Source organism: Diachasmimorpha longicaudata, unplaced genomic scaffold (genome assembly GCF_034640455.1).
Source record: "Diachasmimorpha longicaudata isolate KC_UGA_2023 unplaced genomic scaffold, iyDiaLong2 ctg00000075.1, whole genome shotgun sequence".
Classification (NCBI taxonomy): domain Eukaryota; kingdom Metazoa; phylum Arthropoda; class Insecta; order Hymenoptera; family Braconidae; genus Diachasmimorpha; species Diachasmimorpha longicaudata.
The window spans coordinates 293284-365372 of record NW_026973906.1 but is presented as its reverse complement, the minus strand read 5'-3'; the positions used below and the strand labels follow the sequence as shown (position 1 = coordinate 365372).

General features: G+C 42.3%; 3 protein-coding genes across 5 annotated transcripts; all 3 read left to right on the top strand.

The window, feature by feature from the left end:
• The first annotated feature begins 34938 nt into the window (after window positions 1-34938).
• Window positions 34939-37498, top strand: LOC135171666 (uncharacterized). Of its 3 annotated transcripts, XM_064138293.1 has the most exons (5): window positions 34939-35052; window positions 35161-35452; window positions 35532-36280; window positions 36815-36982; window positions 37135-37498. In XM_064138293.1, the coding sequence occupies exons 1-3, from the start codon at window positions 34942-34944 to the stop codon at window positions 35762-35764; spliced, it is 636 nt and encodes a 211-aa protein (XP_063994363.1). In that variant the 5' UTR covers window positions 34939-34941; the 3' UTR covers window positions 35765-36280; window positions 36815-36982; window positions 37135-37498. The 3 variants fall into 3 exon arrangements, with proteins under 3 accessions (XP_063994363.1, XP_063994361.1, XP_063994362.1); XM_064138291.1 differs by having other exon boundaries at window positions 34939-35452; window positions 37135-37493; XM_064138292.1 differs by lacking the exons at window positions 36815-36982; window positions 37135-37498 and having other exon boundaries at window positions 34939-35452; window positions 35532-36291.
• Window positions 37499-51226: 13728 nt separating this feature from the next.
• Window positions 51227-52726, top strand: LOC135171671 (uncharacterized). Its single transcript, XM_064138298.1, has one exon. The coding sequence runs from the start codon at window positions 51227-51229 to the stop codon at window positions 52724-52726; it is 1500 nt and encodes a 499-aa protein (XP_063994368.1).
• A 1-nt stretch (window position 52727) lies between these two features.
• LOC135171670 (uncharacterized) lies at window positions 52728-55858 on the top strand. Its single transcript, XM_064138297.1, has 4 exons — window positions 52728-52796; window positions 52844-53811; window positions 53895-55623; window positions 55697-55858. The coding sequence occupies exons 1-4, from the start codon at window positions 52728-52730 to the stop codon at window positions 55856-55858; spliced, it is 2928 nt and encodes a 975-aa protein (XP_063994367.1).
• Window positions 55859-72089: the final 16231 nt, after the last annotated feature.

Here is a 72089-nt window from a genome sequence, read left to right as displayed (position 1 = left end):
ACAGCTGTGAACCGTTGTGGGTGCGTTATATCCAAGTTTAGCTATTACTAAGAACAATTTACTGATATGAACGAAGCTATCTCGAGAACCGTTGATCGCACCTGGAAAATTCCGGTGCCATCGACTTCAGCTCATCGAAATACACCTAGTGAAGAAGTTTAAAACAGCTGTGATCTGTTGCGGGTGAGTTATATCCAAGTTTAGCTATTACTAAGAAAAATTTTCTGATATGCACGAAGCTATCTCGAGAACCGTTGATCGCACCTGGAAAATTCCGGTGCCATCGGCTTCAGCTCGTCGGAATACACCGAGCAAAGAAGTTTGAAACAGCTGTGAACTGTTGCGGGTGAGTTATATCCAAGTTTAGCTATTACTAAGAAAAATTTTCTGATATGAACGAAGCTATCTCGAGAACCGTTGATAGCACCAGGAAAATTCCGGTGCCATCGGCTTCAGCTCGTCGAAATACACCGAGCAAAGAAGTTTGAAACAGCTGTGAACTGTTGCGGGTGAGTTATATCCAAGTTTAGCTATTACTAAGAAAAATTTTCTGATATGAACGAAGCTATCTCGAGAACCGGTGATCGCACCTGGAAAATTCCGGTGCCATCGGCTTCAGCTCGTCGGCATACACCTAGTAAAGAAGTTTAAAACAGCTGTGAACTGTTGCGGGTGAGTTATATCCAAGATTAGCTATTACTATGAAAAATTTTCTGATATGAACGACGTTATCTCGAGAACCGTTGATCGCACATCTAAAATTTTTGTTCCATCGGCTTCAGCTCGTCGAAATACCCCCGGAAGGAAATTTTCAAACGGCTGCATTCCCTTGTCGGGGAAATAATTGCAGTATTATCCGTTTTGGTGAAATTCGTGCGTTTCAGCAGCTGAAAAACACGTTTTGACGAAAAATTTGTTGAAATCTTGCATTTTGACGCTGTACGACACCGTCGATGGCTGCATGGCATCATTTTGTAGTACCGCACGCATTTTTTATACCGATCCGACGCTGTTTGTTGATTCACATCTTTCGCCCTATGGTCGACGTTCTCCGAAGAACCGTTGATCGCGCCTGAAAAACTCCTGTTTCATCGGCTTCGGTAGGACGAAATACACCTAGTAAGATGTTTAGCAACGGCTGTGAATTGTTGTGGGTGAGTTACAGCCAACTTTATCTTTTACTATGAAAAATTTTCTGATATGAACGAAGTTATCTCGAGAACCGTTGATCGCACATCTAAAATTTTTGTTCCATCGGCTTCAGCTCGTCGAAATACACCTAGTAACGACGTTTGAAACAGCTGTGAACTGTTGCGGGTGTGTTATATCCAAGTTTAGCTATTACTAAGAAAAATTTTTTGATATGAACGAAGCTATCTCGAGAACCGTTGATCGCACCTGGAAAATTCCGGTGCCATCGGCTTCAGCTCGTCGAAATACACCTAGTAAAGAAGTTTAAAACAGCTGTGAACTGTTGCGGGTGAGTTATATCCAAAATTAGCTATTACTATGAAAAATTTTCTGATATGAACGAAACTATCTCGAGAACCGTTGATCGCACCTGGAAAATTCCGGTGCCATCGGCTTCAGCTCGTCGAAATACACCTAGTACAGAAGTTTGAAACAGCTGTGAACTGTTGCGGGTGAGTTATATCCAAGTTTAGCTATTACTAAGAAAAATTTTGTGATATGAACGAAGCTATCTCGAGAACCGTTGATCGCACCTGGAAAATTCCGGTGCCATCGGCTTCAGCTCGTCGAAATACATCGAGCAAAGACGTTTTAAACAGCTGTGAACCGTTGTGGGTGCGTTATATCCAAGTTTAGCTATTACTAAGAAAAATTTTCTGATATGAACGAAGCTATCTCGAGAACCGTTGATCGCACCTGGAAAATTCCGGTGCCATCGGCTTCAGCTCGTCGAAATACATCGAGCAAAGACGTTTCAAACAGCTGTGAACCGTTGTGGGTGCGTTATATCCAAGTTTAGCTATTACTAAGAAAAATTTTCTGATATGAACGAAGCTATCTCGAGAACCGTTGATCGCACATGGAAAATTCCGGTGCCATCGGCTTCAGCTCATCGAAATACACCTAGTAAAGAAGTTTAAAACAGCTGTGAACTGTTGCGGGTGAGTTATATCCAAGTTTAGCTATTACTAAGAAAAATTTTCTGATATGCACGAAGCTATCTCGAGAACCGTTGATCGCACCTGGAAAATTCCGGTGCCATCGGCTTCAGCTCGTCGAAATACACCGAGCAAAGAAGTTTGAAACAGCTGTCAACTGTTGCGGGTGAGTTATATCCAAGTTTAGCTATTACTAAGAAAAATTTTCTGATATGAACGAAGCTATCTCGAGAACCGTTGATCGCACCTGGAAAATTCCGGTGCCATCGACTTCAGCTCGTCGAAATACACCGAGCAAAGAAGTTTGAAACAGCTGTGAACTGTTGCGGGTGAGTTATATCCAAGATTAGCTATTACTATGAAAAATGTTCTGATATGAACGAAGTTATCTCGAGAACCGTTGATCGCACCTGGAAAATCCCGGTGCCATCGGCTTCAGCTCGTCGAAATACACCTAGTAAAGAAGTTTAAAACAGCTGTGAACTGTTGCGGGGGAGTTATATCCAAGTTTATCTATTACTAAGAAAAATTTTCTGATATGAACGAAGCTATCTCGAGAACCGTTGATCGCGCCTGAAAAACTCCTGTTTCATCGGCTTCGGTAGGACGAAATACACCTAGTAAGATGTTTAGCAACGGCTGTGAATTGTTGTGGGTGAGTTACAGCCAACTTTATCTTTTACTATGAAAAATTTTCTGATATGAACGAAGTTATCTCGAGAGCCGTTGATCGCACCTGGAAAATTCCATTGCCATCGGCTTCAGCTCGTCGAAATACACCTAGTAAAGAAGTTTGAAACAGCTGTGAACTGTTGCGGGTGAGTTATATCCAAGTTTAGCTATTACTAAGAAAAATTTTCTGATATGAACGAAGCTATCTCGAGAACCGTTGATCGCACCTGGAAAATTCCGGTGCCATCGGCTTCAGCTCGTCGAAATACACCTAGTAAGGAAGTTTGAAACAGCTGTGAACTGTTGCGGGTGAGTTATATCCAAGTTTAGCTATTACTAAGAACAATTTTGTGATATGAACGAAGCTATCTCGAGAACCGTTGATTGCACCTGGAAAATTCCGGTGCCATCGACTTCAGCTCATCGAAATACACCTAGTAAAGAAGTTTAAAACAGCTGTGATCTGTTGCGGGTGAGTTATATCCAAGTTTAGCTATTACTAAGAAAAATTTTCTGATATGCACGAAGCTATCTCGAGAACCGTTGATCGCACCTGGAAAATTCCGGTGCTATCGGCTTCAGCTCGTCGAAATACACCTAGTAAAGAAGTTTAAAACAGCTGTGAACTGTTGCGGGGGAGTTATATCCAAGTTTAGCTATTACTAAGAAAAATTTTCTGATATGAACGAAGCTATCTCGAGAACCGTTGATCGCGCCTGAAAAACTCCTGTTTCATCGGCTTCGGTAGGACGAAATACACCTAGTAAGATGTTTAGCAACGGCTGTGAATTGTTGTGGGTGAGTTACAGCCAACTTTATCTTTTACTATGAAAAATTTTCTGATATGAACGACGTTATCTCGAGAACCGTTGATCGCACATCTAAAATTTTTGTTCCATCGGCTTCAGCTCGTCGAAATACCCCCGGAAGGAAATTTTCAAACGGCTGCATTCCCTTGTCGGGGAAATAATTGCAGTATTATCCGTTTTGGTGAAATTCGTGCGTTTCAGCAGCTGAAAAACACGTTTTGACGAAAAATTTGTTGAAATCTTGCATTTTGACGCTGTACGACACCGTCGATGGCTGCATGGCATCATTTTGTAGTACCGCACGCATTTTTTATACCGATCCGACGCTGTTTGTTGATTCACATCTTTCGCCCTATGGTCGACGTTCTCCGAAGAACCGTTGATCGCGCCTGAAAAACTCCTGTTTCATCGGCTTCGGTAGGACGAAATACACCTAGTAAGATGTTTAGCAACGGCTGTGAATTGTTGTGGGTGAGTTACAGCCAACTTTATCTTTTACTATGAAAAATTTTCTGATATGAACGAAGTTATCTCGAGAACCGTTGATCGCACATCTAAAATTTTTGTTCCATCGGCTTCAGCTCGTCGAAATACACCTAGTAACGACGTTTGAAACAGCTGTGAACTGTTGCGGGTGTGTTATATCCAAGTTTAGCTATTACTAAGAAAAATTTTTTGATATGAACGAAGCTATCTCGAGAACCGTTGATCGCACCTGGAAAATTCCGGTGCCATCGGCTTCAGCTCGTCGAAATACATCGAGCAAAGACGTTTCAAACAGCTGTGAACCGTTGTGGGTGCGTTATATCCAAGTTTAGCTATTACTAAGAACAATTTACTGATATGAACGAAGCTATCTCGAGAACCGTTGATCGCACCTGGAAAATTCCGGTGCCATCGACTTCAGCTCATCGAAATACACCTAGTGAAGAAGTTTAAAACAGCTGTGATCTGTTGCGGGTGAGTTATATCCAAGTTTAGCTATTACTAAGAAAAATTTTCTGATATGCACGAAGCTATCTCGAGAACCGTTGATCGCACCTGGAAAATTCCGGTGCCATCGGCTTCAGCTCGTCGGAATACACCGAGCAAAGAAGTTTGAAACAGCTGTGAACTGTTGCGGGTGAGTTATATCCAAGTTTAGCTATTACTAAGAAAAATTTTCTGATATGAACGAAGCTATCTCGAGAACCGTTGATCGCACCTGGAAAATTCCGGTGCCATCGGCTTCAGCTCGTCGAAATACACCTAGTAAAGAAGTTTAAAACAGCTGTGAACTGTTGCGGGTGAGTTATATCCAAGTTTAGCTATTACTAAGAAAAATTTTCTGATATGCACGAAGCTATCTCGAGAACCTTTGATCGCACCTGGAAAATTCCGGTGCCATCGGCTTCAGCTCGTCGGAATACACCGAGCAAAGAAGTTTGAAACAGCTGTGAACTGTTGCGGGTGAGTTATATCCAAGTTTAGCTATTACTAAGAAAAATTTTCTGATATGAACGAAGCTATCTCGAGAACCGTTGATAGCACCAGGAAAATTCCGGTGCCATCGGCTTCAGCTCGTCGAAATACACCGAGCAAAGAAGTTTGAAACAGCTGTGAACTGTTGCGGGTGAGTTATATCCAAGTTTAGCTATTACTAAGAAAAATTTTCTGATATGAACGAAGCTATCTCGAGAACCGGTGATCGCACCTGGAAAATTCCGGTGCCATCGGCTTCAGCTCGTCGGCATACACCTAGTAAAGAAGTTTAAAACAGCTGTGAACTGTTGCGGGTGAGTTATATCCAAGATTAGCTATTACTATGAAAAATTTTCTGATATGAACGACGTTATCTCGAGAACCGTTGATCGCACATCTAAAATTTTTGTTCCATCGGCTTCAGCTCGTCGAAATACCCCCGGAAGGAAATTTTCAAACGGCTGCATTCCCTTGTCGGGGAAATAATTGCAGTATTATCCGTTTTGGTGAAATTCGTGCGTTTCAGCAGCTGAAAAACACGTTTTGACGAAAAATTTGTTGAAATCTTGCATTTTGACGCTGTACGACACCGTCGATGGCTGCATGGCATCATTTTGTAGTACCGCACGCATTTTTTATACCGATCCGACGCTGTTTGTTGATTCACATCTTTCGCCCTATGGTCGACGTTCTCCGAAGAACCGTTGATCGCGCCTGAAAAACTCCTGTTTCATCGGCTTCGGTAGGACGAAATACACCTAGTAAGATGTTTAGCAACGGCTGTGAATTGTTGTGGGTGAGTTACAGCCAACTTTATCTTTTACTATGAAAAATTTTCTGATATGAACGAAGTTATCTCGAGAACCGTTGATCGCACATCTAAAATTTTTGTTCCATCGGCTTCAGCTCGTCGAAATACACCTAGTAACGACGTTTGAAACAGCTGTGAACTGTTGCGGGTGTGTTATATCCAAGTTTAGCTATTACTAAGAAAAATTTTTTGATATGAACGAAGCTATCTCGAGAACCGTTGATCGCACCTGGAAAATTCCGGTGCCATCGGCTTCAGCTCGTCGAAATACACCTAGTAAAGAAGTTTAAAACAGCTGTGAACTGTTGCGGGTGAGTTATATCCAAAATTAGCTATTACTATGAAAAATTTTCTGATATGAACGAAACTATCTCGAGAACCGTTGATCGCACCTGGAAAATTCCGGTGCCATCGGCTTCAGCTCGTCGAAATACACCTAGTACAGAAGTTTGAAACAGCTGTGAACTGTTGCGGGTGAGTTATATCCAAGTTTAGCTATTACTAAGAAAAATTTTGTGATATGAACGAAGCTATCTCGAGAACCGTTGATCGCACCTGGAAAATTCCGGTGCCATCGGCTTCAGCTCGTCGAAATACATCGAGCAAAGACGTTTTAAACAGCTGTGAACCGTTGTGGGTGCGTTATATCCAAGTTTAGCTATTACTAAGAAAAATTTTCTGATATGAACGAAGCTATCTCGAGAACCGTTGATCGCACCTGGAAAATTCCGGTGCCATCGGCTTCAGCTCGTCGAAATACATCGAGCAAAGACGTTTCAAACAGCTGTGAACCGTTGTGGGTGCGTTATATCCAAGTTTAGCTATTACTAAGAAAAATTTTCTGATATGAACGAAGCTATCTCGAGAACCGTTGATCGCACATGGAAAATTCCGGTGCCATCGGCTTCAGCTCATCGAAATACACCTAGTAAAGAAGTTTAAAACAGCTGTGAACTGTTGCGGGTGAGTTATATCCAAGTTTAGCTATTACTAAGAAAAATTTTCTGATATGCACGAAGCTATCTCGAGAACCGTTGATCGCACCTGGAAAATTCCGGTGCCATCGGCTTCAGCTCGTCGAAATACACCGAGCAAAGAAGTTTGAAACAGCTGTGAACTGTTGCGGGTGAGTTATATCCAAGTTTAGCTATTACTAAGAAAAATTTTCTGATATGAACGAAGCTATCTCGAGAACCGTTGATCGCACCTGGAAAATTCCGGTGCCATCGACTTCAGCTCGTCGAAATACACCGAGCAAAGAAGTTTGAAACAGCTGTGAACTGTTGCGGGTGAGTTATATCCAAGATTAGCTATTACTATGAAAAATGTTCTGATATGAACGAAGTTATCTCGAGAACCGTTGATCGCACCTGGAAAATCCCGGTGCCATCGGCTTCAGCTCGTCGAAATACACCTAGTAAAGAAGTTTAAAACAGCTGTGAACTGTTGCGGGGGAGTTATATCCAAGTTTATCTATTACTAAGAAAAATTTTCTGATATGAACGAAGCTATCTCGAGAACCGTTGATCGCGCCTGAAAAACTCCTGTTTCATCGGCTTCGGTAGGACGAAATACACCTAGTAAGATGTTTAGCAACGGCTGTGAATTGTTGTGGGTGAGTTACAGCCAACTTTATCTTTTACTATGAAAAATTTTCTGATATGAACGAAGTTATCTCGAGAGCCGTTGATCGCACCTGGAAAATTCCATTGCCATCGGCTTCAGCTCGTCGAAATACACCTAGTAAAGAAGTTTGAAACAGCTGTGAACTGTTGCGGGTGAGTTATATCCAAGTTTAGCTATTACTAAGAAAAATTTTCTGATATGAACGAAGCTATCTCGAGAACCGTTGATCGCACCTGGAAAATTCCGGTGCCATCGGCTTCAGCTCGTCGAAATACACCTAGTAAGGAAGTTTGAAACAGCTGTGAACTGTTGCGGGTGAGTTATATCCAAGTTTAGCTATTACTAAGAACAATTTTGTGATATGAACGAAGCTATCTCGAGAACCGTTGATTGCACCTGGAAAATTCCGGTGCCATCGACTTCAGCTCATCGAAATACACCTAGTAAAGAAGTTTAAAACAGCTGTGATCTGTTGCGGGTGAGTTATATCCAAGTTTAGCTATTACTAAGAAAAATTTTCTGATATGCACGAAGCTATCTCGAGAACCGTTGATCGCACCTGGAAAATTCCGGTGCTATCGGCTTCAGCTCGTCGAAATACACCTAGTAAAGAAGTTTAAAACAGCTGTGAACTGTTGCGGGGGAGTTATATCCAAGTTTAGCTATTACTAAGAAAAATTTTCTGATATGAACGAAGCTATCTCGAGAACCGTTGATCGCGCCTGAAAAACTCCTGTTTCATCGGCTTCGGTAGGACGAAATACACCTAGTAAGATGTTTAGCAACGGCTGTGAATTGTTGTGGGTGAGTTACAGCCAACTTTATCTTTTACTATGAAAAATTTTCTGATATGAACGACGTTATCTCGAGAACCGTTGATCGCACATCTAAAATTTTTGTTCCATCGGCTTCAGCTCGTCGAAATACCCCCGGAAGGAAATTTTCAAACGGCTGCATTCCCTTGTCGGGGAAATAATTGCAGTATTATCCGTTTTGGTGAAATTCGTGCGTTTCAGCAGCTGAAAAACACGTTTTGACGAAAAATTTGTTGAAATCTTGCATTTTGACGCTGTACGACACCGTCGATGGCTGCATGGCATCATTTTGTAGTACCGCACGCATTTTTTATACCGATCCGACGCTGTTTGTTGATTCACATCTTTCGCCCTATGGTCGACGTTCTCCGAAGAACCGTTGATCGCGCCTGAAAAACTCCTGTTTCATCGGCTTCGGTAGGACGAAATACACCTAGTAAGATGTTTAGCAACGGCTGTGAATTGTTGTGGGTGAGTTACAGCCAACTTTATCTTTTACTATGAAAAATTTTCTGATATGAACGAAGTTATCTCGAGAACCGTTGATCGCACATCTAAAATTTTTGTTCCATCGGCTTCAGCTCGTCGAAATACACCTAGTAACGACGTTTGAAACAGCTGTGAACTGTTGCGGGTGTGTTATATCCAAGTTTAGCTATTACTAAGAAAAATTTTTTGATATGAACGAAGCTATCTCGAGAACCGTTGATCGCACCTGGAAAATTCCGGTGCCATCGGCTTCAGCTCGTCGAAATACATCGAGCAAAGACGTTTCAAACAGCTGTGAACCGTTGTGGGTGCGTTATATCCAAGTTTAGCTATTACTAAGAACAATTTACTGATATGAACGAAGCTATCTCGAGAACCGTTGATCGCACCTGGAAAATTCCGGTGCCATCGACTTCAGCTCATCGAAATACACCTAGTGAAGAAGTTTAAAACAGCTGTGATCTGTTGCGGGTGAGTTATATCCAAGTTTAGCTATTACTAAGAAAAATTTTCTGATATGCACGAAGCTATCTCGAGAACCGTTGATCGCACCTGGAAAATTCCGGTGCCATCGGCTTCAGCTCGTCGGAATACACCGAGCAAAGAAGTTTGAAACAGCTGTGAACTGTTGCGGGTGAGTTATATCCAAGTTTAGCTATTACTAAGAAAAATTTTCTGATATGAACGAAGCTATCTCGAGAACCGTTGATCGCACCTGGAAAATTCCGGTGCCATCGGCTTCAGCTCGTCGAAATACACCTAGTAAAGAAGTTTAAAACAGCTGTGAACTGTTGCGGGTGAGTTATATCCAAGTTTAGCTATTACTAAGAAAAATTTTCTGATATGCACGAAGCTATCTCGAGAACCTTTGATCGCACCTGGAAAATTCCGGTGCCATCGGCTTCAGCTCGTCGGAATACACCGAGCAAAGAAGTTTGAAACAGCTGTGAACTGTTGCGGGTGAGTTATATCCAAGTTTAGCTATTACTAAGAAAAATTTTCTGATATGAACGAAGCTATCTCGAGAACCGTTGATAGCACCAGGAAAATTCCGGTGCCATCGGCTTCAGCTCGTCGAAATACACCGAGCAAAGAAGTTTGAAACAGCTGTGAACTGTTGCGGGTGAGTTATATCCAAGTTTAGCTATTACTAAGAAAAATTTTCTGATATGAACGAAGCTATCTCGAGAACCGGTGATCGCACCTGGAAAATTCCGGTGCCATCGGCTTCAGCTCGTCGGCATACACCTAGTAAAGAAGTTTAAAACAGCTGTGAACTGTTGCGGGTGAGTTATATCCAAGATTAGCTATTACTATGAAAAATTTTCTGATATGAACGACGTTATCTCGAGAACCGTTGATCGCACATCTAAAATTTTTGTTCCATCGGCTTCAGCTCGTCGAAATACCCCCGGAAGGAAATTTTCAAACGGCTGCATTCCCTTGTCGGGGAAATAATTGCAGTATTATCCGTTTTGGTGAAATTCGTGCGTTTCAGCAGCTGAAAAACACGTTTTGACGAAAAATTTGTTGAAATCTTGCATTTTGACGCTGTACGACACCGTCGATGGCTGCATGGCATCATTTTGTAGTACCGCACGCATTTTTTATACCGATCCGACGCTGTTTGTTGATTCACATCTTTCGCCCTATGGTCGACGTTCTCCGAAGAACCGTTGATCGCGCCTGAAAAACTCCTGTTTCATCGGCTTCGGTAGGACGAAATACACCTAGTAAGATGTTTAGCAACGGCTGTGAATTGTTGTGGGTGAGTTACAGCCAACTTTATCTTTTACTATGAAAAATTTTCTGATATGAACGAAGTTATCTCGAGAACCGTTGATCGCACATCTAAAATTTTTGTTCCATCGGCTTCAGCTCGTCGAAATACACCTAGTAACGACGTTTGAAACAGCTGTGAACTGTTGCGGGTGTGTTATATCCAAGTTTAGCTATTACTAAGAAAAATTTTTTGATATGAACGAAGCTATCTCGAGAACCGTTGATCGCACCTGGAAAATTCCGGTGCCATCGGCTTCAGCTCGTCGAAATACACCTAGTAAAGAAGTTTAAAACAGCTGTGAACTGTTGCGGGTGAGTTATATCCAAAATTAGCTATTACTATGAAAAATTTTCTGATATGAACGAAACTATCTCGAGAACCGTTGATCGCACCTGGAAAATTCCGGTGCCATCGGCTTCAGCTCGTCGAAATACACCTAGTACAGAAGTTTGAAACAGCTGTGAACTGTTGCGGGTGAGTTATATCCAAGTTTAGCTATTACTAAGAAAAATTTTGTGATATGAACGAAGCTATCTCGAGAACCGTTGATCGCACCTGGAAAATTCCGGTGCCATCGGCTTCAGCTCGTCGAAATACATCGAGCAAAGACGTTTTAAACAGCTGTGAACCGTTGTGGGTGCGTTATATCCAAGTTTAGCTATTACTAAGAAAAATTTTCTGATATGAACGAAGCTATCTCGAGAACCGTTGATCGCACCTGGAAAATTCCGGTGCCATCGGCTTCAGCTCGTCGAAATACATCGAGCAAAGACGTTTCAAACAGCTGTGAACCGTTGTGGGTGCGTTATATCCAAGTTTAGCTATTACTAAGAAAAATTTTCTGATATGAACGAAGCTATCTCGAGAACCGTTGATCGCACATGGAAAATTCCGGTGCCATCGGCTTCAGCTCATCGAAATACACCTAGTAAAGAAGTTTAAAACAGCTGTGAACTGTTGCGGGTGAGTTATATCCAAGTTTAGCTATTACTAAGAAAAATTTTCTGATATGCACGAAGCTATCTCGAGAACCGTTGATCGCACCTGGAAAATTCCGGTGCCATCGGCTTCAGCTCGTCGAAATACACCGAGCAAAGAAGTTTGAAACAGCTGTGAACTGTTGCGGGTGAGTTATATCCAAGTTTAGCTATTACTAAGAAAAATTTTCTGATATGAACGAAGCTATCTCGAGAACCGTTGATCGCACCTGGAAAATTCCGGTGCCATCGACTTCAGCTCGTCGAAATACACCGAGCAAAGAAGTTTGAAACAGCTGTGAACTGTTGCGGGTGAGTTATATCCAAGATTAGCTATTACTATGAAAAATGTTCTGATATGAACGAAGTTATCTCGAGAACCGTTGATCGCACCTGGAAAATCCCGGTGCCATCGGCTTCAGCTCGTCGAAATACACCTAGTAAAGAAGTTTAAAACAGCTGTGAACTGTTGCGGGGGAGTTATATCCAAGTTTATCTATTACTAAGAAAAATTTTCTGATATGAACGAAGCTATCTCGAGAACCGTTGATCGCGCCTGAAAAACTCCTGTTTCATCGGCTTCGGTAGGACGAAATACACCTAGTAAGATGTTTAGCAACGGCTGTGAATTGTTGTGGGTGAGTTACAGCCAACTTTATCTTTTACTATGAAAAATTTTCTGATATGAACGAAGTTATCTCGAGAGCCGTTGATCGCACCTGGAAAATTCCATTGCCATCGGCTTCAGCTCGTCGAAATACACCTAGTAAAGAAGTTTGAAACAGCTGTGAACTGTTGCGGGTGAGTTATATCCAAGTTTAGCTATTACTAAGAAAAATTTTCTGATATGAACGAAGCTATCTCGAGAACCGTTGATCGCACCTGGAAAATTCCGGTGCCATCGGCTTCAGCTCGTCGAAATACACCTAGTAAGGAAGTTTGAAACAGCTGTGAACTGTTGCGGGTGAGTTATATCCAAGTTTAGCTATTACTAAGAACAATTTTGTGATATGAACGAAGCTATCTCGAGAACCGTTGATTGCACCTGGAAAATTCCGGTGCCATCGACTTCAGCTCATCGAAATACACCTAGTAAAGAAGTTTAAAACAGCTGTGATCTGTTGCGGGTGAGTTATATCCAAGTTTAGCTATTACTAAGAAAAATTTTCTGATATGCACGAAGCTATCTCGAGAACCGTTGATCGCACCTGGAAAATTCCGGTGCTATCGGCTTCAGCTCGTCGAAATACACCTAGTAAAGAAGTTTAAAACAGCTGTGAACTGTTGCGGGGGAGTTATATCCAAGTTTAGCTATTACTAAGAAAAATTTTCTGATATGAACGAAGCTATCTCGAGAACCGTTGATCGCGCCTGAAAAACTCCTGTTTCATCGGCTTCGGTAGGACGAAATACACCTAGTAAGATGTTTAGCAACGGCTGTGAATTGTTGTGGGTGAGTTACAGCCAACTTTATCTTTTACTATGAAAAATTTTCTGATATGAACGACGTTATCTCGAGAACCGTTGATCGCACATCTAAAATTTTTGTTCCATCGGCTTCAGCTCGTCGAAATACACCTAGTACAGAAGTTTGAAACAGCTGTGAACTGTTGCGGGTGAGTTATATCCAAGTTTAGCTATTACTAAGAAAAATTTTGTGATATGAACGAAGCTATCTCGAGAACCGTTGATCGCACCTGGAAAATTCCGGTGCCATCGGCTTCAGCTCGTCGAAATACACCTAGTAAAGAAGTTTGAAACAGCTGTGAACTGTTGCGGGTGAGTTATATCCAAGTTTAGCTATTACTAAGAAAAATTTTGTGATATGAACGAAGCTATCTCGAGAACCGTTGATCGCACCTGGAAAATTCCGGTGCCATCGGCTTCAGCTCGTCGAAATACATCGAGCAAAGACGTTTCAAACAGCTGTGAACCGTTGTGGGTGCGTTATATCCAAATTTAGCTATTACTAAGAAAAATTTTCTGATATGAACGAAGCTATCTCGAGAACCGTTGATCGCGCCTGAAAAACTCCTGTTTCATCGGCTTCGGTAGGACGAAATACACCTAGTAAGATGTTTAGCAACGGCTGTGAATTGTTGTGGGTGAGTTACAGCCAACTTTATCTTTTACTATGAAAAATTTTCTGATATGAACGAAGTTATCTCGAGAGCCGTTGATCGCACCTGGAAAATTCCATTGCCATCGGCTTCAGCTCGTCGAAATACACCTAGTAAAGAAGTTTGAAACAGCTGTGAACTGTTGCGGGTGAGTTATATCCAAGTTTAGCTATTACTAAGAAAAATTTTCTGATATGAACGAAGCTATCTCGAGAACCGTTGATCGCACCTGGAAAATTCCGGTGCCATCGGCTTCAGCTCGTCGAAATACACCTAGTAAGGAAGTTTGAAACAGCTGTGAACAGTTGCGGGTGAGTTATATCCAAGTTTAGCTATTACTAAGAACAATTTTGTGATATGAACGAAGCTATCTCGAGAACCGTTGATCGCACCTGGAAAATTCCGGTGCCATCGACTTCAGCTCATCGAAATACACCTAGTAAAGAAGTTTAAAACAGCTGTGATCTGTTGCGGGTGAGTTATATCCAAGTTTAGCTATTACTAAGAAAAATTTTGTGATATGAACGAAGCTATCTCGAGAACCGTTGATCGCACCTGGAAAATTCCGGTGCCATCGGCTTCAGCTCGTCGAAATACATCGAGCAAAGACGTTTCAAACAGCTGTGAACCGTTGTGGGTGCGTTATATCCAAGTTTAGCTATTACTAAGAACAATTTACTGATATGAACGAAGCTATCTCGAGAACCGTTGATCGCACCTGGAAAATTCCGGTGCCATCGACTTCAGCTCATCGAAATACACCTAGTGAAGAAGTTTAAAACAGCTGTGATCTGTTGCGGGTGAGTTATATCCAAGTTTAGCTATTACTAAGAAAAATTTCCTGATATGCACGAAGCTATCTCGAGAACCGTTGATCGCACCTGGAAAATTCCGGTGCCATCGGCTTCAGCTCGTCGGAATACACCGAGCAAAGAAGTTTGAAACAGCTGTGAACTGTTGCGGGTGAGTTATATCCAAGTTTAGCTATTACTAAGAAAAATTTTCTGATATGAACGAAGCTATCTCGAGAACCGTTGATAGCACCTGGAAAATTCCGGTGCCATCGGCTTCAGCTCGTCGAAATACACCGAGCAAAGAAGTTTGAAACAGCTGTGAACTGTTGCGGGTGAGTTATATCCAAGTTTAGCTATTACTAAGAAAAATTTTCTGATATGAACGAAGCTATCTCGAGAACCGTTGATCGCACCTGGAAAATTCCGGTGCCATCGGCTTCAGCTCGTCGAAATACACCTAGTAAAGAAGTTTAAAACAGCTGTGAACTGTTGCGGGTGAGTTATATCCAAGTTTAGCTATTACTAAGAAAAATTTTGTGATATGAACGAAGCTATCTCGAGAACCTTTGATCGCACCTGGAAAATTCCGGTGCCATCGGCTTCAGCTCGTCGAAATACATCGAGCAAAGACGTTTTAAACAGCTGTGAACCGTTGTGCGTGCGTTATATCCAAGTTTAGCTATTACTAAGAAAAATTTTCTGATATGAACGAAGCTATCTCGAGAACCGTTGATCGCACCTGGAAAATTCCGGTGCCATCGGCTTCAGCTCGTCGAAATACATCGAGCAAAGACGTTTCAAACAGCTGTGAACCGTTGTGGGTGCGTTATATCCAAGTTTAGCTATTACTAAGAAAAATGAGCCGTCATGGGACGCCTGGCAGATGTGAAACATCGTGTGTGTACAAGTAATATGCATAAAAGATAATATTATTACAGGAATTAAATATAGCCTAATGAAAAAATGAAGTATTACGAGATTCTTACAGTAAATGGTAACTTTATTTAATCAACATTTATTTACATGATATAAAAATTCGATATTAGTATCAAGTTGCCACAATTTAAATATTTTCATCTGTGGCTTCAATAATAGTTATATTCGATTTTTCCTCTGCCGGTATTACTGTGACGATTGGTCGATGATAACTAAAGTACGTTACAAAAGTATTGGATGAAACACCATCAAGATATCTCACAAATCTATTGTTGTTTCATATTTGGTAGTAGATTCTTTTGGATCGTTATTGATTTGCCATTGAAATTCTTTTTGAAGAAATGTCATTAATGGCATTGATTCAGCTCTTGCAAAATTTACACTGAAATATGCAGCTAAAAATAATGGTAGTTTATGTTTATTCGTTTTAAGAATTATTGAACCTGTTTGACGATAAGGAAATAACCTTTCATGTAAAAATGAAATGAGATGATCCATTTTGTTATTAGGTGAAATGTATATATTACAATCATAATTAATTCACTTCCGTCTTGTAGTTTAACATGTGAAGAACACATATTTCCAATGGAGGCAATAGTTTAAAATAGTCTGGTACTATTCGATTAATAAAGTCTTACACAACATTGATAGTATGCCTTGTGTTTAACTGATCAGGGTGACGTCCAGTTTCAATAATAATATTTTGTGATCCTTCGGATGATTGTTGGGAACTGAAATATTTAAAACAATATGATATTGAAATACACAAAAAAAAAAAAAATTTTAAGTGTGGCTTCAATATACTCATGAACTCAAATCTTAGTTAATTATTGCAATATATGACTAAGGATTTGCAAATATAAATTTTATTAATAAATTTTTCTATATTAATTCCTTCATGAATAATAAAAGAATACTTAATTGAAGATAATATTAATATAATTTATATAAATTATTAATATGATTAATATGAATATAATTAATTAAATATAAAAATATAATAATTACATTTATGGAGACTTGAAAAATACGATCTACTTACTGATGACTTGGTAGTATACCATAGTGTAGTTTCACTTTCTTTGCACAAGGTTGATCACTTTGATCTTCTGAGTTATCACTGTCACACATATTTTATTGTCAAAAATTAAAATGAAAAATTAAATAAAACGCAGGTTATGTGTACCGTAGTAAACAACAACGTCGAACTGAGTGAGAAGCCACACCGTACACTCCACCACACAGAATATAGATAGGCATACCATAGTATAGCCTGGCGAATGCTCGCCACGGCAAGTTTCGCCACGCCAACGATTCAGTTTAGGGGTGCGCCTATAGATGTTTCACATCAAAAATTTTCTGATATGAACGAAGCTATCTCGAGAACCGTTGATCGCACATGGAAAATTCCGGTGCCATCGGCTTCAGCTCATCGAAATACACCTAGTAAAGAAGTTTAAAATAGCTGTGAACTGTTGCGGGTGAGTTATATCCAAGTTTAGCTATTACCAAGAAAAATTTTCTGATATGCACGAAGCTATCTCGAGAACCGTTGATCGCACCTGGAAAATTCCGGTGCCATCGGCTTCAGCTCGTCGAAATACACCGAGCAAAGAAGTTTGAAACAGCTGTGAACTGTTGCGGGTGAGTTATATCCAAGTTTAGCTATTACTAAGAAAAATTTTCTGATATGAACGAAGCTATCTCGAGAACCGTTGATCGCACCTGGAAAATTCCGGTGCCATCGGCTTCAGCTCGTCGAAATACACCGAGCAAAGAAGTTTGAAACAGCTGTGAACTGTTGCGGGTGAGTTATATCCAAGATTAGCTATTACTATGAAAAATGTTCTGATATGAACGAAGTTATCTCGAGAACCGTTGATCGCACCTGGAAAATTCCGGTGCCATCGGCTTCAGCTCGTCGAAATACATCGAGCAAAGACGTTTCAAACAGCTGTGAACCGTTGTGGGTGCGTTATATCCAAGTTTAGCTATTACTAAGAAAAATTTTCTGATATGAACGAAGCTATCTCGAGAACCGTTGATCGCACATGGAAAATTCCGGTGCCATCGGCTTCAGCTCGTCAAAATACACCTAGTAAAGAAGTTTAAAACAGCTGTGAACTGTTGCGGGTGAGTTATATCCAAGATTAGCTATTACTATGAAAAATTTTCTGATATGAACGAAGCTATCTCGAGAACCGGTGATCGCACCTGGAAAATTCCGGTGCCATCGGCTTCAGCTCGTCGGCATACACCTAGTAAAGAAGTTTAAAACAGCTGTGAACTGTTGCGGGTGAGTTATATCCAAGATTAGCTATTACTATGAAAAATTTTCTGATATGAACGACGTTATCTCGAGAACCGTTGATCGCACATCTAAAATTTTTGTTCCATCGGCTTCAGCTCGTCGAAATACCCCCGGAAGGAAATTTTCAAACGGCTGCATTCACTTGTCGGGGAAATAATTGCAGTATTATCCGTTTTGGTGAAATTCGTGCGTTTCAGCAGCTGAAAAACACGTTTTGACGAAAAATTTGTTGAAATCTTGCATTTTGACGCTGTACTACACCGTCGATGGCTGCATGGCATCATTTTGTAGTACCGCACGCATTTTTTATACCGATCCGACGCTGTTTGTTGATTCACATCTTTCGCCCTATGGTCGACGTTCCCCGAAGAACCGTTGATCGCGCCTGAAAAACTCCTGTTTCATCGGCTTCGGTAGGACGAAATACACCTAGTAAGATGTTTAGCAACGGCTGTGAATTGTTGTGGGTGAGTTACAGCCAACTTTATCTTTTACTATGAAAAATTTTCTGATATGAACGAAGTTATCTCGAGAACCGTTGATCGCACATCTAAAATTTTTGTTCCATCGGCTTCAGCTCGTCGAAATACACCTAGTAACGACGTTTGAAACAGCTGTGAACTGTTGCGGGTGTGTTATATCCAAGTTTAGCTATTACTAAGAAAAATTTTTTGATATGAACGAAGCTATCTCGAGAACCGTTGATCGCACCTGGAAAATTCCGGTGCCATCGGCTTCAGCTCGTCGAAATACACCTAGTAAAGAAGTTTAAAACAGCTGTGAACTGTTGCGGGTGAGTTATATCCAAAATTAGCTATTACTATGAAAAATTTTCTGATATGAACGAAACTATCTCGAGAACCGTTGATCGCACCTGGAAAATTCCGGTGCCATCGGCTTCAGCTCGTCGAAATACACCTAGTAAGGAAGTTTGAAACAGCTGTGAACTGTTGCGGGTGAGTTATATCCAAGTTTAGCTATTACTAAGAACAATTTTGTGATATGAGCGAAGCTATCTCGAGAACCGTTGATCGCACCTGGAAAATTCCGGTGCCATCGACTTCAGCTCATCGAAATACACCTAGTAAAGAAGTTTAAAACAGCTGTGATCTGTTGCGGGTGAGTTATATCCAAGTTTAGCTATTACTAAGAAAAATTTTCTGATATGCACGAAGCTATCTCGAGAACCGTTGATCGCACCTGGAAAATTCCGGTGCCATCGGCTTCAGCTCGTCGGAATACACCGAGCAAAGAAGTTTGAAACAGCTGTGAACTGTTGCGGGTGAGTTATATCCAAGTTTAGCTATTACTAAGAAAAAGTTTCTGATATGAACGAAGCTATCTCGAGAACCGTTAATCGCACCTGGAAAATTCCGGTGCCATCGGCTTCAGCTCGTCGAAATACACCTAGTAAAGAAGTTTAAAACAGCTGTGAACTGTTGCGGGGGAGTTATATCCAAGTTTAGCTATTACTAAGAAAAATTTTCTGATATGAACGAAGCTATCTCGAGAACCGTTGATCGCGCCTGAAAAACTCCTGTTTCATCGGCTTCGGTAGGACGAAATACACCTAGTAAGATGTTTAGCAACGGCTGTGAATTGTTGTGGGTGAGTTACAGCCAACTTTATCTTTTACTATGAAAAATTTTCTGATATGAACGAAGTTATCTCGAGAGCCGTTGATCGCACCTGGAAAATTCCATTGCCATCGGCTTCAGCTCGTCGAAATACACCTAGTAAAGAAGTTTGAAACAGCTGTGAACTGTTGCGGGTGAGTTATATCCAAGTTTAGCTATTACTAAGAAAAATTTTCTGATATGAACGAAGCTATCTCGAGAACCGTTGATCGCACCTGGAAAATTCCGGTGCCATCGGCTTCAGCTCGTCGAAATACACCTAGTAAAGAAGTTTGAAACAGCTGTGAACTGTTGCGGGTGAGTTATATCCAAGTTTAGCTATTACTAAGAACAATTTACTGATATGAACGAAGCTATCTCGAGAACCGTTGATCGCACATGGAAAATTCCGGTGTCATCGGCTTCAGCTCGTCAAAATACACCTAGTAAAGAAGTTTAAAACAGCTGTGAACTGTTGCGGGTGAGTTATATCCAAGATTAGCTATTACTATGAAAAATTTTGTGATATGAACGAAGCTATCTCGAGAACCGTTGATCGCACCTGGAAAATTCCGGTGCCATCGGCTTCAGCTCGTCGAAATACACCTAATAAAGAAGTTTGAAACAGCTGTGAACTGTTGCGGGTGAGTTATATCCAAGTTTAGCTATTACTAAGAAAAATTTTGTGATATGAACGAAGCTATCTCGAGAACCGTTGATCGCACCTGGAAAATTCCGGTGCCATCGGCTTCAGCTCGTCGAAATACATCGAGCAAAGACGTTTCAAACAGCTGTGAACCGTTGTGGGTGCGTTATATCCAAGTTTAGCTATTACTAAGAAAAATTTTCTGATATGAACGAAGCTATCTCGAGAACCGTTGATCGCACCTGGAAAATTCCGGTGCCATCGGCTTCAGCTCGTCGAAATACATCGAGCAAAGACGTTTCAAACAGCTGTGAACCGTTGTGGGTGCGTTATATCCAAGTTTAGCTATTACTAAGAAAAATTTTCTGATATGAACGAAGCTATCTCGAGAACCGTTGATCGCACATGGAAAATTCCGGTGCCATCGGCTTCAGCTCGTCAAAATACACCTAGTAAAGAAGTTTAAAACAGCTGTGAACTGTTGCGGGTGAGTTATATCCAAGATTAGCTATTACTATGAAAAATTTTCTGATATGAACGAAGCTATCTCGAGAACCGGTGATCGCACCTGGAAAATTCCGGTGCCATCGGCTTCAGCTCGTCGGCATACACCTAGTAAAGAAGTTTAAAACAGCTGTGAACTGTTGCGGGTGAGTTATATCCAAGATTAGCTATTACTATGAAAAATTTTCTGATATGAACGACGTTATCTCGAGAACCGTTGATCGCACATCTAAAATTTTTGTTCCATCGGCTTCAGCTCGTCGAAATACCCCCGGAAGGAAATTTTCAAACGGCTGCATTCACTTGTCGGGGAAATAATTGCAGTATTATCCGTTTTGGTGAAATTCGTGCGTTTCAGCAGCTGAAAAACACGTTTTGACGAAAAATTTGTTGAAATCTTGCATTTTGACGCTGTACTACACCGTCGATGGCTGCATGGCATCATTTTGTAGTACCGCACGCATTTTTTATACCGATCCGACGCTGTTTGTTGATTCACATCTTTCGCCCTATGGTCGACGTTCCCCGAAGAACCGTTGATCGCGCCTGAAAAACTCCTGTTTCATCGGCTTCGGTAGGACGAAATACACCTAGTAAGATGTTTAGCAACGGCTGTGAATTGTTGTGGGTGAGTTACAGCCAACTTTATCTTTTACTATGAAAAATTTTGTGATATGAACGAAGTTATCTCGAGAACCGTTGATCGCACATCTAAAATTTTTGTTCCATCGGCTTCAGCTCGTCGAAATACACCTAGTAACGACGTTTGAAACAGCTGTGAACTGTTGCGGGTGTGTTATATCCAAGTTTAGCTATTACTAAGAAAAATTTTTTGATATGAACGAAGCTATCTCGAGAACCGTTGATCGCACCTGGAAAATTCCGGTGCCATCGGCTTCAGCTCGTCGAAATACACCTAGTAAAGAAGTTTGAAACAGCTGTGAACTGTTGCGGGTGAGTTATATCCAAGTTTAGCTATTACTAAGAACAATTTACTGATATGAACGAAGCTATCTCGAGAACCGTTGATCGCACCTGGAAAATTCCGGTGCCATCGACTTCAGCTCATCGAAATACACCTAGTAAAGAAGTTTAAAACAGCTGTGAACTGTTGCGGGTGAGTTATATCCAAGTTTAGCTATTACTAAGAAAAATTTTCTGATATGAACGAAACTATCTCGAGAACCGTTGATCGCACCTGGAAAATTCCGGTGCCATCGGCTTCAGCTCGTCGAAATACCCCCGGAAGGAAATTTTCAAACGGCTGCATTCACTTGTCGGGGAAATAATTGCAGTATTATCCGTTTTGGTGAAATTCGTGCGTTTCAGCAGCTGAAAAACACGTTTTGACGAAAAATTTGTTGAAATCTTGCATTTTGACGCTGTACTACACCGTCGATGGCTGCATGGCATCATTTTGTAGTACCGCACGCATTTTTTATACCGATCCGACGCTGTTTGTTGATTCACATCTTTCGCCCTATGGTCGACGTTCTCCGAAGAACCGTTGATCGCGCCTGAAAAACTCCTGTTTCATCGGCTTCGGTAGGACGAAATACACCTAGTAAGATGTTTAGCAACGGCTGTGAATTGCTGTGGGTGAGTTACAGCCAACTTTATCTTTTACTATGAAAAATTTTCTGATATGAACGAAGTTATCTCGAGAACCGTTGATCGCACATCTAAAATTTTTGTTCCATCGGCCTCAGCTCGTCGAAATACACCTAGTAACGACGTTTGAAACAGCTGTGAACTGTTGCGGGTGTGTTATATCCAAGTTTAGCTATTACTAAGAAAAATTTTTTGATATGAACGAAGCTATCTCGAGAACCGTTGATCGCACCTGGAAAATTCCGGTGCCATCGGCTTCAGCTCGTCGAAATACACCTAGTAAAGAAGTTTAAAACAGCTGTGAACTGTTGCGGGTGAGTTATATCCAAAATTAGCTATTACTATGAAAAATTTTCTGATATGAACGAAACTATCTCGAGAACCGTTGATCGCACCTGGAAAATTCCGGTGCCATCGGCTTCAGCTCGTCGAAATACACCGAGCAAAGAAGTTTGAAACAGCTGTGAACTGTTGCGGGTGAGTTATATCCAAGTTTAGCTATTACTAAGAAAAATTTTCTGATATGAACGAAGCTATCTCGAGAACCGTTGATCGCACCTGGAAAATTCCGGTGCCATCGGCTTCAGCTCGTCGAAATACACCGAGCAAAGAAGTTTGAAACAGCTGTGAACTGTTGCGGGTGAGTTATATCCAAGATTAGCTATTACTATGAAAAATTTTCTGATATGAACGAAGTTATCTCGAGAACCGTTGATCGCACCTGGAAAATTCCGGTGCCATCGGCTTCAGCTCGTCGAAATACACCTAGTAAAGAAGTTTAAAACAGCTGTGAACTGTTGCGGGGGAGTTATATCCAAGTTTATCTATTACTAAGAAAAATTTTCTGATATGAACGAAGCTATCTCGAGAACCGTTGATCGCGCCTGAAAAACTCCTGTTTCATCGGCTTCGGTAGGACGAAATACACCTAGTAAGATGTTTAGCAACGGCTGTGAATTGTTGTGGGTGAGTTACAGCCAACTTTATCTTTTACTATGAAAAATTTTCTGATATGAACGAAGTTATCTCGAGAGCCGTTGATCGCACCTGGAAAATTCCATTGCCATCGGCTTCAGCTCGTCGAAATACACCTAGTAAAGAAGTTTGAAACAGCTGTGAACTGTTGCGGGTGAGTTATATCCAAGTTTAGCTATTACTAAGAAAAATTTTCTGATATGAACGAAGCTATCTCGAGAACCGTTGATCGCACCTGGAAAATTCCGGTGCCATCGGCTTCAGCTCGTCGAAATACACCTAGTAAAGAAGTTTGAAACAGCTGTGAACTGTTGCGGGTGAGTTATATCCAAGTTTAGCTATTACTAAGAACAATTTACTGATATGAACGAAGCTATCTCGAGAACCGTTGATCGCACATGGAAAATTCCGGTGTCATCGGCTTCAGCTCGTCAAAATACACCTAGTAAAGAAGTTTAAAACAGCTGTGAACTGTTGCGGGTGAGTTATATCCAAGATTAGCTATTACTATGAAAAATTTTGTGATATGAACGAAGCTATCTCGAGAACCGTTGATCGCACCTGGAAAATTCCGGTGCCATCGGCTTCAGCTCGTCGAAATACACCTAATAAAGAAGTTTGAAACAGCTGTGAACTGTTGCGGGTGAGTTATATCCAAGTTTAGCTATTACTAAGAAAAATTTTGTGATATGAACGAAGCTATCTCGAGAACCGTTGATCGCACCTGGAAAATTCCGGTGCCATCGGCTTCAGCTCGTCGAAATACATCGAGCAAAGACGTTTCAAACAGCTGTGAACCGTTGTGGGTGCGTTATATCCAAGTTTAGCTATTACTAAGAAAAATTTTCTGATATGAACGAAGCTATCTCGAGAACCGTTGATCGCACCTGGAAAATTCCGGTGCCATCGGCTTCAGCTCGTCGAAATACATCGAGCAAAGACGTTTCAAACAGCTGTGAACCGTTGTGGGTGCGTTATATCCAAGTTTAGCTATTACTAAGAAAAATTTTCTGATATGAACGAAGCTATCTCGAGAACCGTTGATCGCACATGGAAAATTCCGGTGCCATCGGCTTCAGCTCGTCAAAATACACCTAGTAAAGAAGTTTAAAACAGCTGTGAACTGTTGCGGGTGAGTTATATCCAAGATTAGCTATTACTATGAAAAATTTTCTGATATGAACGAAGCTATCTCGAGAACCGGTGATCGCACCTGGAAAATTCCGGTGCCATCGGCTTCAGCTCGTCGGCATACACCTAGTAAAGAAGTTTAAAACAGCTGTGAACTGTTGCGGGTGAGTTATATCCAAGATTAGCTATTACTATGAAAAATTTTCTGATATGAACGACGTTATCTCGAGAACCGTTGATCGCACATCTAAAATTTTTGTTCCATCGGCTTCAGCTCGTCGAAATACCCCCGGAAGGAAATTTTCAAACGGCTGCATTCACTTGTCGGGGAAATAATTGCAGTATTATCCGTTTTGGTGAAATTCGTGCGTTTCAGCAGCTGAAAAACACGTTTTGACGAAAAATTTGTTGAAATCTTGCATTTTGACGCTGTACTACACCGTCGATGGCTGCATGGCATCATTTTGTAGTACCGCACGCATTTTTTATACCGATCCGACGCTGTTTGTTGATTCACATCTTTCGCCCTATGGTCGACGTTCCCCGAAGAACCGTTGATCGCGCCTGAAAAACTCCTGTTTCATCGGCTTCGGTAGGACGAAATACACCTAGTAAGATGTTTAGCAACGGCTGTGAATTGTTGTGGGTGAGTTACAGCCAACTTTATCTTTTACTATGAAAAATTTTGTGATATGAACGAAGTTATCTCGAGAACCGTTGATCGCACATCTAAAATTTTTGTTCCATCGGCTTCAGCTCGTCGAAATACACCTAGTAACGACGTTTGAAACAGCTGTGAACTGTTGCGGGTGTGTTATATCCAAGTTTAGCTATTACTAAGAAAAATTTTTTGATATGAACGAAGCTATCTCGAGAACCGTTGATCGCACCTGGAAAATTCCGGTGCCATCGGCTTCAGCTCGTCGAAATACACCTAGTAAAGAAGTTTAAAACAGCTGTGAACTGTTGCGGGTAAGTTATATCCAAAATTAGCTATTACTATGAAAAATTTTCTGATATGAACGAAACTATCTCGAGAACCGTTGATCGCACCTGGAAAATTCCGGTGCCATCGGCTTCAGCTCGTCGAAATACACCTAGTAAGGAAGTTTGAAACAGCTGTGAACTGTTGCGGGTGAGTTATATCCAAGTTTAGCTATTACTAAGAACAATTTTGTGATATGAGCGAAGCTATCTCGAGAACCGTTGATCGCACCTGGAAAATTCCGGTGCCATCGACTTCAGCTCATCGAAATACACCTAGTAAAGAAGTTTAAAACAGCTGTGATCTGTTGCGGGTGAGTTATATCCAAGTTTAGCTATTACTAAGAAAAATTTTCTGATATGCACGAAGCTATCTCGAGAACCGTTGATCGCACCTGGAAAATTCCGGTGCCATCGGCTTCAGCTCGTCGGAATACACCGAGCAAAGAAGTTTGAAACAGCTGTGAACTGTTGCGGGTGAGTTATATCCAAGTTTAGCTATTACTAAGAAAAAGTTTCTGATATGAACGAAGCTATCTCGAGAACCGTTAATCGCACCTGGAAAATTCCGGTGCCATCGGCTTCAGCTCGTCGAAATACACCTAGTAAAGAAGTTTAAAACAGCTGTGAACTGTTGCGGGGGAGTTATATCCAAGTTTAGCTATTACTAAGAAAAATTTTCTGATATGAACGAAGCTATCTCGAGAACCGTTGATCGCGCCTGAAAAACTCCTGTTTCATCGGCTTCGGTAGGACGAAATACACCTAGTAAGATGTTTAGCAACGGCTGTGAATTGTTGTGGGTGAGTTACAGCCAACTTTATCTTTTACTATGAAAAATTTTCTGATATGAACGAAGTTATCTCGAGAGCCGTTGATCGCACCTGGAAAATTCCATTGCCATCGGCTTCAGCTCGTCGAAATACACCTAGTAAAGAAGTTTGAAACAGCTGTGAACTGTTGCGGGTGAGTTATATCCAAGTTTAGCTATTACTAAGAAAAATTTTCTGATATGAACGAAGCTATCTCGAGAACCGTTGATCGCACCTGGAAAATTCCGGTGCCATCGGCTTCAGCTCGTCGAAATACACCTAGTAAAGAAGTTTGAAACAGCTGTGAACTGTTGCGGGTGAGTTATATCCAAGTTTAGCTATTACTAAGAACAATTTACTGATATGAACGAAGCTATCTCGAGAACCGTTGATCGCACCTGGAAAATTCCGGTGCCATCGACTTCAGCTCATCGAAATACACCTAGTAAAGAAGTTTAAAACAGCTGTGAACTGTTGCGGGTGAGTTATATCCAAGTTTAGCTATTACTAAGAAAAATTTTCTGATATGAACGAAGCTATCTCGAGAACCGTTGATAGCACCTGGAAAATTCCGGTGCCATCGGCTTCAGCTCGTCGGAATACACCGAGCAAAGAAGTTTGAAACAGCTGTGAACTGTTGCGGGTGAGTTATATCCAAGTTTAGCTATTACTAAGAAAAATTTTCTGATATGCACGAAGCTATCTCGAGAACCGTTGATCGCACCTGGAAAATTCCGGTGCCATCGGCTTCAGCTCGTCGGAATACACCGAGCAAAGAAGTTTGAAACAGCTGTGAACTGTTGCGGGTGAGTTATATCCAAGTTTAGCTATTACTAAGAAAAAGTTTCTGATATGAACGAAGCTATCTCGAGAACCGTTAATCGCACCTGGAAAATTCCGGTGCCATCGGCTTCAGCTCGTCGAAATACACCTAGTAAAGAAGTTTAAAACAGCTGTGAACTGTTGCGGGGGAGTTATATCCAAGTTTAGCTATTACTAAGAAAAATTTTCTGATATGAACGAAGCTATCTCGAGAACCGTTGATCGCGCCTGAAAAACTCCTGTTTCATCGGCTTCGGTAGGACGAAATACACCTAGTAAGATGTTTAGCAACGGCTGTGAATTGTTGTGGGTGAGTTACAGCCAACTTTATCTTTTACTATGAAAAATTTTCTGATATGAACGAAGTTATCTCGAGAGCCGTTGATCGCACCTGGAAAATTCCATTGCCATCGGCTTCAGCTCGTCGAAATACACCTAGTAAAGAAGTTTGAAACAGCTGTGAACTGTTGCGGGTGAGTTATATCCAAGTTTAGCTATTACTAAGAAAAATTTTCTGATATGAACGAAGCTATCTCGAGAACCGTTGATCGCACCTGGAAAATTCCGGTGCCATCGGCTTCAGCTCGTCGAAATACACCTAGTAAAGAAGTTTGAAACAGCTGTGAACTGTTGCGGGTGAGTTATATCCAAGTTTAGCTATTACTAAGAACAATTTACTGATATGAACGAAGCTATCTCGAGAACCGTTGATCGCACCTGGAAAATTCCGGTGCCATCGACTTCAGCTCATCGAAATACACCTAGTAAAGAAGTTTAAAACAGCTGTGAACTGTTGCGGGTGAGTTATATCCAAGTTTAGCTATTACTAAGAAAAATTTTCTGATATGAACGAAGCTATCTCGAGAACCGTTGATAGCACCTGGAAAATTCCGGTGCCATCGGCTTCAGCTCGTCGGAATACACCGAGCAAAGAAGTTTGAAACAGCTGTGAACTGTTGCGGGTGAGTTATATCCAAGTTTAGCTATTACTAAGAAAAATTTTCTGATATGAACGAAGCTATCTCGAGAACCGGTGATCGCACCTGGAAAATTCCGGTGCCATCGGCTTCAGCTCGTCGGCATACACCTAGTAAAGAAGTTTAAAACAGCTGTGAACTGTTGCGGGTGAGTTATATCCAAGCTTAGCTATTACTATGAAAAATTTTCTGATATGAACGACGTTATCTCGAGAACCGTTGATCGCACATCTAAAATTTTTGTTCCATCGGCTTCAGCTCGTCGAAATACCCCCGGAAGGAAATTTTCAAACGGCTGCATTCCCTTGTCGGGGAAATAATTGCAGTATTATCCGTTTTGGTGAAATTCGTGCGTTTCAGCAGCTGAAAAACACGTTTTGACGAAAAATTTGTTGAAATCTTGCATTTTGACGCTGTACGACACCGTCGATGGCTGCATGGCATCATTTTGTAGTACCGCACGCATTTTTTATACCGATCCGACGCTGTTTGTTGATTCACATCTTTCGCCCTATGGTCGACGTTCTCCGAAGAACCGTTGATCGCGCCTGAAAAACTCCTGTTTCATCGGCTTCGGTAGGACGAAATACACCTAGTAAGATGTTTAGGAACGGCTGTGAATTGTTGTGGGTGAGTTACAGCCAACTTTATCTTTTACTATGAAAAATTTTCCGATATGAACGAAGTTATCTCGAGAACCGTTGATCGCACATCTAAAATTTTTGTTCCATCGGCTTCAGCTCGTCGAAATACACCTAGTAACGACGTTTGAAACAGCTGTGAACTGTTGCGGGTGTGTTATATCCAAGTTTAGCTATTACTAAGAAAAATTTTTTGATATGAACGAAGCTATCTCGAGAACCGTTGATCGCACCTGGAAAATTCCGGTGCCATCGGCTTCAGCTCGTCGAAATACACCTAGTAAAGAAGTTTGAAACAGCTGTGAACTGTTGCGGGTGAGTTATATCCAAAATTAGCTATTACTATGAAAAATTTTCTGATATGAACGAAACTATCTCGAGAACCGTTGATCGCACCTGGAAAATTCCGGTGCCATCGGCTTCAGCTCGTCGAAATACACCTAGTAAAGAAGTTTGAAACAGCTGTGAACTGTTGCGGGTGAGTTATATCCAAGATTAGCTATTACTATGAAAAATTTTCTGATATGAACGACGTTATCTCGAGAACCGTTGATCGCACATCTAAAATTTTTGTTCCATCGGCTTCAGCTCGTCGAAATACCCCCGGGAAATTTTCAAACGGTTGCATTCACTTGTCGGGGAAATAATTGCAGTATTATCCGTTTTGGTGAAATTCGTGCGTTTCAGCAGCTGAAAAACACGTTTTGACGAAAAATTGGTTGAAATCTTGCATTTTGACGCTGTACGACACCGTCGATGGCTGCATGGCATCATTTTGTAGTACCGCACGCATTTTTTATACCGATCCGACGCTGTTTGTTGATTCACATCTTTCGCCCTATGGTCGACGTTCTCCGAAGAACCGTTGATCGCGCCTGAAAAACTCCTGTTCCATCGGCTTCAGCTCGTCGAAATACACCTAGTAACGACGTTTGAAACAGCTGTGAACTGTTGCGGGTGAGTTATATCCAAGTTTAGCTATTACTAAGAAAAATTTTCTGATATGAACGAAGCTATCTCGAGAACCGTTGATCGCACCTGGAAAATTCCGGTGCCATCGGCTTCAGCTCGTCGAAATACACCTAGTAAAGAAGTTTGAAACAGCTGTGAACTGTTGCGGGTGAGTTATATCCAAGTTTAGCTATTACTAAGAACAATTTACTGATATGAACGAAGCTATCTCGAGAACCGTTGATCGCACCTGGAAAATTCCGGTGCCATCGACTTCAGCTCATCGAAATACACCTAGTAAAGAAGTTTAAAACAGCTGTGAACTGTTGCGGGTGAGTTATATCCAAGTTTAGCTATTACTAAGAAAAATTTTCTGATATGAACGAAGCTATCTCGAGAACCGTTGATAGCACCTGGAAAATTCCGGTGCCATCGGCTTCAGCTCGTCGGAATACACCGAGCAAAGAAGTTTGAAACAGCTGTGAACTGTTGCGGGTGAGTTATATCCAAGTTTAGCTATTACTAAGAAAAATTTTCTGATATGCACGAAGCTATCTCGAGAACCGTTGATCGCACCTGGAAAATTCCGGTGCCATCGGCTTCAGCTCGTCGGAATACACCGAGCAAAGAAGTTTGAAACAGCTGTGAACTGTTGCGGGTGAGTTATATCCAAGTTTAGCTATTACTAAGAAAAAGTTTCTGATATGAACGAAGCTATCTCGAGAACCGTTAATCGCACCTGGAAAATTCCGGTGCCATCGGCTTCAGCTCGTCGAAATACACCTAGTAAAGAAGTTTAAAACAGCTGTGAACTGTTGCGGGGGAGTTATATCCAAGTTTAGCTATTACTAAGAAAAATTTTCTGATATGAACGAAGCTATCTCGAGAACCGTTGATCGCGCCTGAAAAACTCCTGTTTCATCGGCTTCGGTAGGACGAAATACACCTAGTAAGATGTTTAGCAACGGCTGTGAATTGTTGTGGGTGAGTTACAGCCAACTTTATCTTTTACTATGAAAAATTTTCTGATATGAACGAAGTTATCTCGAGAGCCGTTGATCGCACCTGGAAAATTCCATTGCCATCGGCTTCAGCTCGTCGAAATACACCTAGTAAAGAAGTTTGAAACAGCTGTGAACTGTTGCGGGTGAGTTATATCCAAGTTTAGCTATTACTAAGAAAAATTTTCTGATATGAACGAAGCTATCTCGAGAACCGTTGATCGCACCTGGAAAATTCCGGTGCCATCGGCTTCAGCTCGTCGAAATACACCTAGTAAAGAAGTTTGAAACAGCTGTGAACTGTTGCGGGTGAGTTATATCCAAGTTTAGCTATTACTAAGAACAATTTACTGATATGAACGAAGCTATCTCGAGAACCGTTGATCGCACCTGGAAAATTCCGGTGCCATCGACTTCAGCTCATCGAAATACACCTAGTAAAGAAGTTTAAAACAGCTGTGAACTGTTGCGGGTGAGTTATATCCAAGTTTAGCTATTACTAAGAAAAATTTTCTGATATGAACGAAGCTATCTCGAGAACCGTTGATAGCACCTGGAAAATTCCGGTGCCATCGGCTTCAGCTCGTCGGAATACACCGAGCAAAGAAGTTTGAAACAGCTGTGAACTGTTGCGGGTGAGTTATATCCAAGTTTAGCTATTACTAAGAAAAATTTTCTGATATGAACGAAGCTATCTCGAGAACCGGTGATCGCACCTGGAAAATTCCGGTGCCATCGGCTTCAGCTCGTCGGCATACACCTAGTAAAGAAGTTTAAAACAGCTGTGAACTGTTGCGGGTGAGTTATATCCAAGCTTAGCTATTACTATGAAAAATTTTCTGATATGAACGACGTTATCTCGAGAACCGTTGATCGCACATCTAAAATTTTTGTTCCATCGGCTTCAGCTCGTCGAAATACCCCCGGGAAATTTTCAAACGGCTGCATTCCCTTGTCGGGGAAATAATTGCAGTATTATCCGTTTTGGTGAAATTCGTGCGTTTCAGCAGCTGAAAAACACGTTTTGACGAAAAATTGGTTGAAATCTTGCATTTTGACGCTGTACGACACCGTCGATGGCTGCATGGCATCATTTTGTAGTACCGCACGCATTTTTTATACCGATCCGACGCTGTTTGTTGATTCACATCTTTCGCCCTATGGTCGACGTTCTCCGAAGAACCGTTGATCGCGCCTGAAAAACTCCTGTTCCATCGGCTTCAGCTCGTCGAAATACACCTAGTAACGACGTTTGAAACAGCTGTGAACTGTTGCGGGTGTGTTATATCCAAGTTTAGCTATTACTAAGAAAAATTTTTTGATATGAACGAAGCTATCTCGAGAACCGTTGATCGCACCTGGAAAATTCCGGTGCCATCGGCTTCAGCTCGTCGAAATACACCTAGTAAAGAAGTTTAAAACAGCTGTGAACTGTTGCGGGTGAGTTATATCCAAAATTAGCTATTACTATGAAAAATTTTCTGATATCAACGAAACTATCTCGAGAACCGTTGGTCGCACCTGGAAAATTCCGGTGCCATCGGCTTCAGCTCATCGAAATACACCTAGTACAGAAGTTTGAAACAGCTGTGAGTAGTAAGTGGGCACGATTGGCGAATTTTCTTCCAGGAATCGCCCCCCCTTCCCCCTTTTTCCAGACGTGTCCGAACACGTTTTCCCCATTGTCCTTTGAGGAGGACGTCGCCGCTCTAGGGCCCCCTGGGGTGAGGGTCCCCAAAAAATGTCATTGTTCGACAGGAAGTGGGTGGTGGGTGGGTGGCAAGGAATGCGGGCAGGTCCCAAAACGCCTGAAAGCATTCCATTGTTATGCAATGGAATGTCGTTCACGTGTTAAGGGAAACTGGCCCATTATTTTTTTTTAGATGGAGGATTGCGCAATGCCCTGGCATGAATGGCGCAGTATATGAATGCTTTTTTTTTTTACAGGTTTTTTAGGGTAATAAATTTTCCCTTTCTATGGAAGACCGTTGGAAAAATTCTCAACGATGTCTCCTTTTTTTTTGACTATGTTTTTCTCTCTCTTTTAGTGCATGTTGTTCCCTTTTAAAAGGTTTTTTTTTTTATTTAAAGATAAAAAATGTTTTTTGCCTTCCGTCTTTTTTATACCTGAAAAGATGTTGAGGGTTTTTGTAATAAATAATTAAACATAGGGTTTAAATTTCATCTTTTTTTTTTATATTTCATAAAATCGTAGGTTCCATTTTACAAATGAGTTACATAAAATCATATGTGTATGGTTTTTCAATATGAGGGCATTCTGTAAGCCCCTCCCGCGAATTTATCCAAATAATTGTAACAATTATGGAATAATTCTCCAAATAATTGATACAAATAACCAAGATTTTCGTGGGGTATTGTACGTCGAAGATCATCGCGAGCCAAGAGATAAATTTCCTCGAAATTTACGCGTATGCGATGATGAAGATCCTCCGTGGCAGGCATTCTATTATAATCCATATAATTCATAGCAATTCCTTTAATTGATTGTACAAGCGATTCCTTATATTCCTTGAGAGGCAATGTCTCCAAGAAATCCAGCCACTGATTAATCCATGCAGCCTTGTTTTTCAATGTAATGATGCTCTGTCCCATCATCATTATGGGAGTCTGATTTGCATCATCATTGCGAACAAAGGTCACGCAGGGATTTTCAAAACTGCGGTGGAATTTCACGTTTATGGCCCCAAATTCCTTTGCAGGTAGATTGTGGTTGATCTTTGGGTGGAACTTCTCAGGGTCAAAGTAATCGGTTACAGCATCCAAATCGTTGAAAAAAAGGGTCCATTCTTCTCGTGTCATTGACAATATGGCGCGTTTCGGGCGTACGCCCATAAATTGCACAACCGGGACGAATTGACCGAAACACGTAAATTTTAAGCCGACACGAATTTGTTTTGTCTCTGATCTATTCAAAGATATAACTTGAGACAAGACCACATGCTGTTCAGCATCACTGAATCCCTTTTGTTTGTTGCTCTCCATGTTGAAAAAATGAATGGATGAAATCAGGACGACTGAATCAAATCCACCGCGAGCACCCGCGTTTTATAGCGCTACGTATGAGAGTGGAGGGGGCAGAATCCCCCACTATACGCATGACAGACCTATAACCGTCACACATTATCCCCCACCGCAGGGAGTTCTGCGGCGGCGGCGTCACACATGCGCCCCACTTTCGCGGTTTTTGTATGTTGCGCGGTACCCCCCACTCTTACCATGGAACCTTCCTATACCGATTTTTTTTGTTAAATCGAGTGACGCGTTTGTTGTCATTCGTTAAAAGGCATTGCAATAGTAAAAATGTCTAAAAACTTTGAAAGTTACGATTTAGAGTCCCTTAAAAAATATCTCGCGGGTCGCGAATCGTATGAGGGACGACAAAAGCCTCAATTTCGCCAGAAAAGAGTACGCGTATGTGTTGATAAATATACCGATGATGATTACCTAGATAGTGATGACATGTGCAGTCCAACAAAAGCGCGGAAAATCGCGATAGGGTCAGGATTGGAATGCGAAGTGGAAGATTTCCTTGTTGATCCTTCTTGTGTATGCAAATATAAATTTCTCGATGAAATATGGAATAAAATCCATATCAGATATCGCAGGGATAAATTACACTCTCAAGATGAGGGCATAGACATGTGTACGACTTTTAAAATATGTTACAATGAAGAACCTGCAGAATCTAATAAAGAAATCGAATCGAATTTTCAAATGAGATATAATCCTCCATCCTTGAGAAGCATTGCAATCGCGAATTTATTAAATGGAAAGAAATATGCGAAAAATGCAAAAACTTTGGCTGTGGTTACTAAAGCAATTGTGCATAATAGTGATGTATTATTATATAAAATGTCGAAGTCAAATGGTTTTTTCGACTGCATAGAACACACAAGATTATGCAAAGCAGGAGTGGGGGAAAAACTCTATTGGTACTACTTTTTTAGGGCGTGTGAGGAAGAATATTATCTCCCTGCGGGGGAGGAGACATTGGTCTACAAGAAAGGAAATGGGCCAATCATTGACCTTTCCTTTCAATAGTCAACAAATGCAAAACAAGTGGAGGGGGGGGGGCGAAAAAAAGGAAAACTCGAGCATCCGCCCCCATCAGGTATGCAAAGGACCCCCCACCAAGGGCAAATCTTCAAAAAAGTGTGGAAAACTTAGCCCCTCCTCCTCTAAACTAGGGATGCATCAAGGACCCCAGTGAGATCATTTTACTGCATTTACGTTTTTTACGTCAAAATGACATCAAGTCAAATGAACTCATCTCCAAAATCCAGTTATCAATCAGGTTATCAGCCTGGAACTTTTAAACCTAAAAAAATCTAAATATGGTGGAAACAAGGCCAATCAAAACGGAATTAAGATAATTAGTGATCGTGTAGTGCAATATAACAGTGATGAGAAAAGATCAATTGAAAAAATAGTGAAAAATGTGAAACTCCAACGACGTGAAATTTCCAAGACAGCCCCTGTCATAAATATTGACTTTGACCTCCAAACGGTTGAAAAGATGAAGAAAAAAAACTCAACCAGACGATTGGGCCATAAATCAGCCGGTAGCACTCAAAGTGGCTCTAAAATCCTGAAAGTCAATAATAAAAAAACAAGTGAAATCATGCAAGTGAGTACAGAAGAAAAAAAGTTATGGATTAATATGTTAGAAAAAGATCTTGATTTATTCAATCAAGTGAACTACATTGATAAGAAAAAGGATCTGAATAAAATACAGGCTCGCGAAAAACGTTTAAAACTCGCGGAAAAAAAGAAGGCCGACTTTATCGCTCGCGAAAAACGTCGCGAACTAGCTAAGGAAAAACAAAGACAATTTAGAGCTCGCAAATCAGAAAAAAATCGATCCAAGGACAACACATCGAAGGATATCATCCCTGAGCCCATGATGGAATTGGATTCATCGATCGAGATCATTCCCAGCACTCCATCAGTCATCAATTTAATCCTGGAACGCGAGGGTGAAGATGCTCAGCTTGGACCATTGAATTTCGCGACCTCAACCCCGAAAAGTAAATATTCAATCAATCAATCATATGAATTTTGAGATTAGATTGATTTAAGCTAATCTTGTATTTTTTTTCATTTCAGAACCGCGAAAAACTATCGAGGAAATCGAGGCCGTTCTAGTCGCGTTGGGCGCGAATCTAGAACAAAGGAATCGCGGGGACGATTACGAAGGGCGATGGGCTCCAACGCAGCGCCAAAAAGAGCTTGATCAAATTGCGATGCAATTGGATCAAAGCGGGGATGATGATGATGAAGGATTGGTCATCCAGAGTCTTGATTTCACCCCGTTATCACCCAGTAACCGTTCGGGTTAAAAATTCATTAAACATGTCTGTATTTTTTTGAATACCTGAAATAAAAGTCATACATTTTATTGCATTACCTGTGAGTCTTGACTTTTTTTTATTGCTAGGCAAGACCCAATATTCCCTCTCCTGTCCCCAGCCCTTTTTTTTCACGTAGAAGCTAGGAGAAATTTCTCTCTCGCTTCTTCTTCGTCGGCGTCCTGTAGTCTTTCGTTTATTGTCTCTTTCCTTCTCGTTGTTTAGAGGGTTTAGAGAACAATTTTGACTTTTTCCTCGTCTTTCCTACATAAATCCTTACCCCCATCTCCCTCTAACTTACGGTTTAGAGGGTTGAGGGCGAAATAGTGGGGCAGAAGTTATATAAACCGTGAGGTTCCACTACTCGCCCTCTTTCACCATCACCATCCCCGACGACTAGTGCCTCGTCAAGTTTTAGTGTCTTTTTCGTGTTTTTTTGATTTTATTTAAAAAAAAATGGTGAAAGTGACGTGTGCAGGAGCCTGCCAGGAGGATTACGTCCGCGAGGTAAGTTTTTTTTTTTTTAAATATTTATTTGTGCATGTTTTTCGTGGGGTTTCGCGGTTTTTGGTGCGTGACGTTTTTCTCGCGATTTTTTATATGTGTTTCGCGTTTTTTTTTTTAAATTTTCATTTTTTCGCGTCTGTGGGCTCATTTCGCGTATTTTTATATTCTTGGGTTTTTTTTTTTTTGGTTTTCATTTCGCGTATTTTTATATTGTTTAAATGTCGGCATGCCTATACGTTTCGCGTTTTTTTTTTTAATTTCAAATCCGCGTATATTTTCATTTTAATTTTTGCTGTTTTAGTTTTTGATTTTTTTTTGTTTTTCGTTTGTTTTAGTTTTAAATTCATTTTGTGCGTTTTAGTTTTTCAATTTTTCGTTTGTTTTTAGTTTTTAGATTTTTCGTTTTTCGTTTGTTTTAGTTTTTTAGTTTGTTAAATTCATTCTTCTTCTCTTTGTTTTTTTAATTTTTAAATTCATTCATTCTGTTTATCTTTTTTTAATTTTTAATTCATTGTGTTGTTTTTCAATTTACAGATGCTGGCCACCAGGAGGGAGAGAGCCTACCTGAGGGAGGCAAATACGTGGCTGCGCTGGGAGGACGCAGAGGGTGAATCCCTGGAAGGCGAAAACATTTTCGCCATCCAGGATTTGCACGCCAGGGCCGCCAAATAGTTGGCGGATGTCGAGGACGAGGCCTTCATGGTAAGTTTTTGACTCTCTCTCTCTCTCTCTCTCTCTCTCTCTCTCTATTCCCTTTATCCCCTCTAACCCCTTCCTGTCATTCCTTTCCTGAAATACCCCCTTTTTTCCTCATTTTCTTATAAATATTTAATATTAATTTTTTTCTGTTACAGCGCGGAGCTCGCTGGGAGGGAGGTGTCGGCCCAGACACCCCGAGAGCGCGGTGGATCCGCGCTCTGAGGCGCGAGTCGCGCCAGTTCGAGGCCGAGGGTGAGCAGGCGCTCACCCTGTACGACGTGTGGGATGCCTGGAGTCTCAGGATCCTCTTCGGGGAGGAGCCCGCCCAGCCTGACCTGATGGAGGAGGACTGGTCCCTGGAGCAGTGGGACTGAGACCCCTGCCCCCCCCCTCCAACTTGATTTAAATTAAAAAAAAAATGTATTTTTAATTTTAAGTTTTTTTAAAAATAAAACAAAATTTAAAAATCAATATTTACTTGTTTATTTATTTATTTATTTCCCTTAGCTTTAAATTAGAAAATAAAATTAGGAAAAACAAAAAAAAAAAAAAATTTGTATTTTAGTTTTAAGTTTTATTTTTTAATAAAATTTTTTTTAATATAAATATTTTCTTTTTTCTATTTTTATTTATTTCCCTCGATTTCTTTCCCTTAGTTTTAAGTTTAAATATTAAGAAAAAAAGTATTTTAGAGTTAGATTTATTATTATTATTAATTGTATTTTAGTTTTAAGTTTTTTAATAAAAAGTTTTTTTTTTAAAATAAATATTTGTTGTCTTTCTTTTTTAAACACTTACTTCTTTTATTTTTAAATTATTATTAAATAGGAAATGGGTGGTGGGAATAAGCGTAAAGAGAATTTTTTCAATTTTTATTCATTTATTTATTTATTTCTTCGTATAAATTACATTTTTCTTACAGATAATTTTAATTTTCGCGGGCCGCGGGTTTTTGAAACTTCGTATTTCAATTCGAAATACGAACGGCTAAAAACCCGACAGTCAAAGCTGACGGTGGCGCCCCCCTTAGAATCGGTAACCCCTCCCAGAAACGTAGATTCCCAGAATTCCACAGTGTCGGTAAAAACGTAGGGCCGCCTCCTGACACCAGGAGGCTCTGCGCACATGTAAACACTGTAGGGCCCCATTTTTTAAAAAATTAATATCTAATGAACAAATAAACTTAAAAATATGTAATTTGGATATTAATTATCAACAAACGATTCCCTATCCCTTAATAATAACTATTCGAGTCTACAAATAAATATTAAGCGAGTGAAGGAATAGCCCCTACTCATTAAATTGTTTAATTAATTATTAAATAATGCAGGCCTACAAACGTTTTTCGTGCATAACAATATTATACAAAACTACTACAATCAATCTAAATTGATAAAATACTTAATTTTCAAATAAACAGTGCGCGCCAACTAGCAGCGGTTAAATCGCGGTTTTTTGAAACCATAGGGCAGTGTCGCGAAACCATCAAGCCGCCGTTTTGGGCCTGTCGCACGTACGATCTTACTCTCAGGTTTCGTGATGACGTCATGATACACTGTCCGACGAATACCATGATAGTCGATCTGGTAGGGATCTGCTTTATCGACAACGAGCGCGCGAATCGAGTCGTAATGAATTTGTTTACGCGATTCATAATTCAGTCTAACCCCTTTTATTTTTCTAACTTCCGCCATACTACCGTCCGGTTTTTTTACGCGATAAGTATAAAATTTAGGCCCCCCAGAGACAAAAGAAGTAATGAAACTTCCTTCTCCGTAGCCCTCTACTTCGTCGGTCAAATCCCCTAGAAAATTCCCTAGCGGTAATTCATTTGATCCATCGCTGACGTAAATTACCGAATCTGTATCATAATATAAAACACGTTCTTGCTGTTTTTCTAGATAAGAATATAACTTTAGACGCGCGTGAGCGGTTGTATAAGCCGCAATAACAACATTAGCCTTAGTGGACATTTCCGCGGCTTCATTTAAATGTTTCCAGGACATGAAGAGAGTGTCGTTATCGACAGGAACAAGTCCTGTTACTTCAATTTCACTATTAAACATTATATTTACAAATTCCTCATGTGTTCGAATAATAGCTTTTTTTGTCAAGTTCTCCCTCTCCCCAAATTTACCCCAGAGACAGTTTAAACAAAGTTTTGCTACGGCTCTCAATCCGGCATTCTTTTGAATTTTATCTTTGTCAAGTTTTATACCTTCTCGCGTCTCATATTCAGCAATATATCTATTCTTTGATTCATCATCTACACACTCAGCAGGCCAATCCGAAGCCTCTTGTTTTATTTTCAAAAAAGTGTTAATGTATTCGGCAAATAATCCACCTGTTCGCGTCACAGGATTATAACGCGTAGTACTCTTATACTCCCAAAGCTCACTGATTTCTAATATTTTGTACCCCATTTCTACGGCTTTACGAAGTTCTGGAGCGACCCAAGTTCCCAAAAATTCGCGAGCAGCGGGATCATCATGAGGGCAATTGTCTTGTACAAGATCATCGCAGCTTGATCGACAGAGAGGGAACAGTAACTTTCCATGGGCTTTTACTGGTAAAACAGGGTGAAATAATTGGCGAGGGGGTAAAACGCGACATTTCACGAGACCTTCTATCCGCGAAATATTATTATTAGGGCATATAAGCTGACAATCACGCCCCACATGGACAGTGGGATGGCCAATCGGGAAAACCCCTGTCTTTAAAACGTATGGGTATAACAAACAAACATCAACATAGCGAATTTTCTCATTATCTTTTACGTCATAATGTGTTACGGTATTTCCTGTTCGTCCCCCGAAAAATGCATCGCGCGGATCCAGCGCTATAAACATTTGCTGATCAACGTTTTCTACAAAATTCGCCAACACATGATCTGTCTTTTTTTGACGAATAAAATCGCATTCCCACATTTCAACGACTTCATAACCCGAGTGTCGCAATTCCCGTGTAATCGCCCCTGTTCTCTCATATCGACTCTCTAGTGTATCCTTGTGACTCAACTCTTTATCTCTATTGAATTTGAAACACCGTGGGCATCCGTGCCAATAACATCCGTGGAACTGATATGCATATTTCTTATTATTATTCGCGGTATCCTCCCAAAAACCATCTAGACGCAGGCCTGAAGTTGTTCTGTGCTCACGAGTTCGTCCGGCATGTATTATTCGATGATTCTCGCAATGTTCGCGCCACAAGAGCCATTCAATTGCGATTTTCGACTGCGTTTTCCCTAACCGATATCCTCCCTGAGGAATAATGCCTATCTGCTTGTCTTTTAAGAAATTTGTTTGAAAAATACGCATGCATGTAGACGCAAGCGTTACACACTCTGTAAAAGGACATACATTTCCAGCATTCATAATCAGTTTTCGAAATTCAACACAGGCTCGTCTCAAAATTGTAACATCAAGTCTGCAATAATGAAGAATTTCTTTACGAAAATCAAATTCATAATCTTCTTCGACGCGGTCATTATACCACGATAAGAATTTTTCACGATCTTGGACACCCATAGTGTCAGCACCATAATATTTTCTATCAGGTATAGGCCCTACGTAGTTTTGATTGTCTTTTGTATTGAAAAAATGTGGAAAATAACCTTTCGCTATATTCCCCAATCCAAAAGCTTTCGGTAAACTTGCAAGAGCCATGTGAAAATAATTTAAACTGTCTATAAATTTATTATCCCCAAAATCCATCAAGATAATGTTTGTTCCGTTAATTATCGCTTTAATTTGACTGTTAATGCGTTTCATGACGTCTCTCAAAACGAATTGTGAATCATAGCCTTTCGCGTTATGTGCAATACAAACTACTTTTTTATACGTCTTACCCATCGACGTGATGTAATCAACAAATCCTCGCACAGGATCCTCACCATCGAAAACATTTTCCCGATGTTTACAAACGCCACATGGATTTCCGTGATTATCGTTGGCGTTCACAATGTCATCGTCGTTCATATCTGCACAGCGGTCACACACAGTTTGTGCAACGCAAAGATTAGGAATGTGTACGTTGACATCTGTAGTTCCTTGCAGAAGCTCATCCTGTCTGGTTTCAAAGTCGTAGAAAACAAACGCCACGCGTTTCAAAGTCAATTTTTTCTTGCTTTTTAAGGTGGGCATATAGCAGAGATGAGAAATATCTTCGTCCTTTTGACATACGTTGCAATAATATTTATGGCACACATGATTCTGAGCTTTGCGATGATCAATTTTCGTATTACATTGTCCACACAATTTTATATAGTCACAGACGGTGGGGTTATTTCCGCTGAAAGATCCTGGTTTCTTATGATGATCGAAGCACAATTGCCCGTGAAACTCTCGATTACAGTCGTCACACACTATTTTATCAACAATCGTAGAGTCACACGGAGGATTCTTCAAACACCTATCACAAGTCCTATCACAAACATGTCCTTGCGTAGTGTAAGGTTTGTTACAATGCTCGCAATAATACTTCACGCCAAAGAATGAAGGTAAATTTTGGATTGGCTCATAGTGGTTCTCTTCAGGATAATACACAATCGGTAAGGTATATCGGACGGCCATCTTTCTGCTAATCAATTCAGGTGTACCATCGTAGAGCACAGGGTGATCTTTTCCGTTTCTCATGAGGGAAAAGACCTTGATAAGGCATCCTTCTTCAGCCAAGTATCGCTGATATTGAGCAACTTCCTGTAGACCACAGCCTTCGTCAGGAGCAATGACTCCTGCCCTTCGAGTTAGTCTTTCGGCCTCCTTACGTTGCATTTTTCCCTTGCATTGCCGGATTGCCTGCCATACCTCGTGAATCTTGCCCTTATCAGCTCTGGTTTTTAATTTTTCTGCATGTGCTTTGGCCACAACAAGTGATCGGGCTAGACACAAGCCATCTTCATTCGAAATCTGAAGGATACATTTTCTACTAAACCCTCTTTTCATGCCGTTTTCAAGGAAACCTTGACCTACCGGGGCTTCAGCCACGTGAAGTTTGATCCAAAACTTATCGGCACATCCGAAACCGTTTGCGCTCTGCGCGATAGAGCTAACAAGATTCCATAGATCTTGAAACTCATATCCTTTGATCGCACGTGGACTTATCCAGGCATTGTCTCTTTGCATATTTGCAAAATTGAATGTAAGGCACATTCGATTCATACCACGCCCTCCAGCCTCAATAATTTTATTATAGACATCACGAAAAGCTTCTTCAACCCAGTCGGCAGGGTCACGACTTTCAGGTAAAGGGTTGATTGCAAACTCCATCACATGTGTGTCGAGTTTGAAACGTGGAAGTCTCTGGCGTGATCGTCGTATTGTCCTTAAGGCCGGCAATCGATTTTCAATCTCTTCTTCGCGGCCATTTTGTTGATCTGAAATTGGGTTTAGTATTTTTCAATAAAAAAATATGCCTAAAATTTTTTCTCGGTATTATAAAAAGGTATGAAGCTAGATACTTACCATTCTGCTGATCTAGTAAATCTAGATTAAACTCTTCAACAGCTTCCAAAACCTTAGGGTCACTCACAACATTTTCACCACCACCACATTGAATATCAAAGAGCGCAGAATTAAAATTTTCGAATAAATCTCCATCAAAATTATTTTCAATGGCAAAATCACCGAATAACTCAAGATCAAAATTATTTATCCAATCAAAATCTCCCTGTGGAGGTGTAGTATTTTCTTCGGACGGGTCACTGGGCCCCGCTAAATCGTTTGGGTCCGACATTGTGAATGTCCCTTGGACGACTGCAGTTAGTGCGAGAAAATTCGGGCTATATTGGGAAAAGTCAGGGGTTTTACTGTTGGCGCCACAGGGGGGCTACTGCACTTCTTCGCCTTTTTTACCTGCCCCCGCCTACGCGCATTGTCCTTGTCCTAGTCATAGGCAAGCCCACTTGACCCCAATACAGGTGCATTACGTCACGCCCCTCTCTCGCATTTTCAAATCCATATTTTCGGATATCGTAAAATTGTATAAAATGATGAGATTTTAGGCATGATTAATCAGAAGGCAATATGGACACGAGGTGGAAACATCCCTTTACTGCAATGATTTGTGGTCCCACGGGTTGTGGAAAAACATTTTTTGTTAAAAGGTTTTTGAAGGAAATTAAGCAAATGTGCGATACACAAATTGAAAAAGTGATCTTTTATTACGCTGAGTGGCAGAATGGATATTCGGATTATGATAATAATTTTGTCGAATTTCGTGAAGGCCTACCAAGATCTGGAGATTTTGATGATAATAAGCCAAAATTGGTTGTCGTGGACGATTTGATGCGGGAATCTTCGAATGGTGCAATAGTTGATTTATTTACAAAAGGAAGCCATCATAAAAATCTCAGTGTAATGTTTCTATCTCAAAATTTATTCCACCAAGGAAAAGGACAGAGAGACATTTCATTGAATACAAATTACATCGTCGTATTTAAAAATCCCAGAGATCGTGCACAAATTGCCCATTTGGCTCGTCAAATATATCCAGAAGATCCAAAATTTCTGCAAGAAGCCTATTTTGATGCAACGTCGGCAGCTCATGGCTATTTGTTGTTAGATTTGAAACAATCGACTCCTGAAAACTGTAGGTTTCGAACCAATGTATTCCCCAGTGATCCCCATCATTATGTTTATATTCCGCGCAAGGATCGCAATATAAAAGGAGGAGGGGCATCACGGAGTGTACCAGTCGTTCATGTGTGATGGCAACGAGAAGTCGTTCTGAAAGCGGCTCTGTTCGCAAGTCGCTGGGAGAAAAAAATACAGCCTTATTACACGCTCTCATCTACGCACCACCCAGGCTACGCCGGGTAATAATACAACACGCTAATAAAGATTTAATTCGCTGCATTTGCGAGTGTGCTTTAAATTTGTTACACGGAAATATTCCTTTGAAAAATTGTGAGAAATCAAAACTGTGCAAACATAAAAAACTATTGAGAAAACTTGCCGATAAAAAACAAAGTTTAAGCAGCAAGAAAAAAATCATTAATCAGAAAGGTGGTTCAATTTTGCCGATGCTACTGGGTCCTCTGATAAGCGCACTTATCTCAGCCATTGTATAAGGATGGAACATGCACGTAAAATGATTCTTGTACCAGAGGAGAGTGTGGAGCGTCTAAAAAAAAAAAATTCTTCACATGTTGATGCTCACCATGTTTTAACGGAATTGGCTAAAGAAATTCAGCCATCAGCGCAAACTCCAGGCACTGTTACAAGCAGATTAGATACCCAGCTATTGGAAATTTTAAATTCGAAAAGCCCTAGAGATGACCATGAAAAATGGAAGTTGTATAACGACGTTCTGAGGCGATATTTGTTTTATACAGAACAAACTAAAACGCCGGTGTTAGAAACGGAGGCCCACGTCGAAACTGAAACCGCTGAACGATACGACCCAAAAGCTATTGTTGCTACTGTACCTAAAGTATATCAGCGAAAAGCCGCTGGTATACTAGAATACATTGGCGCCATTGATACTGCTAACAGACTCAAATGGAATTCAAAAGGACAAGTGACTTTGGATGGACAGACATTTCCTGGTGTCAATATTGTGGATCTCATACAAGATGTTGTCAGAGCACGGAAAACATATTCAGCTAAAGGATGGGAGCATTTTGCCGTTTATCTCCAAAGCCTGAACACCCCTCGGGAGTTTCTGGGTAATCCCAAGTTTCATCAGCCTCCACCAGCATTGCCAGACATTAGGAATCGAAGAGAACCTGAAATTTCAGAGGACGAGAGTTCCGTAGACGAAGATAGAAGAAGGAAAAGCTATAGATCACGCACTCCTCCTGTTCATCGCCCCCGTAAAAACTCGAAAAAAACCCCGGCTTAGTTCTCCCTACACTGCGAAAACCGACAAAGTTACATCATGGCTTCCGTTTTGAACAATGAAAAACTCTCGAGGACATATTTTGACCTTCCAGAGCCTGAGGCATACACAGGGGCTCGAAATATTTTGTCAAAATATAAGAAAGAAATACCTGAAAGTGAAATAAAAAATTGGCTTAATGCTCAGAACACTTATACCCTTCATAGACCCATTAAGCGTAAATTTCCGCGTCTTCATTATACAGTAACCAACATTGATGATGTGTGGGAGGCTGACTTAGTTGAATTGAGATCATTAAAAACATATAATGATGGGGTTTCATATTTACTTGTAGTTATTGATGTCTTGAGTAAATTTGCCTGGGTAGAGCCATTGAAAGACAAATCAGCATCACAGGTTCTTGAAGCTTTCAAACGTATAATGGATACAAATGGAGGGCGCATTCCTGTTTCGATACAAACGGACAAGGGAAAAGAATTTATGGCCAACAGTGTCCAAAAATTTTTTTCTGATAAGAAAATAAAATTTCGTGTTGCACGTAATCCCGACATAAAAGCTGCAGTTGTGGAGCGCTTCAATCGGACATTGAAGCAACGTATGTGGCGTTACTTTACACATAGTCGAACATATAAGTATACAGATGTTTTGAAACAAATTGTCGAGTCTTATAACAACTCGCGACATTCTTCAATAAAGATGGCGCCTGCGGCTGTGACTATGGATAATGCACCATACGTATGGCGTAATATACAAAGTCGATTCAAGACGGAGAAACCACGTAAAGAATCCTTTAAATATAAAGTTGGTCACTATGTACGCATCAGTCGAACGAAAGGCATCTTTGAGAAAGGATATGAAACTAATTGGAGTAAAGAAATATTCAAAATAACGAAAGCCGTTTTCAAACAATCATTGCCGATATACGAGTTGATGGATTTTGCTGACGAACCAATTGAGGGATTTTTCTACGAACCAGAATTGGTGCTTGTCAATAAACCAACGGACAAGGACGAGTTCATAGTGGAACGTGTCATACGCTCCAAGGGAAAAGGAAAAAATAAGCAGGTTCTTGTTCATTGGGAAGGATATCCTGATAAGTTTGATTCTTGGATACCTGCTGCAGAACTGCATGCAATTGGGAAAAAATGAAGAGAAACGAATTTTATATGGTGCTCCCCAGCAACAGCAGCATGAGCTATCATCCTGATAATACAGCATCGAAATTCACGACCTTGCTTCCAAAACAAGTTGAACTGGAAGGAGAATGGGTAGTGGGTCTGAGTGAAATACAGTTTCCTTGCAATTTTTTACATATACGTAATGGAAAAGATTCTCCAATCAATTTCGTTAGTAATTCAACCGACAAAAAGACCAAGACAAACTCGGTACAAACATTTTTTCTACCTACTGCAGTTTTCAAAGATATAACAGATTTAGTGGGGTTCATGAATACTTTTCCGTCTTTGAGTACTCATATCCGATTTGAATATTTAGCGCAACAAGGTTTTGTGAAAATTGTAAAACACTGCAACTCCAGGAACTGCACTAGCACAGTTCATGCAATAGACTTTTCCGATAAAGTATCCGATATGTTGGGATTTGAGAGACGTATACACAGCCTCACACACGCCAGGCCGTATTGTCAAGGATCTTCACCAGCAAGTTTGGCCAGAGGTTTACCTGCGAATTTGTTCATCTACAGCGATCTTTGTGTACCCTCCGTAACAGGTGACGTGCAGTCATCTCTGTTACGAGTGGTACCATTCAGCGCTTCTACGTATACCTATGGGGCCATGCACTGTACTACGTTTTCCACTCCTCATTATATTCCGTTGATGAGGTATTCATTTCGCACAATTGAAATAGATATAAGATGCAATCAGGGTGATATGATTCCATTCGAGTATGGTCCTTTGAACGTGACACTTCATTTCAAGAGGATTGATTGACTAAAAAATTGTTGCCTGTAAAGTCGGTTTTACGGGCGAAGATTTTACGTGACAACGTCTTTTTCTCGGTAGAATATTTATTGATATGAATATAATTAAATTGCACAATAGGAACAAGGAATTGAATGAAAATAAGAATTGCACAAATTTTAACTATAGAAATATATTTTGTTTACTAAAACATTGTACATGTAAACTTAAACTTAACTAACTCCTATTTGAGTGATTTTGTTGAGGATAGGACGATGATACGAGAAATATGAAATGAAAGGAAGTGTTTCTGCTGTAATGTGTCTTGCGAAAGTCAAGTCGATAGTTGTTCCTTTTAACGTAGTTGACTTAGAAACGTTTGATACGCAATCAAGATTATACGTATTTTTCATGAAATTAAGAAACGAGCACACACACACATCCGCACACACAGAATTATTTTCGTCACTATCAACATTTATCAATAGTATGACATAACCTATAAACTCAGTTTCTCAACTTTTGTGTCAATCTAACAATTAATCAATCAATCATAGTTTACGATAATGAAATATCAGTGTACAATTATTTACCTTTATTGTTGTAGTTGTTGTAAATGACGAATCTAAGCACTCCACATTTTCACTACAGACACAGCAGACGATACTTTAACCACACGTGTGAACTTGTATTATGACGCTTTCTTGTTTTTCCAACGCCAAGAACGTTCGAGAAAGACAAAGACAGAGACAAGCATGCGCCGATTCAATGCGCGGCAGACCGATCATAGTTGAGTGGGAGAGAGACGCAAGGCATTCGGCGGGCCTCTCTCTCGTTCGGTGACTCATCGTAACGTTACCGGGCGTTACACTTTTTCATAAGTGACTCCCAGCCGCAACCTAATTTAAGACGTTGTCACGTCAAAAATGAGCCCGTACATTGCATATTACGCAAACCAAGCTGGTGGAGGAACAGTGGACCGATATAATGATTTTGGAAGGATATTCGTTGGAAGTCCTTATCAACGAGGTCATGGAATTGGTGCTTTCCTTGGAGGTCTGTTTCGACGCATTCTGCCCTATCTGGGAAGCGCAGCCCGAGCTGTCGGTAAAGAAGCTCTCAATGCGGGTATTAACGTTGTTGGGGATGTAGTGACAAATGGCAAGCCCTTAAAGATGGCGCTGGAAAACCGATTAGCCGAGTCTGGGCTGAAATTGAAAAGGAGGGCCCAGGACAAAATTGGGACCATGATGCGTGGCTCAGGCTATAAGAGGAAGCGTAAACGCCTCGCCTCTCATAAGCTCACTGGCCGTGGATCTGCCAAGACATCCAAAACTCGGAAGAATAAAAAGAAAAGACCCGTTGCAAACAAAAGAAGCAAGAAAGTGAAAAAAGTACCGAGACATAAATCAAAGCGGAAGACTCGTGATTTGTACGATATTTTCAACTAATCATCATGTCGTTTTTACATTCGCACTCTTCTGAGTGTGTGAAGTCGGAGCTGGACCTATTTACCATACCACCTACCCAAACAAGTATTGAAAATTCTCAATTTGTTTATTATAATCCTGTATCTACGCTGTCGGACGATGCCCCAATTGAATTCATCGTACCAGGCCATGGAGAAGAATATATTGATTTGGCACATACCATGATCAAAGTTCGCGCCAGAATCCTGATACCCGATGGCTCTGCTGGTATAGACGACTCTGTTGGGCCTGTGAATAACTTTTTACATTCAATGTTTAACCAAGTGGATGTATATTTCAACCAAAAAGTTGTTACGCCTCCAAATAACCTGTACGCTTATAGAGCATACATTGAAACATTACTAAACTATGGAACCGATGCAAAGTCCTCACATCTTGGAATGTCTCTTTGGGCTACGGATAGCTATGGTGCAATGGATTCTATTGCTGTAACGGCGGCTGATGCAAGAAACAACGATGGACTAGCCGTACGTCAGGCAATTACTAAAGGTGGAAAAGCATTTGATCTACTGGGACATTTACATTGTGACGTGTTCAATCAAGACAAGTTTTTGATGAATGGCGTAGAGCTACGCGTTCGTCTTATCCGTGCAAAGGACGACTTTTGCCTTATGGACTCCACTCCCCTGCATTATAAGGTGCATATAGAAGAAGCCTCCTTGATAGTTCGCCGTGTGAAACTCAGCCCTGGAATTTTGATAGCTCACGCTAAAACGCTTGCAAAGACAACTGCGAAATATCCTTTGACACGGGTGGAGGTCAAATCTTTTGTTCTCCATCGGGGGATTATGGGGGAGACAATAGACAATGCCATTTTGGGTCAACTACCTAAAAGAATCATACTGGGATTTGTTGACAATGTCAGTTTCAACGGATCGAGAAAGAAGAACCCCTTCAACTTTCAAAATTTTGGGATAAACTTTTTATGCCTGAATGTTGATGGACGCCAAGTACCTACAAAACCTCTGCAGCCAAGTTTCACCTCTGGTGCCTGCCTAGATGTGGAGGCATTCAACACCCTATTTGCTGGTACTGGAACACATTTCAGCCACCATGGAAATAGCATCTCTCGTCCGGCCTATTCCGATGGATTTTGCTTGTTCGCGTTCGATCTGACTCCTGATTTATCTGCAAGTTCCGCTGGCCATTGGAATCTGGTGAAAAGTGGAAGTATTCGCATTGAAGTTCGCTTCAATAGAGCAACAGAGCAGAATGTAAATTGTCTGTTGTACGCCGAATATGACAATTTGCTAGAAATTGATTCCACAAGGCAGGTTATTGTCGACTACAGTGGATGAAAATGGAGGGCTACTTAATGGGAGCGCAGCATAAGATTGCATTAGTTGCATTCAACCTGCTGAACGTGACCAACGCTCATTTCCCGGATTACCGACGTTCTATGAATACCCTTGAGCTCCTGGAGATATTACCGCATACAGATGCATGCATTGGAGGTGTCTACCCTGCCGACCGTGTCCCCTGGACATGGCCCCGGCCCTGTGCTATCATCATCAACACCGACAACCACAATCAGGCAGGAAGTCACTGGGTTGCCGTTTACCTCGGTTCAAATAGGCGAGGAATCTATTTCGACAGCTTCGGAATGCCACCCTTCGATACAAGAATCTCTCAGCGCCTTAAGCGAAATTGCAATGTTTATGAATGGAGCCAGAAGAGACTCCAAGATATATCGTCTGATGTTTGTGGGCAGTACTGCATTGTTGTGCTTCACTGGTTGTTCAATGATCGGTCTTTACAGTCCTTTCATAAACTATTTACTTCAGACACAAAACGTAACGATCGCATTGTTATGAAAATGTTCAACAAAATTATTCAAAAACGCAATTGTAATCGTAGAAATTTAAGTAAGCCTTTTCAGAACTTGTCTGGTAAAGGTAGTTTGCATTGTAACCAGCGGTCTTTAAAAAAAAATATATTTGTTGAGGCGACGGCCTCATGTGGCGAAGGGTGGCAGCACCTCCTGGGCGAGGTCTGCCTGACCGGCCGCGCTGGCATCCAGGTGCCTAATTGCACCTGAGGCGCTGCCCTAATCACCATTTCCGATGATTTAGCTGGAACGTTCGATTTTGTTCTCGAACGTTCCATATTTCCGTTGGAATTCTCTCGACCCTTCCGGGGGTCACTTCTCAACGTGCTCTCATGGTGATCTGTAGTGGTGTTATATCTCCGTCACCAAATACGTCTCTACCGCGTTCAATATTTAACTGGTTGTTCGCGGCTCAAGTGCAACGCACATTATTGTAGTTTTTTATAATTGTTGACCACAAGTGACGTGGAAATAAATAGTTTTTCATAGTGACAAATAGTGCGTCTCGTGTCACAGTTTATTCTCACCCGTTAACCCGCATCCCCCTCTCTTCCGGTTTTTTTGTGTGCTCTCGCCGGAACATTTGGTCCTTCGAGCCGGATCGGGTTATCGGGAAGTGTTTTTTGAGTGTTCTGGTGGTGGTGTACATTTCGCGGGTGAGAAAACGCGGGAACCCGGACCTGCCGTGATGCGCCCCGCCCCCATCGACGTCATCGAGGCTCCGCCCACAGCAACGCCTGCCGCTCCGCCCCTCTCTACGCTACCGGCCGCCGCCCGCGAACCGACACCCGAGGGTTTAGGGCTACGCTTTTACCGACGGGAGGCACGCTAACCGACTGGAGCATCTCTACACCCCCTCAGATCTCAGGAAAGTCAATATTTAATAATTCTACGGTTTTCTATTGATCTTTGCCTGTCAATATATTAATAATTAATTAATATTAATTAATTAATATTGCTGACCCTACTGCTATCGCTACCGGGGGTGTTTCGGTGTGCTTTATTACTGCGTGCGCTCAATTTGTTGTGGAATTCTCCGCCTGGGTTCTTATTTTCTTCTTTCTTTATTTGTTTATTGTTCCCTAACAAAGGGGATTACCGGGTTTTTCTCTCTGCTCGGGCTGCGGGCTGTTTTTTTGAGTGAAAGGTTCCTCATTCCTGCTTGAACATGGCGTTTAAGGGGAAAATTTTACTCCAGGCTAGCAGGGCTAGGTTTATCGAGAGTCTGAGAGCGGAGTCAGCCTCCGAAAGCGTGCAGGCTCTCACGGTGGCTGAGCTCCAATCCAAGCTCGACATGCTGGAGAACCATTGGAGCCTGTTCGACACTCTACATGTGAAGCTGCTGACTGCCAAAGATAATGAGGAGGTGCTGGAACACGCTTACGTCACGGAGGAGGTGTACGACAAGTGCCTGGTGATGTACTCCGCAGCGCGCAGCAAGTTCATGGGATTGATCAAGGGTCTGGATGAGTCCATCGACCTCTCCGAGTCATTCCGTCGGCCATCTGCTCCGTCTCCACCGGCGTCTGTGGCTCATCGGCAGTTGCCTAAGATCTCGCTGCCAACATTCTCAGGGGCCTTCTCGGAGTGGATACCGTACAAGGATCTGTTCCTCTCCATGGTGGTCGGGAGTTCGGCGTTAAGTACTGTGGAGAAGTTCCACTATCTGCTGACGTCTCTCACGGGTGAGCCTAAGCAGCTGATCTCCACCTTGCCCGTGACCGAGGACGCGTTCCTGCCAGCGTGGAACGCCCTCTTGGCTCGTTACGAGAACAAGAGGCGGCTCGTCTCTATCCAGCTGGGGAAGCTTCACGCGGCGCCGAGGGTCATTAACCGCACCGCCAGGGAGTACAACGCGCTTCTCAACTCCGTGGCTGAGGCGGTCACCGCGCTGGAGTCTCTCGGTCGTCCGGTGGAGCATTGGGACGATATGCTCGTCCACCTCGTTTCGACGCGGCTGGACGCCAAGATGCTGGAGGCTTGGGAGATTGAACTCGGCTCATCAACGGAGTTTCCCACGTACGCGGCTCTCAGGGAGTTCGTGCTCGGTAGGGCCTTGGCCAGGGAGACGATGGAGATGCACGCCTCGGAGCCGCCATCGACTGCGTCATCGAACCCTCACCAGGCTTCGAAGCCTCGGCCATCGAAGGGCCAGCCCTCAAATCAGACTGTGACGGTCTACGCTCCAGGCCAGCCTGCTCGGGTCTACAGTGCCTCGGCTGGTCCTACGTCGCAGCCTATGTCCGGGAAAGAGTCGGGGAGCCACTCGTCTCGGGCTGTGAAGCCTCAACCTCAGCCTCCGTCTCAAAGTTGGGCGGATATGTGCTTCCGGGCCTGTCCGATGTGCGAGGAGGAGCATTCGTTGGACAGGTGCTCCAAATTCAAGGCTCTGTCTCCTACCGAGAGGAGATCATTCGTCGTTCTCAAGCATCGATGCTTCAACTGCCTGGGGAAGCATAATAGGGAGAGTTGCCGGAGCCTCAACAAGACCTGCGTTGTGTGTCGGCAGAATCACCACTCGATGATTCACATTAATCGTCCTCAGCCAACACCTCAAGGATACTCTCAGCCTCGTGACAGCCAGAAGGTTGTTAAGACGATGCAGGAGCCTCAACCCGGCCCATCTATACAGTCCACTGCCTCTAGGCCTGACATGTCTCCACAGTGACATGCGATACCAACGCCTACGCCAGAGTCGTCGCCGCGCCATGACCTCTCTCTACGGCCGGCTCTGGCGAGTGATGCTCCGTGTGTAGCCGCGATCAATCGCAAAGTCTCTCCACAGCCCAGACCAGGTGTAATTCTCGCCACGGCCCTAGCCTCGCTAGTCTTGAGGGACGGCGCTTCTCACGAGGTTAGGATGCTGCTGGATACCGGTTCTGAGCTGTCGTTTGCTACAAGGGAGCTGGTCAAGAAGCTCAGCTTGCCGACTTCTCCAGCTGTGCTACCGGTCGTTGGTATCAGTGGTTCGACCTCGGCCTCTAATGGGTTCTCTCAATTCTCTCTCAAGTCTCTGCACTCCAACAAGCAGATTCTTGTCAAGGCCTACGTTCTCGATAGCCTCACGTCGTCGTTGCCGTCGTTCTCTGCCTCTCAACCTCAGCAGTGGAAGCATCTCCGAGGGTTGCAGCTAGCGGATCCACGCTATCTGACGTCAAGACCTGTCGATCTTCTCATTGGCGCAGATTTCTTTGGATCGATAGTGGAGCCGCAGATTATCAAGGGGCCATCCGACTCTCCTATTGCGATGCTGAGTCTCTTCGGGTGGGTAGTGCTAGGGCCCACCTCTGCAGTGACGTCGGCGGCGAGCTCGCATCACGTCTCTGTCAGCAACGAGGAACTTAGCGAGCTTCTCACCTCGTTCTGGCAGCAGGAGGAGGTATCTGCGGCGGAAGGCAAAGGCGTCGCTCTCAAGAGGGAAGAGGCAGAGTGTGAGGAATTCTTCCAGCGCACCCATACCCGGGACCGGTCGGGGCGCTATATTGTTCGCCTGCCTCTCGTTCGCTCTCCCGCAGAGCTCGGGGATTCTCTAGGCCGCGCGAAGGCGTGCCTCGCGAGCCTGCTTAGGAGGTTGGAGAAAGGTCAAGGATCTCTGCAGCTATACAGTGACTTTCTCAAGGAGTACGAAGAGTTGGGGCACATGGTGCGTGTTCCAGCTATGCCTGTCTCAACCGACTCTCGGATCTTGGACCGTCAACCTGGCGAGATGACCTTGGCACATGGGGCTTCAGCCTCAACCTTGATAGTGCTCCGGTCCATTTGTGGACGGACTCCGCGGTTGCTCTGGCGTGGATTTGCGCTCATCCTTCCCGGTGGAAGGAATATGTCCACCACAGGGTAACCGTCGTTCAGGAGCTTGTGCAACAAGCCAGTTGGAGGTACGTCAGTGGGAAGGAGAATCCTGCTGATTGCGCATCAAGGGGCATCTCGGTGGCTCAACTCAATGGCCATCATCTGTGGTGGACGGGCCCAAAATGGCTACGGAAGGAGGCGTCTCAGTGGCCAAGTGGAAGAGCAACGTTGGACCCGTCTACGGATTTAGAGGAGAAGCCGGGGTTGACTTTAGCCGCTTCCCTCGGACGATCGAGTCTCTGGGATCTCTGTTCGCGGTATTCCTCTCTCTACAAGTTGCTGAGGATCACAGCAATTTGCCAAACGGTTGTGGGGAATATGCTGCGGAAGCTGGAAAGGAAGAGGGGCATCATCGTTCCAGCTTTGTTCAGCCCAGGGAGCATGGAGGCAGCTCGGCTTTATTGGGTCAAGGCGACTCAAGCCCATCATCTCCAAGCCGAGTGTGACATCATCTCTCACGGATTGCAGTTGAAGAAGTCTCATCCGTTGACCAAGCTCACGGCCTTCATTGATCAACAAGGAGTTCTCAGAGTCGGCGGGCGGTTGAAGTTCTCTACTCTAGGGCCAGAGAGTAGGCATCAGGCCATCATCCCTCAAGGCTCAGTGCTCGCGGAGCTCATCATCAGGGACTCTCATCAGCGGACGCTGCACGGTGGGACTCAACTCACCTTGGCACATCTCCGGAGGTCTTACTGGATTATTGGAGGTCGTCTACCAGTAAAATCCTTCATCCTCAAGTGCGTGGAGTGCGCACGTCATCGGGGAATTCGCGCTCAGCAGCTGATGGGTCAGCTTCCAGTGGCACGTCTGGTGTCGGATCGTGCTTTCTCTAACACTGGTGTGGACTACGCCGGACCAGTGTCTCTCAAGACTTGGAGGGGACGTGGTCACAAGACCCAGAAGGGTTGGTTGGTGATCTTCGTGTGTATGGCCACGTCCGCTCTCCATCTGGAAGCTGTCACGGACTACACCGCGGATGGTTTCATCGCCGCCTATCGGAGGTTCGTGAGTCGTCGGGGATACTGCAGACACCTGTATAGTGACTGTGGGACCAACTTCATCGGGGCGGATAAGGAGCTGAAGAAGTTGTTCTCCGCTGGAGCCAAGGAGTTCCAGCATCTCTCTGCAGTATGTCTCAAGGACGGAACGTGTTGGTCTTTCAACCCCCCTGGAGCCCCTCATTTCGGGGGAAAATGGGAAGCAGCGGTTAAGTTGGTAAAGTACCATCTCGCTCGAACGGTTCGAGATACGGCTCTCACGTTCGAGGAGCTCTCTACGCTGCTGTCCCAGATTGAAGCCGTTCTCAACTCCAGGCCTCTACAACCGCTCTCGGAAGATCCTGACGATGTGTCCTGCCTCACCCCGGGGCACTTCCTCATTGGAGAAGCTCCAATAGCTCTTCCGGAGCCCTCACTGGAACACCTCAACGTTGGACGGCTCTCTAGATGGCAACTGATCCAGCAGAGGCTGCAGTTCTTCTGGAAGCAATGGTCTACAGGGTATCTGCAGCAGCTCCAGTCCATCTCCAAGTGGCATCACCCGTCCAACGAGATCAAAGTCGGCAGCCTGGTTCTCCTCTACGACGAGCGGTTCCCGCCAGCGAAGTGGCCTCTTGCTCGGGTCACAGCTCTACATCCTGGAAGGGACGGTCTCTCCAGAGTTGTGACCATCAGGACCGCCTCGACGACGTTGACCAGGCCGATCTCCAAGCTGGTTCTGTTACCAATCTCTACCAGCTGAGAGCTGGTCCCTACCGGCTTCATTAATGTTTGTTTAAGTGTTCCAGGTCTCTGCAAACGATCTCTACTCCTTCTGTGTCAGCAACGGGGTTCCTGACGGGGGGGAGAATGTTGAGGCGACGGCCTCATGTGGCGAAGGGTGGCAGCACCTCCTGGGCGAGGTCTGCCTGACCGGCCGCGCTGGCATCCAGGTGCCTAATTGCACCTGAGGCGCTGCCCTAATCACCATTTCCGATGATTTAGCTGGAACGTTCGATTTTGTTCTCGAACGTTCCATATTTCCGTTGGAATTCTCTCGACCCTTCCGGGGGTCACTTCTCAACGTGCTCTCATGGTGATCTGTAGTGGTGTTATATCTCCGTCACCAAATACGTCTCTACCGCGTTCAATATTTAACTGGTTGTTCGCGGCTCAAGTGCAACGCACATTATTGTAGTTTTTTATAATTGTTGACCACAAGTGACGTGGAAATAAATAGTTTTTCATAGTGACAAATAGTGCGTCTCGTGTCACAGTTTATTCTCACCCGTTAACCCGCATCCCCCTCTCTACCGGTTTTTTTGTGTGCTCTCGCCGGAACAATATTCCATTTGCATTAATTTAATAATAATAATAATAACAATAATTTTGATTACTACTATTTTTTAAATCCCTAATATTATGTACCACCCCTCATACAAATATAATTTCTGAATAAATGATTTATATACTCAATAAATTATGTATTACATATTTATTTCATTTTCCCCATATATACCCACATTTCCTACGCCATCCACTTTCCCCCCACTCCCGCCCTTTTGAATCACGTGACCCTTACCACCCATTTCCCACCCACTCTCCCGTTTGGATCACGTGACCCTTACCACACATTTTCCACCCACCCTCCCGTTTGGATCACTAGACCGTTACCCCCCACCCACCACACACTTCCTGTCGAACAATGACATTTTTTGGGGACCCTCACCCCAGGGGGCCCTAGAGCGGCGACGTCCTCCTCAAAGGACAATGGGGAAAACGTGTTCGGACACGTCTGGAAAAAGGGGGAAGGGGGGGCGATTCCTGGAAGAAAATTCGCCAATCGTGCCCACTTACTACTGCTGTGAACTGTTGTGGGTGAGTTATATCCAAGTTTAGCTATTACTAAGAAAAATTTTGTGATATGAACGAAGCTATCTCGAGAACCGTTGATCGCACCTGGAAAATTCCGGTGCCATCGGCTTCAGCTCGTCGAAATACATTGAGCAAAGACGTTTCAAACAGCTGTGAACTGTTGCGGGTGAGTTATATCCAAAATTAGCTATTACTATGAAAAATTTTCTGATATGAACGAAACTATCTCGAGAACCGTTGGTCGCACCTGGAAAATTCCGGTGCCATCGGCTTCAGCTCATCGAAATACACCTAGTACAGAAGTTTGAAACAGCTGTGAACTGTTGCGGGTGAGTTATATCCAAGTTTAGCTATTACTAAGAAAAATTTTGTGATATGAACGAAGCTATCTCGAGAACCGTTGATCGCACCTGGAAAATTCCGGTGCCATCGGCTTCAGCTCGTCGAAATACATTGAGCAAAGACGTTTCAAACAGCTGTGAACCGTTGTGGGTGCGTTATATCCAAGTTTAGCTATTACTAAGAAAAATTTTCTGATATGAACGAAGCTATCTCGAGAACCGTTGATCGCACCTGGAAAATTCCGGTGCCATCGGCTTCAGCTCATCGAAATACACCTAGTAAAGAAGTTTAAAACAGCTGTGAACTGTTGCGGGTGAGTTATATCCAAGTTTAGCTATTACTAAGAAAAATTTTCTGATATGAACGAAGCTATCTCGAGAACCGTTGATCGCACCTGGAAAATTCCGGTGCCATCGGCTTCAGCTCATCGAAATACACCTAGTAAAGAAGTTTAAAACAGCTGTGAACTGTTGCGGGTGAGTTATATCCAAGTTTAGCTATTACTAAGAAAAATTTTCTGATATGAACGAAGCTATCTCGAGAACCGTTGATCGCACCTGGAAAATTCCGGTGCCATCGGCTTCAGCTCGTCGAAATACACCGAGCAAAGAAGTTTGAAACAGCTGTGAACTGTTGCGGGTGAGTTATATCCAAGTTTAGCTATTACTAAGAAAAATTTTCTGATATGAACGAAGCTATCTCGAGAACCGTTGATCGCACCTGGAAAATTCCGGTGCCATCGGCTTCAGCTCGTCGAAATACATTGAGCAAAGACGTTTCAAACAGCTGTGAACCGTTGTGGGTGCGTTATATCCAAGTTTAGCTATTACTAAGAAAAATTTTCTGATATGAACGAAGCTATCTCGAGAACCGTTGATCGCACCTGGAAAATTCCGGTGCCATCGGCTTCAGCTCATCGAAATACACCTAGTAAAGAAGTTTAAAACAGCTGTGAACTGTTGCGGGTGAGTTATATCCAAGTTTAGCTATTACTAAGAAAAATTTTCTGATATGAACGAAGCTATCTCGAGAACCGTTGATCGCACCTGGAAAATTCCGGTGCCATCGGCTTCAGCTCATCGAAATACACCTAGTAAAGAAGTTTAAAACAGCTGTGAACTGTTGCGGGTGAGTTATATCCAAGTTTAGCTATTACTAAGAAAAATTTTCTGATATGAACGAAGCTATCTCGAGAACCGTTGATCGCACCTGGAAAATTCCGGTGCCATCGGCTTCAGCTCGTCGAAATACACCGAGCAAAGAAGTTTGAAACAGCTGTGAACTGTTGCGGGTGAGTTATATCCAAGTTTAGCTATTACTAAGAAAAATTTTCTGATATCAACGAAGCTATCTCGAGAACCGTTGATCGCACCTGGAAAATTCCGGTGCCATCGGCTTCAGCTCGTCGGAATACACCGAGCAAAGAAGTTTGAAACAGCTGTGAACTGTTGCGGGTGAGTTATATCCAAGTTTAGCTATTACTAAGAAAAATTTTCTGATATGAACGAAGCTATCTCGAGAACCGTTGATCGCACCTGGAAAATTCCGGTGCCATCGGCTTCAGCTCGTTGAAATACACCGAGCAAAGAAGTTTCAAACAGCTGTGAACTGTTGCGGGTGAGTTATATCCAAGATTAGCTATTACTATGAAAAATTTTCTGATATGAACGAAGTTATCTCGAGAACCGTTGATCGCACCTGGAAAATTCCGGTGCCATCGGCTTCAGCTCGTCGAAATACACCTAGTAAAGAAGTTTGAAACAGCTGTGAACTGTTGCGGGTGAGTTATATCCAAGTTTAGCTATTACTAAGAACAATTTACTGATATGAACGAAGCTATCTCGAGAACCGTTGATCGCACCTGGAAAATTCCGGTGCCATCGACTTCAGCTCATCGAAATACACCTAGTACAGAAGTTTAAAACAGCTGTGATCTGTTGCGGGTGAGTTATATCCAAGTTTAGCTATTACTAAGAAAAATTTTCTGATATGCACGAAGCTATCTCGAGAACCGTTGATCGCACCTGGAAAATTCCGGTGCCATCGGCTTCAGCTCGTCGAAATACACCGAGCAAAGAAGTTTGAAACAGCTGTGAACTGTTGCGGGTGAGTTATATCCAAGTTTAGCTATTACTAAGAAAAATTTTCTGATATGAACGAAGCTATCTCGAGAACCGTTGATCGCACCTGGAAAATTCCGGTGCCATCGGCTTCAGCTCGTCGAAATACACCGAGCAAAGAAGTTTGAAACAGCTGTGAACTGTTGCGGGTGAGTTATATCCAAGTTTAGCTATTACTAAGAAAAATTTTCTGATATGAACGAAGCTATCTCGAGAACCGTTGATCGCACCTGGAAAATTCCGGTGCCATCGGCTTCAGCTCGTCGAAATACATTGAGCAAAGACGTTTCAAACAGCTGTGAACCGTTGTGGGTGCGTTATATCCAAGTTTAGCTATTACTAAGAAAAATTTTCTGATATGAACGACGCTATCTCGAGAACCGTTGATCGCACCTGGAAAATTCCGGTGCCATCGGCTTCAGCTCATCGAAATACACCTAGTAAAGAAGTTTAAAACAGCTGTGAACTGTTGCGGGTGAGTTATATCCAAGTTTAGCTATTACTAAGAAAAATTTTCTGATATGAACGAAGCTATCTCGAGAACCGTTGATCGCACCTGGAAAATTCCGGTGCCATCGGCTTCAGCTCATCGAAATACACCTAGTAAAGAAGTTTAAAACAGCTGTGAACTGTTGCGGGTGAGTTATATCCAAGTTTAGCTATTACTAAGAAAAATTTTCTGATATGAACGAAGCTATCTCGAGAACCGTTGATCGCACCTGGAAAATTCCGGTGCCATCGGCTTCAGCTCGTCGAAATACACCGAGCAAAGAAGTTTGAAACAGCTGTGAACTGTTGCGGGTGAGTTATATCCAAGTTTAGCTATTACTAAGAAAAATTTTCTGATATCAACGAAGCTATCTCGAGAACCGTTGATCGCACCTGGAAAATTCCGGTGCCATCGGCTTCAGCTCGTCGGAATACACCGAGCAAAGAAGTTTGAAACAGCTGTGAACTGTTGCGGGTGAGTTATATCCAAGATTAGCTATTACTATGAAAAATTTTCTGATATGAACGAAGTTATCTCGAGAACCGTTGATCGCACCTGGAAAATTCCGGTGCCATCGGCTTCAGCTCGTCGAAATACACCTAGTAAAGAAGTTTGAAACAGCTGTGAACTGTTGCGGGTGAGTTATATCCAAGTTTAGCTATTACTAAGAACAATTTACTGATATGAACGAAGCTATCTCGAGAACCGTTGATCGCACCTGGAAAATTCCGGTGCCATCGACTTCAGCTCATCGAAATACACCTAGTACAGAAGTTTAAAACAGCTGTGATCTGTTGCGGGTGAGTTATATCCAAGTTTAGCTATTACTAAGAAAAATTTTCTGATATGCACGAAGCTATCTCGAGAACCGTTGATCGCACCTGGAAAATTCCGGTGCCATCGGCTTCAGCTCGTCGAAATACACCGAGCAAAGAAGTTTGAAACAGCTGTGAACTGTTGCGGGTGAGTTATATCCAAGTTTAGCTATTACTAAGAAAAATTTTCTGATATGAACGAAGCTATCTCGAGAACCGTTGATCGCACCTGGAAAATTCCGGTGCCATCGGCTTCAGCTCGTCGAAATACCCCCGGAAGGAAATTTTCAAACGGCTGCATTCCCTTGTCGGGGAAATAATTGCAGTATTATCCGTTTTGGTGAAATTGGTGCGTTTCAGCAGCTGAAAAACACGTTTTGACGAAAAATTTGTTGAAATCTTGCATTTTGACGCTGTACGACACCGTCGATGGCTGCATGGCATCATTTTGTAGTACCGCACGCATTTTTTATACCGATCCGACGCTGTTTGTTGATTCACATCTTTCGCCCTATGGTCGACGTTCTCCGAAGAACCGTTGATCGCGCCTGAAAAACTCCTGTTTCATCGGCTTCGGTAGGACGAAATACACCTAGTAAGATGTTTAGCAACGGCTGTGAATTGTTGTGGGTGAGTTACAGCCAACTTTATCTTTTACTATGAAAAATTTCCTGATATGAACGAAGTTATCTCGAGAGCCGTTGATCGCACCTGGAAAATTCTGGTTCCATCGGCTTCAGCTCGTCGAAATACACCTAGTAAAGAAGTTTAAAACAGCTGTGAACTGTTGCGGGTGAGTTATATCCAAAATTAGCTATTACTATGAAAAATTTTCTGATATGAACGAAGCTATCTCGAGAACCGTTGGTCGCACCTGGAAAATTCCGGTGCCATCGGCTTCAGCTCGTCGAAATACACCTAGTAAAGAAGTTTGAAACAGCTGTGAACTGTTGCGGGTGAGTTATATCCAAGTTTAGCTATTACTAAGAAAAATTTTGTGATATGAACGAAGCTATCTCGAGAACCGTTGATCGCACCTGGAAAATTCCGGTGCCATCGGCTTCAGCTCGTCGACATACATCGAGCAAAGACGTTTCAAACAGCTGTGAACCGTTGTGGGTGCGTTATATCCAAGTTTAGCTATTACTAAGAAAAATTTTCTGATATGAACGAAGCTATCTCGAGAACCGTTGATCGCACCTGGAAAATTCCGGTGCCATCGGCTTCAGCTCGTCGAAATACATTGAGCAAAGACGTTTCAAACAGCTGTGAACTGTTGCGGGTGAGTTATATCCAAAATTAGCTATTACTATGAAAAATTTTCTGATATGAACGAAACTATCTCGAGAACCGTTGGTCGCACCTGGAAAATTCCGGTGCCATCGGCTTCAGCTCATCGAAATACACCTAGTACAGAAGTTTGAAACAGCTGTGAACTGTTGCGGGTGAGTTATATCCAAGTTTAGCTATTACTAAGAAAAATTTTGTGATATGAACGAAGCTATCTCGAGAACCGTTGATCGCACCTGGAAAATTCCGGTGCCATCGGCTTCAGCTCGTCGGAATACACCGAGCAAAGAAGTTTGAAACAGCTGTGAACTGTTGCGGGTGAGTTATATCCAAGTTTAGCTATTACTAAGAAAAATTTTCTGATATGAACGAAGCTATCTCGAGAACCGTTGATCGCACCTGGAAAATTCCGGTGCCATCGGCTTCAGCTCGTCGAAATACACCGAGCAAAGAAGTTTGAAACAGCTGTGAACTGTTGCGGGTGAGTTATATCCAAGATTAGCTATTACTATGAAAAATTTTCTGATATGAACGAAGTTATCTCGAGAACCGTTGATCGCACCTGGAAAATTCCGGTGCCATCGGCTTCAGCTCGTCGAAATACACCTAGTAAAGAAGTTTAAAACAGCTGTGAACTGTTCCGGCGAGTTATATCCAAGTTTAGCTATTACTAAGAAAAATTTTCTGATATGAACGAAGCTATCTCGAGAACCGTTGATCGCGCCTGAAAAACTCCTGTTTCATCGGCTTCGGTAGGACGAAATACACCTAGTAAGATGTTTAGCAACGGCTGTGAATTGTTGTGGGTGAGTTACAGCCAACTTTATCTTTTACTATGAAAAATTTTCTGATATGAACGAAGTTATCTCGAGAGCCGTTGATCGCACCTGGAAAATTCCATTGCCATCGGCTTCAGCTCGTCGAAATACACCTAGTAAAGAAGTTTGAAACAGCTGTGAACTGTTGCGGGTGAGTTATATCCAAGTTTAGCTATTACTAAGAAAAATTTTCTGATATGAACGAAGCTATCTCGAGAACCGTTGATCGCACCTGGAAAATTCCGGTGCCATCGGCTTCAGCTCATCGAAATACACCTAGTAAAGAAGTTTAAAACAGCTGTGAACTGTTGCGGGTGAGTTATATCCAAGTTTAGCTATTACTAAGAAAAATTTTCTGATATGAACGAAGCTATCTCGAGAACCGTTGATCGCACCTGGAAAATTCCGGTGCCATCGGCTTCAGCTCGTCGAAATACACCGAGCAAAGAAGTTTGAAACAGCTGTGAACTGTTGCGGGTGAGTTATATCCAAGTTTAGCTATTACTAAGAAAAATTTTCTGATATCAACGAAGCTATCTCGAGAACCGTTGATCGCACCTGGAAAATTCCGGTGCCATCGGCTTCAGCTCGTCGGAATACACCGAGCAAAGAAGTTTGAAACAGCTGTGAACTGTTGCGGGTGAGTTATATCCAAGTTTAGCTATTACTAAGAAAAATTTTCTGATATGAACGAAGCTATCTCGAGAACCGTTGATCGCACCTGGAAAATTCCGGTGCCATCGGCTTCAGCTCGTTGAAATACACCGAGCAAAGAAGTTTCAAACAGCTGTGAACTGTTGCGGGTGAGTTATATCCAAGATTAGCTATTACTATGAAAAATTTTCTGATATGAACGAAGTTATCTCGAGAACCGTTGATCGCACCTGGAAAATTCCGGTGCCATCGGCTTCAGCTCGTCGAAATACACCTAGTAAAGAAGTTTGAAACAGCTGTGAACTGTTGCGGGTGAGTTATATCCAAGTTTAGCTATTACTAAGAACAATTTACTGATATGAACGAAGCTATCTCGAGAACCGTTGATCGCACCTGGAAAATTCCGGTGCCATCGACTTCAGCTCATCGAAATACACCTAGTACAGAAGTTTAAAACAGCTGTGATCTGTTGCGGGTGAGTTATATCCAAGTTTAGCTATTACTAAGAAAAATTTTCTGATATGCACGAAGCTATCTCGAGAACCGTTGATCGCACCTGGAAAATTCCGGTGCCATCGGCTTCAGCTCGTCGAAATACACCGAGCAAAGAAGTTTGAAACAGCTGTGAACTGTTGCGGGTGAGTTATATCCAAGTTTAGCTATTACTAAGAAAAATTTTCTGATATGAACGAAGCTATCTCGAGAACCGTTGATCGCACCTGGAAAATTCCGGTGCCATCGGCTTCAGCTCGTCGAAATACCCCCGGAAGGAAATTTTCAAACGGCTGCATTCCCTTGTCGGGGAAATAATTGCAGTATTATCCGTTTTGGTGAAATTGGTGCGTTTCAGCAGCTGAAAAACACGTTTTGACGAAAAATTTGTTGAAATCTTGCATTTTGACGCTGTACGACACCGTCGATGGCTGCATGGCATCATTTTGTAGTACCGCACGCATTTTTTATACCGATCCGACGCTGTTTGTTGATTCACATCTTTCGCCCTATGGTCGACGTTCTCCGAAGAACCGTTGATCGCGCCTGAAAAACTCCTGTTTCATCGGCTTCGGTAGGACGAAATACACCTAGTAAGATGTTTAGCAACGGCTGTGAATTGTTGTGGGTGAGTTACAGCCAACTTTATCTTTTACTATGAAAAATTTCCTGATATGAACGAAGTTATCTCGAGAGCCGTTGATCGCACCTGGAAAATTCTGGTGCCATCGGCTTCAGCTCGTCAAAATACACCTAGTAAAGAAGTTTAAAACAGCTGTGAACTGTTGCGGGTGAGTTATATTCAAGATTATCTATTACTATGAAAAATTTTCTGATATGAACGAAGCTATCTCGAGAACCGTTGATCGCACCTGGAAAATTCCGGTTCCATCGGCTTCAGCTCGTCGAAATACACCTAGTAAAGAAGTTTAAAACAGCTGTGAACTGTTGCGGGTGAGTTATATCCAAAATTAGCTATTACTATGAAAAATTTTCTGATATGAACGAAGCTATCTCGAGAACCGTTGGTCGCACCTGGAAAATTCCGGTGCCATCGGCTTCAGCTCGTCGAAATACACCTAGTAAAGAAGTTTGAAACAGCTGTGAACTGTTGCGGGTGAGTTATATCCAAGTTTAGCTATTACTAAGAAAAATTTTGTGATATGAACGAAGCTATCTCGAGAACCGTTGATCGCACCTGGAAAATTCCGGTGCCATCGGCTTCAGCTCGTCGACATACATCGAGCAAAGACGTTTCAAACAGCTGTGAACCGTTGTGGGTGCGTTATATCCAAGTTTAGCTATTACTAAGAAAAATTTTCTGATATGAACGAAGCTATCTCGAGAACCGTTGATCGCACCTGGAAAATTCCGGTGCCATCGGCTTCAGCTCGTCGAAATACATTGAGCAAAGACGTTTCAAACAGCTGTGAACTGTTGCGGGTGAGTTATATCCAAAATTAGCTATTACTATGAAAAATTTTCTGATATGAACGAAACTATCTCGAGAACCGTTGGTCGCACCTGGAAAATTCCGGTGCCATCGGCTTCAGCTCATCGAAATACACCTAGTACAGAAGTTTGAAACAGCTGTGAACTGTTGCGGGTGAGTTATATCCAAGTTTAGCTATTACTAAGAAAAATTTTGTGATATGAACGAAGCTATCTCGAGAACCGTTGATCGCACCTGGAAAATTCCGGTGCCATCGGCTTCAGCTCGTCGGAATACACCGAGCAAAGAAGTTTGAAACAGCTGTGAACTGTTGCGGGTGAGTTATATCCAAGTTTAGCTATTACTAAGAAAAATTTTCTGATATGAACGAAGCTATCTCGAGAACCGTTGATCGCACCTGGAAAATTCCGGTGCCATCGGCTTCAGCTCGTCGAAATACACCGAGCAAAGAAGTTTGAAACAGCTGTGAACTGTTGCGGGTGAGTTATATCCAAGATTAGCTATTACTATGAAAAATTTTCTGATATGAACGAAGTTATCTCGAGAACCGTTGATCGCACCTGGAAAATTCCGGTGCCATCGGCTTCAGCTCGTCGAAATACACCTAGTAAAGAAGTTTAAAACAGCTGTGAACTGTTCCGGCGAGTTATATCCAAGTTTAGCTATTACTAAGAAAAATTTTCTGATATGAACGAAGCTATCTCGAGAACCGTTGATCGCGCCTGAAAAACTCCTGTTTCATCGGCTTCGGTAGGACGAAATACACCTAGTAAGATGTTTAGCAACGGCTGTGAATTGTTGTGGGTGAGTTACAGCCAACTTTATCTTTTACTATGAAAAATTTTCTGATATGAACGAAGTTATCTCGAGAGCCGTTGATCGCACCTGGAAAATTCCATTGCCATCGGCTTCAGCTCGTCGAAATACACCTAGTAAAGAAGTTTGAAACAGCTGTGAACTGTTGCGGGTGAGTTATATCCAAGTTTAGCTATTACTAAGAAAAATTTTCTGATATGAACGAAGCTATCTCGAGAACCGTTGATCGCACCTGGAAAATTCCGGTGCCATCGGCTTCAGCTCGTCGAAATACATTGAGCAAAGACGTTTCAAACAGCTGTGAACCGTTGTGGGTGCGTTATATCCAAGTTTAGCTATTACTAAGAAAAATTTTCTGATATGAACGAAGCTATCTCGAGAACCGTTGATCGCACCTGGAAAATTCCGGTGCCATCGGCTTCAGCTCGTCGAAATACACCGAGCAAAGAAGTTTGAAACAGCTGTGAACTGTTGCGGGTGAGTTATATCCAAGTTTAGCTATTACTAAGAAAAATTTTCTGATATGAACGAAGCTATCTCGAGAACCGGTGATCGCACCTGGAAAATTCCGGTGCCATCGGCTTCAGCTCGTCGAAATACACCTAGTAAAGAAGTTTGAAACAGCTGTGAACTGTTGCGGGTGAGTTATATCCAAGTTTAGCTATTACTAAGAACAATTTACTGATATGAACGAAGCTATCTCGAGAACCGTTGATCGCACCTGGAAAATTCCGGTGCCATCGACTTCAGCTCATCGAAATACACCTAGTACAGAAGTTTAAAACAGCTGTGATCTGTTGCGGGTGAGTTATATCCAAGTTTAGCTATTACTAAGAAAAATTTTCTGATATGCACGAAGCTATCTCGAGAACCGTTGATCGCACCTGGAAAATTCCGGTGCCATCGGCTTCAGCTCGTCGAAATACACCGAGCAAAGAAGTTTGAAACAGCTGTGAACTGTTGCGGGTGAGTTATATCCAAGTTTAGCTATTACTAAGAAAAATTTTCTGATATGAACGAAGCTATCTCGAGAACCGTTGATAGCACCTGGAAAATTCCGGTGCCATCGGCTTCAGCTCGTCGAAATACACCGAGCAAAGAAGTTTGAAACAGCTGTGAACTGTTGCGGGTGAGTTATATCCAAGTTTAGCTATTACTAAGAAAAATTTTCTGATATGAACGAAGCTATCTCGAGAACCGGTGATCGCACCTGGAAAATTCCGGTGCCATCGGCTTCAGCTCGTGGGCATACACCTAATAAAGAAGTTTAAAACAGCTGTGAACTGTTGCGGGTGAGTTATATCCAAGATTAGCTATTACTATGAAAAATTTTCTGATATGAACGACGTTATCTCGAGAACCGTTGATCGCACATCTAAAATTTTTGTTCCATCGGCTTCAGCTCGTCGAAATACCCCCGGAAGGAAATTTTCAAACGGCTGCATTCCCTTGTCGGGGAAATAATTGCAGTATTATCCGTTTTGGTGAAATTGGTGCGTTTCAGCAGCTGAAAAACACGTTTTGACGAAAAATTTGTTGAAATCTTGCATTTTGACGCTGTACGACACCGTCGATGGCTGCATGGCATCATTTTGTAGTACCGCACGCATTTTTTATACCGATCCGACGCTGTTTGTTGATTCACATCTTTCGCCCTATGGTCGACGTTCTCCGAAGAACCGTTGATCGCGCCTGAAAAACTCCTGTTTCATCGGCTTCGGTAGGACGAAATACACCTAGTAAGATGTTTAGCAACGGCTGTGAATTGTTGTGGGTGAGTTACAGCCAACTTTATCTTTTACTATGAAAAATTTTCTGATATGAACGAAGTTATCTCGAGAACCGTTGATCGCACATCTAAAATTTTTGTTCCATCGGCTTCAGCTCGTCGAAATACACCTAGTAACGACGTTTGAAACAGCTGTGAACTGTTGCGGGTGTGTTATATCCAAGTTTAGCTATTACTAAGAAAAATTTTTTGATATGAACGAAGCTATCTGGAGAACCGTTGATCGCACCTGGAAAATTCCGGTGCCATCGGCTTCAGCTCGTCGAAATACACCTAGTAAAGAAGTTTGAAACAGCTGTGAACTGTTGCGGGTGAGTTATATCCAAGTTTAGCTATTACTAAGAAAAATTTTGTGATATGAACGAAGCTATCTCGAGAACCGTTGATCGCACCTGGAAAATTCCGGTGCCATCGGCTTCAGCTCGTCGAAATACATCGAGCAAAGACGTTTCAAACAGCTGTGAACCGTTGTGGGTGCGTTATATCCAAGTTTAGCTATTACTAAGAAAAATTTTCTGATATGAACGAAGCTATCTCGAGAACCGTTGATCGCACCTGGAAAATTCCGGTGCCATCGGCTTCAGCTCGTCGAAATACACCTAGTAAGATGTTTAGCAACGGCTGTGAATTGTTGTGGGTGAGTTACAGCCAACTTTATCTTTTACTATGAAAAATTTTCTGATGTGAACGAAGCTATCTCGAGAACCGTTGATCGCACCTGGAAAATTCCGGTGCCATCGGCTTCAGCTCGTCGAAATACATCGAGCAAAGACGTTTCAAACAGCTGTGAACCGTTGTGGGTGCGTTATATCCAAGTTTAGCTATTACTAAGAAAAATTTTCTGATATGAACGAAGATATCTCGAGAACCGTTGATCGCACCTGGAAAATTCCGGTGCCATCGGCTTCAGCTCGTCAAAATACACCTAGTAAAGAAGTTTAAAACAGCTGTGAACGGTTGCGGGTGAGTTATATCCAAGATTAGCTATTACTATGAAAAATTTTCTGATATGAACGAAGTTATCTCGAGAACCGTTGATCGCACATCTAAAATTTTTGTTCCATCGGCTTCAGCTCGTCGAAATACCCCCGGAAGGAAATTTTCAAACGGCTGCATTCACTTGTCGGGGAAATAATTGCAGTCTTATCCGTTTTGGTGAAAATCGTGCGTTTCAGCAGCTGAAAAACACGTTTTGACGAAAAATTTGTTGAAATCTTGCATTTTGACGCTGTACGACACCGTCGATGGCTGCATGGCATCATTTTGTAGTACCGCACGCATTTTTTATACCGATCCGACGCTGTTTGTTGATTCACATCTTTCGCCCTATGGTCGACGTTCTCCGAAGAACCGTTGATCGCGCCTGAAAAACTCCTGTTTCATCGGCTTCGGTAGGACGAAATACACCTAGTAAGATGTTTAGCAACGGCTGTGAATTGTTGTGGGTGAGTTACAGCCAACTTTATCTTTTACTATGAAAAATTTCCTGATATGAACGAAGTTATCTCGAGAGCCGTTGATCGCACCTGGAAAATTCTGGTGCCATCGGCTTCAGCTCGTCAAAATACACCTAGTAAAGAAGTTTAAAACAGCTGTGAACTGTTGCGGGTGAGTTATATCCAAGATTATCTATTACTATGAAAAATTTTCTGATATGAACGAAGCTATCTCGAGAACCGTTGATCGCACCTGGAAAATTCCGGTTCCATCGGCTTCAGCTCGTCGAAATACACCTAGTAAAGAAGTTTAAAACAGCTGTGAACTGTTGCGGGTGAGTTATATCCAAAATTAGCTATTACTATGAAAAATTTTCTGATATGAACGAAGCTATCTCGAGAACCGTTGGTCGCACCTGGAAAATTCCGGTGCCATCGGCTTCAGCTCGTCGAAATACACCTAGTAAAGAAGTTTGAAACAGCTGTGAACTGTTGCGGGTGAGTTATATCCAAGTTTAGCTATTACTAAGAAAAATTTTGTGATATGAACGAAGCTATCTCGAGAACCGTTGATCGCACCTGGAAAATTCCGGTGCCATCGGCTTCAGCTCGTCGAAATACATCGAGCAAAGACGTTTCAAACAGCTGTGAACCGTTGTGGGTGCGTTATATCCAAGTTTAGCTATTACTAAGAAAAATTTTCTGATATGAACGAAGCTATCTCGAGAACCGTTGATCGCACCTGGAAAATTCCGGTGCCATCGGCTTCAGCTCGTCGAAATACATTGAGCAAAGACGTTTCAAACAGCTGTGAACTGTTGCGGGTGAGTTATATCCAAAATTAGCTATTACTATGAAAAATTTTCTGATATGAACGAAGCTATCTCGAGAACCGTTGATCGCACCTGGAAAATTCCGGTGCCATCGGCTTCAGCTCGTCGAAATACATCGAGCAAAGACGTTTCAAACAGCTGTGAACCGTTGTGGGTGCGTTATATCCAAGTTTAGCTATTACTAAGAAAAATTTTCTGATATGAACGAAGCTATCTCGAGAACCGTTGATCGCACCTGGAAAATTCCGGTGCCATCGGCTTCAGCTCGTCGAAATACACCTAGTAAGATGTTTAGCAACGGCTGTGAATTGTTGTGGGTGAGTTACAGCGAACTTTATCTTTTACTATGAAAAATTTTCTGATATGAACGAAGCTATCTCGAGAACCGTTGATCGCACCTGGAAAATTCCGGTGCCATCGGCTTCAGCTCGTCGAAATACATCGAGCAAAGACGTTTCAAACAGCTGTGAACCGTTGTGGGTGCGTTATATCCAAGTTTAGCTATTACTAAGAAAAATTTTCTGATATGAACGAAGATATCTCGAGAACCGTTGATCGCACCTGGAAAATTCCGGTGCCATCGGCTTCAGCTCGTCAAAATACACCTAGTAAAGAAGTTTAAAACAGCTGTGAACGGTTGCGGGTGAGTTATATCCAAGATTAGCTATTACTATGAAAAATTTTCTGATATGAACGAAGTTATCTCGAGAACCGTTGATCGCACATCTAAAATTTTTGTTCCATCGGCTTCAGCTCGTCGAAATACCCCCGGAAGGAAATTTTCAAACGGCTGCATTCACTTGTCGGGGAAATAATTGCAGTCTTATCCGTTTTGGTGAAAATCGTGCGTTTCAGCAGCTGAAAAACACGTTTTGACGAAAAATTTGTTGAAATCTTGCATTTTGACGCTGTACGACACCGTCGATGGCTGCATGGCATCATTTTGTAGTACCGCACGCATTTTTTATACCGATCCGACGCTGTTTGTTGATTCACATCTTTCGCCCTATGGTCGACGTTCTCCGAAGAACCGTTGATCGCGCCTGAAAAACTCCTGTTTCATCGGCTTCGGTAGGACGAAATATACCTAGTAAGATGTTTAGCAACGGCTGTGAATTGTTGTGGGTGAGTTACAGCCAACTTTATCTTTTACTATGAAAAATTTCCTGATATGAACGAAGTTATCTCGAGAGCCGTTGATCGCACCTGGAAAATTCTGGTGCCATCGGCTTCAGCTCGTCAAAATACACCTAGTAAAGAAGTTTAAAACAGCTGTGAACTGTTGCGGGTGAGTTATATCCAAGATTATCTATTACTATGAAAAATTTTCTGATATGAACGAAGCTATCTCGAGAACCGTTGATCGCACCTGGAAAATTCCGGTTCCATCGGCTTCAGCTCGTCGAAATACACCTAGTAAAGAAGTTTAAAACAGCTGTGAACTGTTGCGGGTGAGTTATATCCAAAATTAGCTATTACTATGAAAAATTTTCTGATATGAACGAAGCTATCTCGAGAACCGTTGGTCGCACCTGGAAAATTCCGGTGCCATCGGCTTCAGCTCGTCGAAATACACCTAGTAAAGAAGTTTGAAACAGCTGTGAACTGTTGCGGGTGAGTTATATCCAAGTTTAGCTATTACTAAGAAAAATTTTGTGATATGAACGAAGCTATCGCGAGAACCGTTGATCGCACCTGGAAAATTCCGGTGCCATCGGCTTCAGCTCGTCGAAATACATCGAGCAAAGACGTTTCAAACAGCTGTGAACCGTTGTGGGTGCGTTATATCCAAGTTTAGCTATTACTAAGAAAAATTTTCTGATATGAACGAAGCTATCTCGAGAACCGTTGATCGCACCTGGAAAATTCCGGTGCCATCGGCTTCAGCTCGTCGAAATACATTGAGCAAAGACGTTTCAAACAGCTGTGAACTGTTGCGGGTGAGTTATATCCAAAATTAGCTATTACTATGAAAAATT

Bases quoted from the DNA above. Each gene is read 5' to 3' on its own strand.
- LOC135171671 (XM_064138298.1), top strand. From the start codon at position 51,227: ATGGCGTTTAAGGGGAAAATTTTACTCCAGGCTAGCAGGGCTAGGTTT.
- LOC135171666 (XM_064138291.1), top strand. From the start codon at position 34,942: ATGAAGAAAAAAAACTCAACCAGACGATTGGGCCATAAATCAGCCGGT. The intron at 35,453-35,531 runs GTAAATATTCAA...TTTTCATTTCAG, and splicing joins CGCGACCTCAACCCCGAAAA to AACCGCGAAAAACTATCGAG.
- LOC135171670 (XM_064138297.1), top strand. From the start codon at position 52,728: ATGCGATACCAACGCCTACGCCAGAGTCGTCGCCGCGCCATGACCTCT. The intron at 52,797-52,843 runs GTGATGCTCCGT...GTCTCTCCACAG, and splicing joins TCTACGGCCGGCTCTGGCGA to CCCAGACCAGGTGTAATTCT. The intron at 55,624-55,696 runs GTTCTGTTACCA...TAAGTGTTCCAG, and splicing joins CCAGGCCGATCTCCAAGCTG to GTCTCTGCAAACGATCTCTA.